The sequence below is a fragment of the Myripristis murdjan genome, chromosome 2, assembly GCF_902150065.1.
Source record: "Myripristis murdjan chromosome 2, fMyrMur1.1, whole genome shotgun sequence".
NCBI lineage: Eukaryota > Metazoa > Chordata > Actinopteri > Holocentriformes > Holocentridae > Myripristis > Myripristis murdjan.
In genome coordinates, this window is record NC_043981.1 from 6,321,942 (window position 1) to 6,382,889 (window position 60,948).

General features: G+C 41.9%; 2 protein-coding genes across 2 annotated transcripts; both read right to left on the bottom strand.

Moving 5' to 3' along the window:
• Nucleotides 1-46,751: 46,751 nt before the first annotated feature.
• On the bottom strand, nucleotides 46,752-51,656 carry LOC115375824 (transmembrane protein 182-like). Its single transcript, XM_030075394.1, has 5 exons — nucleotides 51,462-51,656; nucleotides 50,110-50,206; nucleotides 49,697-49,822; nucleotides 49,470-49,607; nucleotides 46,752-47,155 (listed from the first exon to the last, which is right to left on the bottom strand). The coding sequence occupies exons 1-5, from the start codon at nucleotides 51,654-51,656 to the stop codon at nucleotides 46,881-46,883; spliced, it is 831 nt and encodes a 276-aa protein (XP_029931254.1). The 3' UTR covers nucleotides 46,752-46,880.
• A 957-nt stretch (nucleotides 51,657-52,613) lies between these two features.
• Nucleotides 52,614-60,598, bottom strand: LOC115374097 (actin-related protein 3-like). The gene is made up of 12 exons (XM_030072853.1): nucleotides 60,396-60,598; nucleotides 59,864-59,919; nucleotides 59,500-59,624; nucleotides 59,284-59,394; nucleotides 58,646-58,741; nucleotides 57,443-57,550; nucleotides 56,573-56,716; nucleotides 55,840-56,013; nucleotides 55,290-55,382; nucleotides 55,058-55,183; nucleotides 54,696-54,779; nucleotides 52,614-53,736 (listed from the first exon to the last, which is right to left on the bottom strand). The coding sequence occupies exons 1-12, from the start codon at nucleotides 60,437-60,439 to the stop codon at nucleotides 53,641-53,643; spliced, it is 1,257 nt and encodes a 418-aa protein (XP_029928713.1). The 5' UTR covers nucleotides 60,440-60,598; the 3' UTR covers nucleotides 52,614-53,640.
• Between the last annotated feature and the right edge of the window lie 350 nt (nucleotides 60,599-60,948).

Genomic DNA, 60,948 nt, shown 5'->3' on the forward strand with positions numbered 1-60,948 from the left:
GCACATCAAACCTGAGCTGGGTTCAGGTGCAGGACAAATATAGGTAACCACAAAACGGAAAAATATCTGCACTGTGAAAATCAAGCCCCCATAATTTATTCATTCAGTATTTGGTCATATAGACCGAAACGCGATAGCAAGGTCTAGGCCTATACGATGCCTTGTGAAGGCCTATATGACCAAAATGTCACATTAATTAATTATTGGGAGCTTACTTTTCACTGTGCCAATACGTTTTGCAATGCCTAACTAACATCTTAAAATTAGTTTATTAAACTGCCAGATCCGTGTTTGCTTCATTTTACTTTTGGGTTTGCATTAAAAAAAAAAAAAAAAAAAAAAAAAGCATGTGAAAGCAATGCTCTTTTGAAGACAGTGTGGAAGATCCACTAACACATGAACTCCCAGTCACCTCAAATCCTGCAAACTTATTGAAAGGTTGTTGAAACAGCTGAGATGGGTTCTTAAAGATGCAATAACTGTAATTTTAACTGCTAAAACACAGTCAAATTTTAGCAATATCTTGGTTAAACATCTTTAATAATACATGCACATCAATAGAGGAATTTTTCAATTCCCAGGATAGGGCCCCTTTAATTTCTTCCAAGCCATTTTGATGCATGTTTGAGCTGCAGGAACTCAGATAGCGCCTTTTAAATGACAATGTACCCAAAAGTACCCATGGTGTCCACTCTCTCTTGGTTGTTTATTAGTCCTGCTATGCTGTTACCCCAAGAGACACAGAGGACAGAGACAGAGAGGGAAGCTCATCTGTAGCAGCACTGGCTGCTCTGACCCTGGCGACCTCAGCCTGTCTGATGAGAACTCTTGTTTCTGTTGACGACGCTCCACAGAGGAGAGTCCTGTTCCAGCGGTCCCCGCCGGCTGCTGAGTTGTTGCCTCATCCTCGGCTGCAGCCACAGCTCGAGTGCCCTTCAACTACTTCACTCACTGCTTTTCAAGTGACCAAGCGCTGCCAAAAGAGAGAGAACCGCGGGTCGGAGTGGTGCCCTTTCATGCAAAAGCGACACGTCGGTTGTTTGCTGTTTGTTTTGCCGTTCTCATCAAAGAGCCGGAATTTTTTGGGGGGGTGTTCTGGATTCCCGATGGTGAAATTTTCCAAGGTGAGCGAGCATCAGTCGCTGTGCAACTGTGCAAAGCTGTGATAATTCCTAAACATGCCACTGAATTTTGTCAAAGTCATGCTTATTTTGTGCTTACACACCCCTGTGCAGGGCAATTCACTGATCCGGTGCCTTGCTTACATATGAATAAAACTAAAATGAACACCATATGAGCATTATATCTGGCTGGTCAGGGTCTACAGGGTCAAACACATTGAATAATACTGATTATCAACAACAACTGTGTGTGACAAGAAGGGCCTTGACAATTACAAGGAGGCAAGTGTGTGTGTGTGTCTATGCGCATATGTGTGTGTGGTTGGTTGGAGGGTGAGGGGGGTGAAGTTTCTCTTTCTTTCTCTCCGCCTCGCCACCTATCACAATTCATTACCACAAATTAGGGTTCAATAAAATTGCTATTCAGAGATAATTAGGAGTTGGTTTTGTGTTGGCGAGGTCGGGGATTGGAGGGGTGGTGGCGGTGGGGGGGATTTAGGACAGCGGAGGGGGGGGGTGGGCGCTGTTGGGCTGGGGTGGGAGGGGTGTGTGTGTGTGGGGGGGGGGGGGATCTTTCCACATGTCATCATGACCCAAACCACCAAACCAAAGGGGTCTGCAGCTGGGGCAAGTGAAGTGAGACCCTGATCTGCCACCAAACCAACCCCCCCACCCCCCCTTTAGCTAGCTGAGAGCATCCACACACAAAGACGACCACGCACACACACACACATGCACAGACCCCAACCCCGCCACCCCCCTGCTTCCTCTCACCTGCTGAGTTGGGAGCCGCTCCAAATTAAACAAATTATTTCAGGCCGCTCTCTTTCGTTCTCTGTCTCTCTTTCAGAAAAGAGAAAACACACGCACACACACACACACACACACGCACACACACACGCACACACACACACACACACACACACACACACGCACACACAGCAACTGCACAGCAACACACATGATGATCTCTGCACGTAAGGCCGGCGACTAATAAAGCCTTGTGTCCGTGTGTGTCTGAGTGTGTATCAATGACGGTGTAAGTGGAAGGTAAGAGCCGGGGTTATGCCTGTGTATGTGCACCAAACTGAAGAAGGTTTGTCTTTCATTAATTAACACTTTTCTGTTAGCACAAGGTACCCATCCTCACATTTGGGAAGGAGTGAAATATTTTGTCAGGGTGACAGAATATGCCTGAGAGCGGTTATGTTTAATTAAGTCACTGAACCTGTGTGTTCCTTTTTTAACACCATGTTATGAGAATCAACTGCTGAAGATGATTTGGGTCATTTCAGTGACTGAGCAACAATGTCATATTGGACAAACAGCTACATTTCTTACAAGAAAAAAAAAAAAAATCCCCCATATCAAATTTGAGCCATGAAGTTTGAATTTCTGTGTATTGGATTTATCTGTACTTTGCTGAAGGGGTTATGTCTGAGTAACAGAACAAACATGAGTTGTTGTTTTTTTTTTTTTTTTCCTGTAAATAATTAATAAAAGCTTGATTGAAAATATGCAAGTACACCATCAAATCGGCACAAATCACTGCTTAAGTGCACCACTCTCTCAGTGCTTATCCTCTCAAGATTATCCTCTTCATTCAACAACTCTTTATTCGGCAGAAATGCAAAGACGCTAACAGTATACGGGCTTGATATTTTCAAGACGCGACTGTATCACGTACAAAATGTCTTGGCAACCTGGATCATTTTGTTGGAGTTGCAACTCAACAAGGGGACAATGAGGGATGAAGTGTGATGTTTCAACTTGTTAACAGTATGAGCACAAATCATCTTTGTGATGTCTAGTTTCAGTTTTAAAGGGACAATCCACAAAGTTTTCATAGAAATGAGCATCCATGTTGTTACTCTCTATTAGAAACTGATACCATGCAATGGTGGCTAATGAACGCTTTTATATTTGATTACATTTGGAAGTGATGCCTTTTACATTTTGAGCAGCAATAGCAGTAATGTGTCTAATTTGAGCCTATCATCTCCTTTACCTTATTCAGGAACCTAGCAAACTGCATGAAATTAGACAGCCTGTATGACTTCTACACACCTCAGTGTTGCCAGTTTCCTTGTTTCCAAAGCCTCTTGGGGGCAAAAAAAAAAAAACAACAGATCTTATAACTAGCTGGCTAAAACTGAGTGAAGTTACTTCTGGCAGGCTGTGCTAAGTAAGTTACGTTACAGTATAACCAAAGTTTTGAGTTATTATGGGATATCCTACACACCAAAGGAACCACTTAATGTTTCCTTAAAATTTTCCAAGTCAAGGAACTTAACTTTGATGCGTCTGTACTGTTATGAGACAGTCCTAAGCAAAAATTTTCTTAAAATGCTACCTAACTAGGAAGCCTCTTTGCAAATGAGACAGGCCTATAATTAAACAGCATAATTAAGTATATGTGTGCCGTAAAATATATTTTTACTTTGCAGTCACTATAAAGAATCTTGTCTTATATATAAAAAAAAATGAGAGCATAATAAAAAAAGAGGAAGAACTAGTTCGTTAGCAGTGAGGGCCGCCATGACTGAAATAAAGAGCGCCACATACAGAAACTTCATCACCTGTTTGACTGACAGGTGATATCAGTGAAGGGCAGTGTAGATAAAAACCACAGAAATGAGTGTTTAGCCCCAAAGATGTCACCAAATTTAAACTTAACAAGAATTTCACTGATTGCCATGCTAACAACTTTTAGTCTGCTTCACTTTTGGCTGCTGTTTGGCCATAGTTACTGACATTCAGCCGCTCTGTTGAACCTGTCTGCTTTAACTCCACTTGTTCTTTTCTCTCTTTTGGCTGTTTGTGCCCCGCGTCCTTCCCTCCTGTCTCCTCCGGCTGCCTGCGTGCGCGTCTGGCTGCAGCCCCAGCGCCTCTGGAGGGGCCGTGTGAACCGGCCAGTCCGGTCACCTCGCATCAGTGTCGGGCTGGAATGCCGGCCCTGGCCCCGGCTGCCGACACCACTCTGGGGGTAAGCGGGGGAGGTGGGGGTGGGGGCTGAGCAGGTGCACGGTTAGGGAGAAGGGGGTGGGTGGGCAATGTTGATGTCACGCCCCCACCACCCATTGTGGTTGGGGGGGACAGGGACACCAAGGGACACGGAGAGCCCGTGGGTGCGCCTCTCCAGAGGTCACCGTGCCAGATCAGAATCTCACTGCGAGCCTTTACTTATTAAGTGGGTTTCTGTGGACCCGACGGTTAGCCAGCGCTACACGACAACCAAGCCTGTTCCCTCGCACAAAAGCAGCCTGGTAAAGGGATACCAGCCGGCTATTGAGACAGCCACTCCGCTGTTGTGTATGTCCCTGCTACTACCAGCCACTGCGAACAAATATGGCAAATGATACCAGAGGTGTAGCATTCCTTCCCCCCTTCCCTTCTCTGCTCCTTGTTGAAAGAAGTCCTTTACACACCAAACAGAGCATCGCAGACTCTCTGATCAGCAATTATGCACTTTAGAGGTATTAAATACTGCTGAGGGGGGGAAGAGGGGGCCTCTTGAGACCACCAGCAGTCCGTAAATACACTTCTCTCCGGAAAATGAAAGGAAGAGACCTGCCATTTGTAGACATTATTCATACATTAAACACAACGCCTGGGTAAAACAATTACGTCGCATATATTTCAGCTTTATTTACTTGCTTCGTCTTGTCTCGACAGTGAAGCTGCATGTGTGCACAGAGGATGACAACTCTCCTAAGTTATTTGGTGTGTGTGTGTGTGTGTGTGTGTGTGTGCGCGCGCCTGCACGCGTCTGTGTTTATCAGCGTTAAACTGCCTTTCCTCCTCTGTATCTATATTTACCACCAGCACAGGTCAGAGATTACCCATTTCTAAATGGTGAACTGGCACAAGAGATTATCATCAATTAATATGCCATAATAACTGGGTCCTCTTTCATATTCACGGTATGCATTTGTCTTTTTAAGTGATCCAGTTTGGCAATCTAGCCGCCTCTTCTGTAATGTATGCTAATGTGAGTAAAAACACTTTGGATTGTCTCTGAGGAATAAGAATCCATATTGGGATTCATACCGGCAGCATATTCCATTTTTGGCGTTGAGAAAAGTTCTTCAGCAGCCAGTATGTCTCACCAACTTCATATTGTTCTTTTTGTATTGTTTTCCCAAAGTTGTCCCAAAGAGCTGAGCCTGGTGAGTAGCCAGAGAGCACATTATTCAAACCGGGGTCCTGACACCGGTTTGTGACTGAATCACATTAACTTGCAAGTAACTCCACTTCAGCAGCAAGAAGGAATTGTTCTTTTTATTCAGCCTGCAAACTCAATGTGCCAATGTTGGCTAGTCTTAAGGCACAAATTCCTACAACATGTTTGATCATTTCAATCCCATTCATTCCCCCAGCTTTACTGGATGCAAGACGCGGACGTTGTGATTCATACCTCTACATATGAAAATGATTTTCAAGTCATGGAAGAGAAGAACTAATGAATCAATAAATATTAAATCATATTTTTACCTGCTTATTTGTTTGCCTTTTGACATTGCAACCAACTAAAAGTATTGTAGATTTAGTCTTTATGGTGATATTCCGCTTGTGGACCCTGTTCACTTACAGTACAACCTTTTGAACTGTGAGCCACTAATGTTGAATACCAATTAACCACGATGAGGCCAGTTTAATTTTAAAACATAGATTAAAAGGTTGTTAAAAAAAAAAACTCATTGTATCTATTACTATATCCTTCTCTTTTGTCTGCACTGTAGGTTTTAAAGTGTAATTTTGCACATTTGCAGTGCATCATAATGAGAAAAACTATCAAATACAACAGGGATGTTTCCACTGAAGGATGACATGAAATACAGTGTGTTTGAAAAAAAAATCATGTTTTAGCTAAGTGAAATATGCCTACAAAAAAATTAATTAAAATAAAACTCTTGATTCTTATGAGCAAGGAAGATTGGCATTCCTAACAGCAAAAACTTCCGCGTTCCAGTAAACAATAAAGTACACAAAAAACAACAATAGCCAGCTTAGGAACCACCGCCAAACCAGAACTTCTTACAAATTACAAGCTCAGGACCTTACCCACCACTTCCAAATATCAACTTGACAAAAAATCACTGCTCTAAAGTGTAAAACAAATCCCCGTCCTGGATCAAGAAACTATGGCTGTTGAGTGGCGAGGCCTCTCCGAAGTGCACTCGGCCGTTAGTGCACTCCAGCTGCACGGCGGTTGGAGCACCCTGGGCGAGAGGGCTTAGAGGACAGTGTGAGTGACGCCGTGCTCCCGCATGAGGAGCGGTGAGGAGAGGGGAAGTGACAGGAGACAGTTGCAACGCATTGCGTCAGGCTGGCAGTGTCACACCTGGCAGCTGTCAATCACGAGGATCCCGAACACCTCGCTCCCTGATATAGCCGGAGTCGCTGCCAAACATGCCTAGAGTGGTGTCATCCATCCACACATGAGCACTGGCTCACTCTGACTGTGCTCATCCTGTCACTGCAAGTCAGAGAGAGGAACAGAGGGAGAGGGAAGCATCCATCTATTTACATATGGAAAGGTCACAAATAGCCTGCAGGCACTGTGCTAATTAGAGAATGTGGCGAAAAAAAACTCCAAAGATAAATTGAAAGACAAAAATGCGGAGTTATCTAAGTATGCTGGCGTAATGAAAGTAGGGATAAGGTGAATGAAAGGTGAAAGGAAGGGCTGAACCTTGCAGAAGACACTGCTTTACTAAAGGCAGAGTCCTGAAACAAAAACAGCAGTGCTTGCATTTGTAGGCGCAGCATGACTTTGTGTGTCGGCGTGCTCTCGGTTGAAAATGGTCAATACATTTGGGATGAGCGGTCCACCTCCACTGGTCCCTTCCAGTGTGGCCTTTGCTAATGTGGTGAGCTCAGTCCTCCAACAGCAGACGTTGACCATATGATGGTGTTCAGATGACCGGGCGTGTGTGATCTCCCTTAGCCAGATAAGCGAATCAACCTTTATAATTCATTGTGACAAGCTGACAGGGAAAATGAGTGTAAAATTTTATACTTATATGAATTTTTGTGTCATATCGCCGTCTGTGCACTTGTTTTTCTGCCTGGCCATAGCCGAGGGCTCCTTTCTCCGCGGGCGCTCCGCAGACTTTGTTTCCAGGCCTTCAGACACATCGCCCTTCGCCCTAGTGAGTTTGCTGATTAATTTTGGATGCTCCCCTTAATTAACACCCCAAAGGAAAGTGTAGATTTCCTAGCCCGCCTTCACTGTGGAACAAACAAAACGAGAGAGTCTGAAGAAGGATGACCTCAGGGAGACAGACGCGCTGATGTCCAAAATGACATTACAGGAGCGATGTGAAGGCCCCGTGATGCCGGGCCTAGACCTGGACGTGGGCGATGCCTCAGGAGCTCCCAGGCCTTTTAATCAGTGGCTGGAAACGAGCTCCCTATTAGTCTCATTTCATTTACTTTAGCGTCGGTGAAGAAGCAGGCCTTGCATGATGCCACCCGACGCTTGAAACATGCTGCTCTTGTGCCAGCGCTGGTGCCGCCTCCGGCCCACGGTCATTAATTGGTGCCACTCTCTTACTTCCAGTAAAATTGGCAGATGACGGACAGGGGGCGAAATAAAAATGTGATTTCTTTTTTTTTTTTCCCCTTCCCAACATCAGAGCGGATTTCACTAATTGGGTTGAATGGCGCCCATCTCGTCCTGTGACAGCCAAGCAGGATGCATGAGAAGCTGCGGGCAGCTTGGAGAGCTCTCACCCTGCCATGCCAACTCGGAAAGACATGCTGGCAGGAAGGGGGCGAAGTTGCAAAAGACACACCAAGACAATAGAGCACAGTTCGAGATAGCACGCTCACTTTTGGGAGACCTTGGACAAACAAGTTTGCACTTGTTCCACCGAGGGCAAAAGGACACATGCTTCATCGCTCAGCCAGTATATAGCAAATCAGCTAGCCAAACACTGGAGGTAAAGTCCTCAAAGAGACTGTCTCTGCTTCTTTGGCCTCTGCGAAGTCAATAAATCACTCTTGATGGGCAATATAAAGCTTGAACTGAACAAGAACGGCAATATAGATGAAGAGGAATGAGGAAAGAATAGCAATGATGCTACAAATTGACCATCATAGAACATGTTGGGGAAGCAAACATCCACATTTGTACCTTGAAAAGCTGTAATTATTCTTTAGTGTTTTGCACTTTGGGAGAAATATTTTGCACTATGACTTATTCAAGAGCTCCTTTTGCTTCTCGCCTCCTTGAGGCATTTTTTTTTTATTGCATTAGCAAATCAATGTGCTGGTTCCTCTGTTGTCTGACCTTGTTGTGCTGTGGAAAGAAAGTGCCATCACATAATGACACATAACGAAAATTTATTGTCAAAATTAAGCACTGTGAATTATGTTTCCTCTGCTATCAGAGACCAGTGTCTGTAGGACGCAGGCATACAGTTTACATAACCACAGCCTGATACAGTGTTCAATTGGGGCCATTAAAAGCACATCTGATCTCCCTTCCTTCAGTAAAACAGACATGGATGTTTGAGCAGGTCGTCTCGGCTCCACGCTGGACAATTGTCTACTTTGTGTTCTCTGAGATTCGAGGGGAAGGGAAAAAAAATAAGAGAATTCCCATTACAAAAGGACAAGAAGTGCGGGTGTAATTGGGATATTTGGGAGCGTCTAGTTTCAGGGCCCATCGGAGCCCTGGTGAAATGAAGCCTGTAAGAGTAGAGCATCGGACTGGCAGGGGAGGCTGCCCTCTCACTCGCCTCTGCTCTCTCTCTCTCGTTTTCTCTCTCTCTCTTTGCTTTCTGTGTTGTCTCACTCTTACCTCGCTCTCCTTTCTCTCTTATCGCTTTTCTCTTGCCCCTGTTTCTCCGCTTTCCTGTGTACATCCACTGTGCTTCATCACTTTCTCTGTACTCTAGCCATTCTTTTGCCATCTTTAGCATTTCCTTTTCCTCTTTCCCTTTACCCCCTCTCTCTCTCTCTTTCTCTCTCTCTCTTACCAGGACATGACACCGCGAGCCCAGGCCTGGCTCAGCCCCCCTACCCCCGGCGATGATAGCAGCTTGATCGGGCAGGTATAAGTAACAAATGAGATCAATTAACGTGTCCAAGAGGGGCACCTGCCCGAGAGTCTGGTTGCACTAAACGATCTCCTCATCTTTGTTTCCCTCCGCGGGATTCCATTTGCAACCTCATCACTTTCCCGGCCCGAACAACAGAGCCAATTGTTCCCCCTCCCCCCCTAATGGAGAAGGCCCAAGAAAGCCTGGCCTCTTCCCCTGGCAGCACTGTGTATCTTTACTATCAGGACTCCGCGTCGGGACAGGGGGCAAGCTTGCAGAAATGAATCCCCAGGACCCGGACCTTTCCTCCATGCCCCTGCACTGCCCTCCCCACCTTTTAGCCCAGCTCCCTCGCTCTGGGCCCCTCTCTCAACTTCACGGGATATCAACAAGCTTGATTTGTAGCAAATTTGTAACTCCAACTCGCTTTAATTGAATGGCTGTGGCACTAACAAGGGGATGATTGAGCTCAATAATGGCACTGTTGAAGGCAGAAATGCCAGGAGGCCGTGCCTGTTCCCCCTGCTGAAAACACAAACTCTTTCTTATAACTTTGAATTAGAAAAGGCAATTCTGAAGAAACATCATTTATGATAGCTGTGTTTCAACCACAAAAACAAAACACTGAGCGTAATGAGATCGCAAATCAATCAATTGTCCAATAAATGTCATGCTTTACCAGTGTCCTGTGTGAGAAATGATGCTTTATATGCCTATCAGTTACCGTCCGCCATGCGTTCTTACACCTTGCTGTCTATCAGGTTAAGCCATCATTCCAGGCTGAGCTTTTTCAACATCCAACAGCCCTTTTCAAAACGCCGCGGCTGGCAAATTGACAGTCACTCTCACGATTTCTATTTCTCCTGATATTACAACTGGGTTGATGGAGAGATGGGATAGCCAAGCAAAGGTCTGGGTAGAAAATCACCAGCGGAGAAGCAGAAATAGGGGCAATTATCATGAGTTAGAGACACAGGAGCCAGTGATGGCAACCATCGAACCCCTGAGCGTTTGTTTGAATCTGCTTGATGAATGTGATGTGCGCTCCTCATCTCGCCCCCCCTGCTCCCCCCTCCCCTTTAGTCTGTCCATAGCAGTTAGACAGGATTGTTTACGATAACCTTGTAATCAACCTGGCTTGGTTGACAGCTCACCATTACCACTGATAACAGGCCTGCTGCAATTTGGCCTGAAAGAATATATATCTATATCTATATAGATACAGAGATAGAGATAGATATACATAGATAGATATAGATATAGACAGATATAGATATATAGAGATGGAGATAGATGGATAGATAGATTTTTTAAAGAAAAAAGACACACACACACTCTATTCAGGCCCCTTCTGATGCCTTATTGATAGAGCACTGCCCCTGTTATCTTTGTGCGTAATTTGTTTTCAAGAACTGTGATTTACATTTCAGTGGGATTACACCTTTTAATGCTACACGCGGGCGAGAAGTGGGCAGCCGTTGAATACTCCACATCTCCGCCACGGGAGGAGGAGGAGGAGGAGGAGGAGGAGGAGTGTGGGGGGTGAAGGGGAGGCAGGTGGGGTGGGGCGGGTGGTGGTGGTGGTAGTGGTGGGGGTTCAAACGATGCATTTCCATGTCCTCAAGTGGAGAGGATTACAATTACAATTAAAAATCAAAAGGACTGCGTGTCCATCAAACAACTGCCCATAACCCTTTGTGTACCTACTGCCAAATAACCGTGGCTAGTGGAGGGCTGGCAGATGCAAAACGCTTTCCAGCTAATTGTGGTGTATTACCGGAGCTTGTTCATTGGGATATTATGCAATAAGTGTTATTTCAGGCAAAGAACGCGGGTTCTAAATGGCATGCAAATGTGAGTCCCTTGGCAGCATGTTAAAGAAAACCCATGCATCACCATTAAAACAATAGCGGGGCCAATGGCAAAGTTCAATCATCTTGTTTTGGATATCGCCTTGATGTAGTGCAACAAGTTCAGCTAAACTCCAGCTGCCGCCGAGGTCTTATACAGCTAGTGCCCATTTTCAATCTACAGAAATCTACATAGAACAATATTTATATGGCTAATGTTACTTTCCAGAAACCACTTCTCCATAAATATCCAAAAATCAAGTTTCCCCTCTATTTCAGCTCTTGGCATGCAGATATAGCTTCAGAATGATCTATACCTCTGAAAACCTGCTGCGACATTAATTTGTCAGGAAAGATTCTTGCAAACAAATAAACAACTCTCATGCTAAATCTGGTTTTAAATCAAATAAATAAACACACTGAATGAAGCCAAGTGCTTTCATTTACATAAAAGCCCTTGAGAGTGTCTTTTTTATTATTATTATTTTTTTTTTTTTATGACAGGCCACTGTCTGAAAAGCCCCAAATTCATTATAATCATTTAAAACGTTTTGCAGGTTTGTAAAAATATGTATTATACGATACATGTTACATCAAAACACGGGATCTTAAGGCTAAATTCTTTTTAGGCTACCCTTCTTTTTATTTCCAAAATAAAAAGAGTGGGGCTGCTCACTTTTTAAAGTTGATATGAATCTCTCTCTCTTAAATTCATACTTTACACTGTAAGAAGTGGTGGCTGACTGATGGCAGGGCCTTAAAAAAAATATGTGAAAATGTAGTTTTATTTTCCAAAAAAATTAAGTTTGTATTGGTCATAGTTGAATTCACTGGAATTTATAGTTTTCCCCAGCTTTTTTTTTTTTTTTTTAATATCACCACTCTTGCAGCGTGCCAGCACACCTCCCCCTTACACACACACACACACACACACACACGTTAATCATGTGCATTATTTCTGTAATTCAGATCACAACATTTTACATAATTCTTTGTTTATTCATTTCGCAGACAGTCAGTGAAATTATGTAAAACATGCTCTCATTGGCACTCGTCGTGTGCTACAGAATGCAGATTCCATGTTATTCCAACACGTTTGCTTACTTCCAGGCAAAGAGTCCCCATTTAAATAAGAATTCCACTTAAATGCCACACGAGTTTATCTAAATTTATAAAGAGTGCATTTATTATATTAGATTTTGTGAATCCTAAACATGTATTGCGCAGAGCAGAATGAGAGACATGCTCCGAGGGTTATGACTTACTAATGCACATTTAAATTGTAAACGCTTCCTTCCTTTTTTATTTTATTTACCCACCATCCTCTCCCAAGATGACATGGCAACCGAAGAACTGCTCTTGAATTTCCCAGCGAGGCCGCCGTCCTCGAAAACCGAGGGAAACATCATTTACCTTTGTTGAATTAATTCAATCATTAGCTGGCAGTTTGAAACATGCAGCTCCTTGAAAAAGCCTGAGATAATTCCTGCCATTCATAGTTGCCCAGTGTCTCCTGATAGCCAGCAATCTCTGGCCTAATAATTTGAATACAACAACCCTCATTCAGGGTGGTAAAGGTGGGAATGCAGCAGTGAATGCGAAGGGAAAGAGCCTCTCAAATGTTTTTTCTCTTTTTTCTTTTTTTTTCTCCCCAGAATGGAAGCAAAACAAGGAGATTATAGGGTGAGCAAAACTCGTTTACCTCATCAGTGGCCTTTGTATGGCCGTCCTTTCCTTGAGTCAGCTTTTTCAGGGAAGCGCCAAGTTGTCTGAACTCAATCAGCGCTCAGACACAAAGCAGACCCTCCTCAGCCGGTGGAAGTGAGAATATTTCATGAAAATATAAGCTCTCCGCCTAGATATTAATCGCACTGAAGCATAACTGAGATGAGAGAAATTCCAGATGTCTCTCCTACAATTTTTAAAAAATATTTTAAATGTATCGAGACATTTTTTTTTTAACACAAATTCAATCTTGTGATCTTAGTTTCCTATTTTATTTTTGCTTATTGAATGGTTTAAAGCCTACAGTCATATACTAATGTTTCACTCCATGCATAGGTGGTTGTATTTTTGCTCTCTGCCACCGTATCCTGTGCATTTGTATTAGCCCACACTGTGCTGGCTTACTGTTTCATACACACAGGATTGTTTCCATATGGTAAAGCAATATAATAGCAATAGGGTACATTAGATCTCTTACATACAGATGTTCACCTCTCTTTCTGCAGCAGTTTGGTCCATCTGTGTTTACAGTGTGCTGCTTAGCGCAAGCCTGTGTGAAGGGAGGCATATCAAGCATATGGACATTTTACAAAAGGTTACCCTGAATAAATTAGGTTGAATGGCAATCTGTTGGGGAGAGGTAGCTTACTGTGAGCACTAGGTGGTTTCTGAGTAAAAATGGATAATAAAGGCATCTGGGCTTATACCCATTTATCATAGTGGCCAAAACAGCCACATTCAAAATGACAAGGTTGGCTTCAACATGGGATTTGAGAAGTGCCATATACTTTTCCTTCTGACTGATAGCACAAAAAATAAATTATGGTACATTTCCAAACAACATTTTGAAATTTTGTAATGGAGGAAAAGAGAAAGAAAGAAAAGAGAGACAGACCTTTGTGACCACTGATTATAATAACTATTCTTCCTGAGTCCCAGTGCTCCTCTCTGGCCCTCTGAGTCTACTTTTCAATCAGCCTGTTTTGTTTCTTTATCAAGTCTATTAGAGATTCATAAGATGAAGGCAACAGCCGCCATGACCCTTGTTCTCCAGTCCATGTAGTTGCTTTTCAGTCTTCCTTTGACAACCTTTTATTATTTAGTTTCTGCTGTTTTCAATAATACTAGGGGGAAAAAGTGAAAATTGAGGAGTAATTCCATTCAAGCTGTTTTTGGTCTCTTCCAATATTTGTAAACAGGGGGTTTTGCAGCGTAGTTGCAGATTAAAATTGCATTATTTATTTTAGTTTTGATTATTGTTTTATGTGTACACGTTATAGATATTTGATTAGTAATGCCAGGTTGTCTTAACTCTGGAAGCAACACTTGTACAGTGGTGTTGAGGTTAAAATGTTTTTAACACAGCTTAGAGTGACATCTAGTGGCTGCTTCACTCATTACAGCCCAAAAACCTACTGTGTGTTTTGCTTTCACTAGAATAGTGGTTAAAGTCTATGTAATTTAATATCATTTAATCAAATCCAAGAAGTAATTTTCTTGCTGATTATTTGCTTTGTGAACCTCAGGGAAAATATAAAAGTAATGCTCTGTATGCCTTTAACTTGAAGTAACACACTTCATGTGGTAACACACTTCCACGATGATTTCTCCAACAGTGACTGTTTTCTTGTAAAAGGCCCAAAGCCATAAAAGACCTTGGAAATTGGAGGATGATTTTTTATTTCTTAATTTTGCAGCAACTACGGCATCTGGTGGTTTAAATGTTGTTTTAACTATCCCTACACTTAAAATGAAATTCATAATTGCTTCGAATCAATATATTGGTATGATATCCATCCAAGTATGGTAAAACTCAGGTACTTTTGCCATGGCTTGTGACTGTCTCCCTAACTTGCTTTTGGAAAAATGCGGAAGGTATCAATCGGCTTCTTGGGTGGCACCTGTTCTGGTTGACAGTGTCAATAATGTCTATTCAAAACACTAAATGCCAGCCTGACCAACCCACTTCCATCTGCAATCTCACATATATAGAGATAGATCAGATACTGCTACACAGAAAATGATATTTGGACACCCTGAGTGAAATACACAGGACAAGTGACTGTGAATGTGCTGTCAAATCAACATATTAACATCATCCCATGCTACTTTTCTTTCAAATTTCAACCCTTCAGTAAATAATATTTTCACATTCAAATTCCCCGTTAGGTCGGCCTGTTGAGTTCCACTCTGCAAAAGATGACATGGTCTCCCGTCTTCGCTGTAGTTCACTGTCATGGAGCAATAACTGATCTCAGCCTTATGGGACCAACCATTCGTTTTCTGTCTCCACATATAGTATAATATTTTTAAGGGGAGGCTACACTGATAAATCATTTGCGTCCGTGGGTATCTCATGTCTTTTTAAATCTAGATCTTCGTCACAATGCAATAAGAAAGAACATCAGTATGTCACAAATATCTGCTCCACATAAATGAAACCACATGTAGAATTTCTTTAAAATTAGATAAGACAATGTCTCTAGATAACTTTAAATCTCCTCTGACTGACTTGGAGCAATGTAAATGTATGTTTTTGAACCAAGGTTGTTAAAATGTTTTGTGCCTTTGTTTTTATAATTTTACATCTAATTATATTTTATGTATTTTACACTGTGCAAATAAGGGTTTGAATGAATTTGCCCAAAACTTTTGCACAGTTGCAAAGGAACGTCTGACCTAGACTAAAGCAGCGACAGCACAGAATGTGTGCCATTCTCGTATCTATCCACTGAATATTGTCTAATAAGGATGAAATATCTCTAAAAAAAAAAAGAAGGAAAGAAAAAAAACAACAACAAATTACAAGTGCTGCACCTGACCACCATGTTCATCACCCTTTCATACATTCACCACCAACCCTAATGCATTCAGTCTAATCTGCCTATGTTTGCTCTCATCTCTGAGCTACCTTCATCATCATGTGGGCGGTCAAGATTGATCAACAATAACAGCAGCTGACTAGGCAGGAATAATTCCCCAAAACAAAGCGTCAGAGAATCAAGAAGGCCCACGATGAGACAGATAGAAAGCTGGGGGGGGGGGCTGCCACTTCCGATTTCCAGAGTGTTCTGATGTCGGCTAATTGAAGCTTTGTCACGCAGATCGGGGCGGGGGAGGTTCAAAGGCGAATGGCGGTCCGACAACACCGTTTCATTTGGGAGACACACCGCCTTTGATGTGTGCTACTCGTCCTGCACATGCGGCTTTGATACAAGAGGTCACTGTGGCTGGTCAAGAGGGCTTACCGGACACAACAGGCCTCTGGGAAAGGAGCAGTTAGGTCAGCCTCACAACAGGAGCGGGCCAAGAAACGGACACTAGACAACTGAAGTGGGGGGAATTCATATTCATGCCTGGATCACACAACATCACACATGTAGTTGGAAATACAATAGCGGGGTTTCAGGTGATGTAACGCACCCTCTGGCAACCATATTGGAAGCCCTCTGCTCTTGGGAAACAACAGCTGTGAACAGCGGATGGTGTCTCTAAACTTACTTACACTGCAAAATCTGCATCTTAACAAGTCATTTAGTCTCATATTCAGTGTTATAATATTGTTTTTTTTTTAGAATCTGCCAGTATGCTTGCTAATCAGTTTGTTTCCAGAATTTTCTTGAATCGTGGGCTGATCTGCCTCATTCTGCCTTGTTGGAACATATATGGGCAAAAGTATTGGACCACCTACACATTACACCTACAGGGGCTTTTATGAAATCTCATTCTAAATCCATAGGCATTAATATGGAGTCAGCCCCCCTTTGCAGCTGGAACAGCTTCCATTCTTCTGGGAAGGCTTTCTACAAGATTTTGGAGTGTGTCTGTGGGAATTTTTGCCCATTCATCCAGAAGAGCATTTGTGAGGTCAGACACTGATGTTGGATGAGAGGACTTGGCTCACAATCTCCGTTCAAGTTCACCCCAAAGGTGTTGGATGGGGTTGAGGTCGGGGCTCTGTGTGGGCCAGTCAAGTTCTTCCACACCAAACTCAGCCAGCCATGCCTTTATGGAGCTTGCTTTGTGCACTGGGGCTCAGTCACGCTGGGACAGAAAAGGACCCTCCCAAACTGTTCCCACAAAGTTGGAAACAGAGAATTGTCCAAAATGTTTTGGTGAGCTGAAGCATTAAGATTTCCCTTCACTGTAGCTAAGGGGCCGAGGCCAACCCCAGAAAAACAAGCCCAACTTTGTACAAAGCTCTGTAACTTTACATGGTCTGCCACCTGTTGGCTGAGTTGGTTCCTAAAAGCTTCCACTTTGCAATAATACCACAGCTGATAGGGGAATATCTAGGAGGGAGGAAATTTCACCAACTGACTGCAATGGTGGCATCCTATTACATTACTATTACAGTACCACATTCAAATTCAGTGAGCTCTTTAGACCCATTCTTTCACAAATGTTTGTGAAGACAGACTGCATGGCTAGCTGCTTGATTTGATACACCTGTGACAATGGAACTGAATGAAACACCTGAAGTCACTGATTAAGACATGTCCTATGTCCCAATAATTTTGCCCATATATTGTGTGTAGATTTGTTCAAAAGAAAACTCAAAAGAAATCTCATGTTCAGCCTTAAAACAGGATTTTAAGGTTATATACAGTTATATATACAGTTATGTACAGTACATCTTCTGGACAGACTCATGATGATTTGGAGACCAAAAACAAGGGCAACTAACTCAAACACTGGATTTAAAAAACAAACAAACAAACAAACAAAAAACACCAGTCTGCATTATTTAAGATATGCTTCATCTTATAGCTGAATTTCTGTCCTGTCAAAGTTCATGTCATATGTATAGTACAAATTTGGAATGCTGCATCGTTGATGCCATGTGCTTCTTCAATATGCTTCTCGTCTTCTTGAGACAAATCTGATTTAGAAACAACTTAATCTAGTGGAAGCTCAAATTTGTGGCTAATGATTACATGGTAAAATGTCATTGGCTGCTTTGCTGTTGTTTTAGTTAGCAAGTAAAGGCAAGGTAACTGAAACTTAAATTTGGAAACAATTCTGTCTTATCAGACTATTCACTTTGGGGAACTGAGCTGCACTCACATTTATCAGTAGATTTGTTATACAGCTGAAAAGCCTCCATATGTGTGAACCTTGTCTCTTTTTTTGAGGTGATGCAGTTTCAGCTATTTCATATGTTGAACACAGAAGTCAAATGATAGCTGCAGGGTACAGAGTCTGGGTTCTGCTCTACTTTCCCGTGTAAAACCAAGAGACATGTACCAAACCTTTTCCTCATGCATTTTACAGGTGATCCGCATTGACCTGAGCTGAGTGATGCAAGAAAGAGCTATTGAGGGTGGAGATGAAGATTCAGGAAGACAGATGTTCTCGCTGGTACAATTCCCTCTTTTCAGCCTCATGAATATGTCGCTGGCAGAACTTCATGTTTATAACCAATGACAGCCAGTCGAACACTCCTTTTGGTTTTGTAGCTGAGCGGCAATGGCTCTTAACTCACCCCTTCTATTGTCTTTTCACTGCCTAGCCTTTTGTCCTGGAACATAAAAGAAGAAGGGTCTACACGGAAAGGCAGGAAGACACTTTGAATAACGTGCTGATCAATATGGACCATCTTGCATGGAGATAACGTTGGAGACTTTAGAGTGCAGTCTGCTGGAAGTGAGTGCTCGTAATGTGAATGGCTTCAGAGGTTGTCTTCTCCCTCAGTTTAGTTGACCATTCAGAGTGGAGGTGCAGTTCTGTCAGACTTCCAGTAGAAATATTGTCTTTGGTGGGGTTCACTGGTTAACAGGAACTTTGGCATTTAAAGAAGCAGTCTCGCAAGTGAAATTGTTTGAATCCTGAACTACCTGTGAAAATCTGTCAGAAAAGTGAATGAGAAAGCTTTTCAACACAATCAGGAACTAAAGGTGAATTTGAGCACGGCATTTAAAGTCTCTCTATTCCAGAATCTTCGCCTATTTAACAATAAATACCAAAATAATTAGCTAAATGTATATATATATATATATTTTTTTTTTAAATTTTATATCAAAATCCAATTACTTCATCCTAGAAAACAGTGTATCTTTGATGGTGATGTCATGCCGAACAAGGAGGTGAGAACATGTTTTGAAAGATGCCTCACTGGGTTAAGTCCCACCCTAGCAATGTGTTTCAACAGGAAATTAATCAAATGAAGGATGTAAAGGTTCTCAAAATGCCATTTCACTGTCATTTCAGAAAAAAATCAGTGATAATCTTGACAGGTAACATGTGCCATGGGGTGCCAAGCTTACACTAGGTTCATGAAATCACTTTGGCCCTCTAAAGCACAAGATTTGACACCTCTAGTCTGGAAAACATTGTGTACCTCACTGTGTTTCACCCACTTATAATTTCTCTGCCACTTCAGGCCCACCTATAATGCTGGTTGACACCAAGAGAGTGTTGATATAGGCTATTTAATTCAAGATTGTATTACCTTACACTGCTCATTAAGTCCCAATCAGTATTCAGTACAAATGAATGGCTATTTTGCAATGCTGCGATTACTATAGAATAAGAGTGATACAAGTTACTGTCAGGTGGCTCTTCTGGGGAAAATCCTTTGTGCACAGGTAGTGATTTGTCTTACATTTTCAGTGGCAGCAATAGTGTTTTGTTTGGAATAAATAGCAGAGCTAAACAGACAAAGAGACCAAACTCAAATTTCAGAGGAAAATCCACTGAGAAAGATGCAACTGTACTGGCCACACAGTTTGACTGAGAGATCACTGGGGAGTACAGAAAAAAAAAAAAAAAAAAAAACACACACACTAATAATCACTGAGCATTTAAGACAAAGACAAAATTAAACAGATAAAAGCTGGATCTGGTGGATTACCGCTAAACCCAAAAGATCCAAGACCTCAGTCCCTAGAAACATGGCATCCTGCTGTGGCTTTTATAAAAACCACAGGCCTCACCAAGTGTCTGCTGAGTGCAAGGTTTGTGTGGCACAATTAGGGGAATATCAGCGTTATCGCCTGCTCCTTTCACTCTCCTCATGATGAGCTGTGCTGCAGAGTGTGTTGTTGCCTAATTCCCCCTAACTACAGCCCTGTGTAATCACATACCCCAATTAACCACCCCAGCTCCCCGTTTCCTGCATCGTGCACGCCGCCCCGTCTTCTCGCCACACCGCGTAATTAGCTTTCATCAGAAAATGAAAAGAAAGGAGCACCTCAGCGACTGTGCAGCCACTCTCCCTTTCTCCCTGTCTCTCCCCATCTCTCCAGCGCGCTACTCCTCGTATCATAATGGCCAGCAATTTCAATCAGATGGATTTTTATCGCTGACACTAAGAAGAATTGGCCCTCATCCTAGTCCCTCCTTCCAACCACCGGCAAACAACCAATCCGCCTTGTTTGATGGCTTGTGTTTGTGAGACGGCGAGTCAGGAGAGTCCTCATGGACTCCACTGAGAGGCCCGAGCCTGATATTTACAAAGGATTTATTGCCCTTTGGTACATGTGTTTCATAAGGAGAGGATCAGGTTGTACTAGGCCTTTCTCATTATTTGCATCCACCTAAATGGGAAAAAGCATGTACACAAAAATCAACTTACCACTTTTGATAACTTGATTTTTTTTTTTTTCCTTTTGTACACTGAAGCAGCTAATGAGCTAGAGATAGTTCTCTGTTACATTGTATTGGAGAAATTTTCCTGACTTGAGACTGTGTTTAAAGGGTATACAAATACATATTATCGCAGGTCACTACTACACAGATGGATTTATTTTTTAATGCAGCTTTATTTTTCAGTTTTTAGAAAAGTCTCTCTACATGAGGATATGCAAGAAGGCTCAAGGTCCGGCTTTATGAGAATGGCCAAAAGAAGGTGAGGAGTGACTTGAACAGTTTGTTGGTAACTAATGGAAGTACAAATGCAAATATACAACATTGAAGTTTCAGAGACTCAGATGTGCCATGTGAATATGTCTCCATAATTTACTTGGAATCCCAACCTTTTAAAGACAATGTTGTCCAACAGAGTTTGCCTACACCAAATGTGAAAGGAGTATGTTTCCATGTTACTGTAAACCCTTCCAGAGTATCAGAGTAAACCAAGCATTTTTAACAATTTTTTTTAATATCTTTCTCATCTTTTATTCTCTTTCTCTTTTTAAAAAAAACATCTTTATTCAACAACATTTTGGTCCTACGACCTTAATCAGGTTGTTTTAAAAAGCATCAAAGTTTCTATGTGTCAGCCTAAGATCAATGGCTGACCAGGTTAAAGCTTCAACGGTGACTCATAGGTGGGTTCATGATTTCAAATGCAAATTATAGCTGCTGCGCAGCAATGGTCGGGGCTGGGCGATTTTAGGCAATTCTGAGCAACAAGTGTAGAATTGGAAGATGCCATTCTAATGTGCATTTTGCATCAGCTGAGGTTTGAACTCACAATTTCTGGCATGAGGGACAATGCTCTACCTCACTGAGCTAATTAGCAAGTGACAACACAGTGATATGTTCAAAACTTCTTCTAGCTTATTGTGGGAATTACAGCTGCAACAATAAATAAATCAAGCTAAGGCTTGAACCCACAATCTCTGAGACCAAGGGCCATCTTCTATCACACTGAGCAAGGCACACTGCCTTGCTCAGTGTCAACTCATTTGAGGCTTCACAATTTGACTAAGTCAGTCACATGATAGCAGCCGCCTATGCATGGAAAGGCAGATTTCAAACCACTGTAATAAAAAAAAATCAGTCATCAAGACAAAAATCTGAAAATACACATCTTGCATCTAGACAGCATGCAGATGTTGGTAATTTGTTTTTAACAATGATTGATTTTTGCTCCGTAAGTGAAAAACTGACTTTAATTGTAAAGGGTACAAAGGTTTCTTCAATATTGGGGCTACATTTTGACGAAAATTGCAAAGCTGTAGCACATATGGTTGATTTATTATAAATTTTCAAAGTATTGAAATTTAGAGGCTTGCTGTAGCGCCACCATCAGGACTATTGGCTTGCGTTGGCAGCTGAGGAAATCTGGCATGGGACTGGACCTTTGTGCAAAGTTTGGTGAGTTTTCAGACATGGGAATGTTGCACAAGCTGAGGCTTGATCTCACAATCTTTGACACCGAGGCCTGGCCTCTATCTCACTGAGGTAAAACTTCACCTGTAGCTTCACAAATAAACTAAGCCATCACTGACGTGCAGGACAGCAGCCAGCCATGCATGGAAAGGCAGATTTTAAACAGCTGTTAAAAATTCAGTTATTAAGACAAAAATCTGAAAATACACATATTGCATCTAGACAGCATGGAGATGTTGATCATTTGTTTTTAGCAATAACTGATTTGCACCATAAGTGAAAAACTGATGTTTAAAAATGTCATTCTTGCATTGACTCCAATTGTTCACGAGAGCAAAATTCAAAATGCTGTCAAAAATTGAGTTTTTGAGATACAGTTCTGAAATTTGCCACACATCATCTACCATGACTCCAAAATTTTGTCAATTTTTTTCATGAACATTGAAGATTTATTTGCCAAGAATTTGCAAGTGTATGTTTATAGTACCGTTTACAGTCAAACATTCTGATGCACTGTGGGCTCAATTTTTGATAAATCAAAAATCTGAGAAACAACATTTGTGTAGGACAGTCTGAAGATGCTCTGTATCAAATTTGGTGACATTTGAGCAAAAATTGTGGGAGGAGATAGGTTTAATAAGTTTTACAGTTTTTGAAAAAAAACAGTGATGGATTTCATAGTTTGCAATAGGTTTAAGTGCACAAAAGTTTCTTCAGTATCAGGGCTACATTTAGGTGAAAGTTGCAAAGCTGTAGCACATATGGTTGATTTGTTATGAATTTTCAAAGTTTTGAAATTTAGAGGCTTGCTATAGCACCACCATCAGGACTACTGGCTTGTGTTTGCATCTGAGGTAATCTGGCATGGGACTGGACCTTTGTGCAAAGTTTGGTGATTTTTCATGCATGGGAAGTAGATCTTCCTCGGAAGAAAGAAAGAAAGAAAGAAGAAGAAGAAGAAGAAAACGCAGAAATACAAGAGGGTCCTAGCAGCTTAGGCTGCCCGGCCCCTAATGAAATGTGTATAAATACACATACATATATATTACATACAACACAGATAATTTTTGTTTGATGTGATGCTGCAGCCATAAAACAATGGCATCTTGGGTGTGACTATTTCACTCAGTGTAAATGTGATGTAGCTTCAATGAAGCACTGCAACCAGCAGCTACACAATATGGCTGTGACATTGTTGCACAACATGGGGAAAACACTTTTTACTTACTTTGAAGCTACTTAAGAGGAAATCATAGTGTAAATCAGAGTTCAAGAGGTTAAGACCTGAATTCTTCCTGCATGTAGAGAGTCACTGCGATGCTTTGTTTTGTGCCTGTGAAATCACACATAGTTTCACTCCCATGGAAGTCAAAAGTTCAACTTGACTGTTGTGATTTATACTTTATCAGCGACGAGTTTCTCCCTGTTCAACAGTCATTTAGTTCACCGTTAGCAAGTGGCCTCCCAGCAGATGAAAGGAGAGATGAAATCATTAGGAAGTTATCAGTGGCATGAACACTCCTCACAGGTATGATCGTAAATGTGACATGAACACCACACTTCTGTGTCACCAAGAACAGCTCCAGTCGGGCGAGTCATTGTTCAGTCATACATGTGAGCAGCCTGTTAATGATACAGCCCTGACATTTACCAGATAATAAGCTGTTTAATCGCATTCTCCTGTGCAGATGGTTCGCAGGTGGAACCGACCAAAGACCTTTAAGTTTTAAAACAAGGCAAAGACGAAGACTCTATCTCAATTCTCAGCTCTCTCTGTTCTTACTCTCGCTTCATTCTCTCTCTCTCTCGCTTTCTGCCCCCCCCAACCCCATCCCCCCTCTCTTGCCTCTCAACCTGTTTGTTCTCTTATCTCTCCTTGTCCTGAACGAATCGATGAGGCGCTCGTTAGCCCAGGGATGTTCATCGGCAAGTGCTTGCTCAGAGAAGAGATTGGCCCAGAATGGGGAAAACGCAAACCCTATTGTATGTAGTGTGTATGCTCAAACAAACACTTAAATACATACAACAGCCTTGCAAGGGACAGACATCAAAATATATGGTACAATGAAGTGTTGTGCTGTAAACAGAAATGTTCTCATCGTATTTGAGACCATCCTCCAGCAAACACAACCCCATATGGTATTATTACGACCTATATCTGTCAAGACAAGCGGCTTCAAGTGGTCCTGCAAATAACACGTCGGATGGGTCAATCAACATACCTTTCACATAGCTGACTGAGGTCTTAGGTTACTAACGTTAGGTAGCGTTTTGTAACCTTAACCCTTACGACAAACCTTTCCCTAACATTAGTGAACAAACCTATGTGGACATAATGGGCTGACTTGTTGCAGAGGTTTGGATTCAGCAACAGAATATAAAGTTGGTATAACCCTCTGCATGTGTCAGCGTGCCTATATTTTGGCCCATCCCTTTATTACCACAATAAAACCTTTCCTGCCTCATGTTGTTTAACTTATTGTTTAATTTATTATATTCCATACATTTTGTCATTTAAATCTCCAGCCTACATTTAACTAAATGTACTCATTTTCAAAAAAGGTACATTATGCAAAATGTTCGGGGTCAATTAAGGTCAGGGCCCTTAAGACTCAACTGATATAAAGCATATAAGAATGTCTGAGTCTACGCACTGACAGATTAGGTTATTATAGAGTCTGAAGGGCCCTTGCTTCAACTAGCCCTAACCAATTTTGAATAGTGCACCCTTAACAAAAATGAATTAGGAAAGTAGTCAAGACTAGAGAAAGCTGTGTTGTTTTACTATCACAGCCTGTGATGAAAGTGTAGCCAGGATACTAACTTTGAAACCCTCATAGATTCTCGCCAACATTATGAAACCTTTTGTGATTTTAGTTTTTTGTCCTTTTTCTCTGATACCAAATGTGGAGGATGCCTTCAAGACATTTCAAACTCCCATGGCAAATATGGGATTAGATAAAAAAAAAATAATAATGAAAGACAAACAAACAAACAAAAAGAACATATGACAGTATAAATATTGTAAACTGGTTCGATTAAACAGTAACACAGCCAGGGGTTTAAAGCAACTGGAAAAAAGGCTAAAACTTCAGCGCTATTTGAACAGGACTTTTTATGCAAGCACTTACGGTAATCAATGAATGGTGCCCTTGACTGTGGTGCTGCCCACAATTGTTTGGCATCAGCATTTTACAACATTACTTTCTAAATTAGCAAAGACTTGAACTTTACACCTATAGCAGCTTACCAATAAGTGGCTACTGGGTGTTGCCGAGCCGGGGTACTTGATTGACACGCTGTAGGTAACCCGCCGATGAGTTGTAATACGAACTGCAATGTCCATTAACTAGTAATGCTTATTGTCCCGGAGAGGATGTACAGCAGCACATTTAGCATAGCCTTGCCTTACCACTGTTATGCCCAGTGGACACCATGGCCATGGTCAAGTAAAAACTGTATGCGTCCCCTTGCTGGCAACACAACTGCAACTCAATAACACTTTCTGTATGCACCCCCAATTACAGAAAACTGCCACCTAGTGTTCAGAATGTGTTATACAGAACCCATCAATAAACACGCAAGGAAAACAAATGAATAAATAGCTCTTACACTTCGGCCCCTAATTGCTGGCAACAATTCAAGTCAATAGTAAACAAAGAGTCATTAACCACATATAGCCTAATTTCCCTGGGCATGAGGTAACCCATATTTATGCTGCAACAGCATAAACTAGACATCAGATAATGCTTGCAGCAGGCAAAGTATCATCACAGATCTTTCCATAATATTACACTTTGTCTTGAGACAAACGGACAATCCTGTTTGCCGCTGTCTGTCCAAAAGACTGAGTCTTCCAGTGGTAGCTGCAGTTCAGCATCAGGTCCACAAACACGAACAGCAAGGGCCGCCACCATAAGCTCCAGGCGTGGGATGGTTACTTGCTTTAGCGATGTAAGTCTTGCTTTGCCGAGTAGGAAGGCGACATGAATATCATGTCTGTTATTCTCCATCCATACACAACTGACAGTGCCATATCCCCATTAATTTGCATTGGAGAAGTGATGCATTTGGGCCAGTGTGGGCTACCCAAAATCCTTTGACTTGATGCACCTTCTGATTTTAAACTCTGACATCTTGCTATGCTCTTCCAGCCACTCTTCCCAGGGTTGCTGTACATCTTTGGTAAGTTGTCGTCCCATCCACAGCTTCTCCTACAGAGCTCCTGAAGCAAGACTTTGCCAGCTACAGTAATTGGTGCAATAAACCCCAAAGGGTCATACACTGAACTGAGCAGAGACAGCATGCCACGTCTAGTTTAAGGCCTTTCTTTCATCATCATTATCTTGAACTGGAAGGCATCAATCTCAACGCACCACTGCAAACCAAGGGCTCCCTCTAAGGGAATATGGTCTCTATCCAGATCTAGCTCATTTATGTCCATGGCTCTGTGTTCCTCTGCAACTGTCCGCAGCACCACATGGCTGGTATTGACCCACTTTGTCCAATGAAAGCCTCCTCTTTGGCAGACAGCTGCTAGATCCTTTATCATTTGAATGGCCATCACTTCTGACGATGTGCTTTTCAAACAGTAGGCTTAATCCACGTAGAAGTTTGCTTCACCGTTTCAATCACTTCAGCTGGGAAGAGTGCCTGAATGTCCTCGGCTGTCCTCCTTAGCGCATAGCAAGCACATCTTAGGGACGAAACAGCCCCAAACAAGTGGACAGTCAGTCACCATCAGGCCACCATAGGAAACAGGGGAAGTCTGTGTCTGTTTTCGCGATATTAACAAGATAGAACATCTGCTGTATGTCTCCCATCAGAGCCACAGGCTCCTGCCTGAACATTTTGAGCACTCCAAACAGACCACTGGTGAGATTGGGACCCTGCAAAAGTTGACTGTTGAGAGATGTTCCTTTAAAAGTTTACCTTACCTTTGCAAGTAAGGTGCCTTTTGCAATCCTTGCTCTTATGTCCAGTGCAAAGGCAGGCAAAGCAAATTCCTTTCTCCTTTAGAAAGTTGATTTTTTTTTCCTGATGCTTCTCTCTATTTAGTTGTAGACTCCTCCAATGTGTTCATGAGAGCAGCACATGCACGCAGTGGGATTTGACTTCTCAGTCATGCATGCAGATGCTGCAGAGCCACTGCTTTTCACGCTGCCATGGCTTTGTTTGCTACAGTGCTTACTAGCAACATTTGACACACGATCCTCAGGGCAGATATCATCATTGACCTCATTTTCATTTTCTTCATTGTTTTCAACCTGTGATGACCGACCTTTGTCTTCCTTTTCAATGCCAAGTTTTAAAGTTTGTTTCGACCACTTTTGCACCTCATTAATATAATCATTATTGACAATCATTTTTGCTTTGAACTGAGTACATCACCAGGCACCAAACCCACCAATGAATTATGTAATGATTTAGCTTCATCACACAAAGTAACAAACTTAGTAAATGTGCATTTTACCATCTTTCTCAAGTTGCTTGCTTTGTTTAACTTAGCCCCTCTTGTGCTTTGTAAACTTTCCAGTTTTCACACTGTGCTTTGCTAGTTTATTTACTAACCCATTTTGGTCTAACTAATTTGGCTCCCCCACTGTCATTTGTGTCATTAACCGTCTATTACAGTCATGACAGTCGTTAAAAGTAGTAGCGTTAGCCGCAGTAACTTCGGCGGGCAAGTCTAACAAGTCAAATAGTTTCCACGCAGCTACCAAGCTTGGATTTACACCCAGAAAATGTGTGGACACAAAGTCAAAATGGCCATTAATAGTTTAGTAGCGCTATTCATACCTCATGAGGAAGACTCGATGCGGAGTCCAGTCCGGTCATGCTGGGTCCAGGTTCGTAGCCGCTGCTGGTCCTCGTCCGGCGAGCCGGCGTCCTGTCCGGTGCCTGGGCCCAAAGCTGCCGCTGCTCCAATCCGGCGAGCCGGCGTCTCCACCCTTCCACCGTTCGGCGTCCTCAACTCCGCCACCACTCCACCAATAAGTCGTGTCCAGGGACGTCCATCATGAGACACCCGCAGGCAACTATCAGAGTTCACAGAAGCCAGTTTTCTGACAAATATAGCGGCTTAACAATAAGTGGCTACTGGGTGTTGCCGAGCCGGCGGACTTAATTGACGCGCTGTAGGTATTTGCCGATGAGTTGAGTGAACAAACAACGAACTACAACGTCCATTAACTTGTTATGCGTATTTATTCTCGCGGAGAGGACAACAACAACAACAACAACAACATTTAGTATAGCCTAGCCTCACCACTCCGCCCTGTGGACACCAAGGCCACGGTCAAAACCCTGTATTCCTCCCGTCGTTGGCAACACACCTGTGACTAAATTACACTTTCTGTTTATGCGCCCTCAATTACAGACAACTGCCACCTAGTGTTCAGAATGTGTAATACAACATCCAACATCCAACAATAAACACAAAGCAAAACAAACCAAGAAATGGCTCTTACAACACCAAATATTTATTCACAAACTTTGTCTTTAGATTCGACTGTTTCCTTTTTTTTTTTTTCCTGTGGAGAAGAAGAAGGGGCACCCCGGTGGCGCACCTGGTAGTCGCTGGGACTGTCGCTGTCAAATAAAGCAGAAATGAAAACCTTAGGAAGAAGAAAAAGAGCAAAAAGAAATTGCACATCTAAAGGAAATCTGCAACAAATAATGGCTGAAATTAGGAGAGTTTGATTTGCATATGATTAGTGTTATTAGGGGACATTTCTCTTAAATGTAGGTTATCTGTACTGGATTTTTTTTTTTTTTCTTATAAATGACAGATTGCTGTGGGATCAAAATCAGAGATAATATCTGTTCTCAGTACAAATTACTGGGAGTCTCCAGGTAAATTAGTCCTGTGCCAACGGAGCTTTTGTGATGTGTCTCTTCAAGTTCCACCTTCACACAGAAAGACGCGATAAGGAACTTTTCAGATGAAGCGGTTTTGTCACATTTCATTAAAAACAATGTCATTTCACTCACTTGCCATTTCACATGAACGCTGCTGGCTCCCGGGTGCCAGGCACGGCTGCTTTCTTACAAACTAAATAAATATCGCTCCTTCTATCTACCGGGTGGGGTTGGGGGAGAGATGCAGGAGGCATGAATATGTATTTGAAGTCGAGGAGAAGAAACTGTAACTGTTTTCATAATCATTTGTTATTTCAACACAATTTTCCACACAATAATGGCTCCAGTGGGGAGAGTGGATAATCATATTCACAAAGTTTCTCCAAAAAAGTGTGGAGCTGATTTTCCTGCCATTGGTAGTGATCAAGAGCAGACATGGACAGATAGACACGAGTATGCCAGTGTGCCCAGGGAACTAGACGCAAGCTGCATTAGTTCAGTTTCTTTTGATGTCATTACTTTTTAACAGAATGAAAAACAATGCGGGTAAACAGATATTTATGCAATTGATACGCTCCTTCAGTTTCAATAGATTGCCTTTGCTAAGCAATGCATCCATTTTTCATTACCGCATCTCTCTCGTCATTAATTTATACAGTGTCTTGCCATATCCCATGTTACTGATGTACTACTCCACAGAATAAACACATTTGACAAGCAAGCTGAGTGTGATGAAGTGTGTAGGAGGGCGATCTTGTGTCTTTACCCTTTGATATCATTTGATCAGCACATAAAATGAGTGGGATGCACCTGTAAAGGAAGTCTTTCCCCCCCCCCGTATCTCTTAAGTCTCTCCAAATCTGACATTTTTGGCTGGCCGTTTAGAAAGGTACAGAGCAGCTGGTGGCCTCAAGCGTCTTGCTGATGCTCATCTTACTGAGCAGGAATCCATTTGATCTTTGGAGGAGCACAGTGGCTCGCTGTGCGCCTCTCACTGATGCCTCGCTTTGTGCGGCGACTTCCCCGGCTCTCGTCTTTTATATCATCAACAAGATTACATGGAGATGGAAGTGATTCAAGATGAGCAGCACTCTTACTCTGACCGGCTTGGTGAACACAGCACAACACAGGATTTTCTTCAGTGACAACCTGCTAATGTAGGGAAAACAACCTGGCAGAATGTAATTAGAGAGTGAGGCCTCCTTTTTTTTTTTTTTTTTTTTTTTTTCGTTTTCTTAGGTTAGATAAGGTATTTTACCCAGAAGACTAAAACCCACAAATAATGAACTGCAGTCCTGTAACAAAAATGAACCATAAAGGTCACACATACCAACCACCACTAATTTTGCCCAACTTTGTTTCCAGAAGTTTCTTGAATCCAGTGTCATTTTCTTGATACTAGTAGGCTAACCTATTTATTCCAGAAAAAAATTTGTGGAATACCTAAAAATGCATTGAAAATAAATGGGATTATCCTATCCATTATCCATCTTATAATTTTTTTTTTTTACTTGTTTGAAGAAAAACCTGATGACTTGTTAAAAATTGAGACTTTTTGTGATGGATAATGCAGTTGTGTAACATGACATCAGCAAGCTGCACACAGAACAGCCATGTTTACCACGTCAGCTGGATAATCATAAAGTTGTGGTTGTCAGCTGGTGGGTTGTGGTCCAAAAGTGTAAAGAATCTATTTTGGCACTTGCACGAGTTTTCAAAAAGGAAATTATTTTGTGGTTTTAGTAGTGCATTAGAGCACTGTGCATTACCACGACTGTCATTTTCCGATTGGCTGTTCAGCTCACCCAATCAGTGCATGAGATCAGAAACAGAATTGCGTTTCACTTCAGCCTCTTCCTTTCTTCTTCCTGCCATTTGCAACTTTTTTTTTATCAGACATATTCCAGATTAGGAGGCGCTAGATTACGAAACCCTCTGCGCGAGCAATATGTGGCGGCTATAGTCTTTGCAGTGTGTTCAAGTGTAACTTTTTGGCTCTAACACAGGCGACGTGAGGCAGATGTGGAGAACCACTGATGTTAAGTGTCAGTTCCTCCTGTCCTAGTTTGGTCTTGTTTCCGCTGCAGCACAGTTTCTCTCTCATGTTTCTTTCTCGGCAGGTTTGTCTCTTGCGTCAGCCTCAGATCTGACAACACCTGTAGCCCCACGCGGCTCAGAGCGGGCCTCGTCTGGGCCTGCAGCCAGGTTCTGTGGCTGCAGCACCTATAGACAGCGACCCCTCGACTCTACGCCGGCTTGGCATCGGAGTGACAGCGACCCTCTGCCTCTGAGGTTTGCATACAGAGGAAGGGCTTATCCTCTTAATAAATAAACCTGGAACACAGAATCACAGGAACATAGGAGGGATCAGACCTGGATCCAGCTGGCAGAGTTGTATGCTCTCTGCTCTCTCCCTCTCTCTCTCTCGCATCGCGCTCCCCTCCTCTCTTCTCCGTCAGGGAGGGATTATCCCTTTCACTTAGCGTGCACGCCGCTAATTTCTCCTGCCAGGTTGAACTCCCAGAATGCACCAGGGGGATTGGCTGTCTCTGCTTCTTTTCTCTCTCCTCGTTGCCAGTCTTTCTCCCTCTCTTTACATATCTGCCTCTCTTTCTCTCTCGCCCCTTCTGTACCTGGCTCCCTCACTTGTTTTATCTCTCTGCTGGTGGGAACAGAAACCCCGGTGTTTCTTTCTCCTCATCCTCTTCTTTGATGATGTTTTACAAATTCAGCTGGCAGGCTACAGACCAGTGTTCTTGGGATTCAAGACTGCACACGTACTATGCCTAAAAACAGATTAAAGTGCACACCTTTCATAAAACACATGTTGTCAGCACCTAAAAAAGGTTCCATTTTTTTTGAAAAACTGATGCAATCCTTGTTTTATGCCTGACAAGGTGGCAGTTCTCGTATTTAAAAGGCAATGGAACTGAGCAGGGGTCTTTGTTGAAGTCAAAATTTGATCAAATAACTTACAGAAATCAAACATTCATTCACTTTACGCATTTGTTCTATGGATGCATCAGCTGCAGAACTCCTGTTACTCTTCAACTGCAAGGAATAATCTGTGAAAAGTGCAGTTCTTTGGATAAACTGCATGGCAGTTAAAAATGAGAGCTAAACGCTGCCTGCTGGGTGCTATGATGTTGAAGTATTTGAAGCAGTACTAAATGAAAAAGTAGAAAGGGTTAAAGTACTTCAAGATGTACCAAATATAGTTGTAGTTGAAGGGGTTGAAGCATTTGAAAACCCTCTAAATTTAATACTAAAAAGGGTTGACGTACTTGAAGTAGTACTAAATACAGTAATGACTGAGGTGCTTGAAGTACAGTTACTTGAATGTGAAAAAGTTGAAATGGTCGAACGCGGACAAATGCTTGGAAGATTGTAATTATATTTTGAGTACAACAGAAAGTAGTGGAAGTGAATCAATTGGATTGTGAAATGCTTACAGTATAGCACATTTCATACACAACAGCAGTTCAAGATACTTTCCCTATGGTATTAAAAGACATGTAAAAGCATAGGGAAAAAAATAGAAAAATAAGAAAGTATAGTGTGCATAGGAAAGATAGAGTCAAAGTGCAAATGAAACCTCTGTCCAGTTAAACGCACACAACAATTCACAGCCTTAAAAAAAAACCCTGCAGCGTTCAGCATCATTTTGCATCAGTTTAAGAGGAGAACATTAAAGTTTTAAGTCTGGATGTTTTGTCCCGGAAGACCGAAGACTTCAAGGGTTCATAGCGTGGAACAAGCCATGTATGTATTTGGGCCCTAAACCATTCATTATTTAAAAACTAGCAGCTATATTTTAAAAATGAATTCTGTGACTCACTGGGAGCCAGTGTAGGGATCAGAGAATGGGTGTGAAAAGTTCAGTTTTTTAGCTCTAGTTAGAAAACTGGCAGCTTCACTCTGGATGAGCTGAAGCTGTCTGATATGTTTTTGTAAAATAACCGTTGCAGTAGTCTAACCTGCTGAAGATAAATGCATGGGTGAGTTTTTCTAGGTATTTTTTGGACAGGCATCTTCTGATTCTGGCTATGTTTTGAGATAGTAGACTTTGCTATGGACTTGATATGACTATTAAAGGTCTAAATCGATAATAATAGCAAGATTTCTGCCTTAACTTTTCATTTTCAGTGAAAGGGAGTCATGGGGAGTGCTAACTTCAGCCCTTTATTCTTGTACCAAAGACAGTTATCTCCATTTTGTCTTTATTTAGTGGAAGGAGTTTTGGCACATCCAATAGTTGATACACTCCTGATCAAAATTTTAAGACCAGTTGAGAAATTGCAAGAATTTACATTTTGCACTGTTGGATCTTAAGAAGGTTCTAAATAGAGCTTCAAAATGCAAAAAGAAGAAATGGGAGTGAGACAAAAAAAAAAAAAAAATGAGTAAGCAATTTATTGCAAACAACCATTAAACTGAAACAGGCTGTTCATCAGCTGATCAAAAGTTTAAGACCACTGCCTTTAAAAGCCCAAATCTTTGCAAAAATGTGGATTCAGTGTCATTTTCTGTCAGGCATCCACACTGTCATGACCTCCTGATGGCAAAGGCAAAAAAGCTTTCTCTCCTTGAACACGGTCGGATTGTTGAGCTGCATAAGCAAGGCCCAACAACAAGGCCCTCACAGCATGCCATTGCTGCTGAGGTTGGACGCAATAAGACAGTCATTTTTAACTTCTTAAAAGATCCTCAGCCAGTTTACTCAATTTTTTTTTTGTCTCACTCCCATTTCTTCCTTTTGCATTTTGAAGCTCTACTTAGAACCTTCTTAAGATCCAACAGTGCAAAATGTAAATTCTTGCAATTTCTCAACTGGTCTTAAAATTTTGACCAGGAGTGTATGTTAGTGAGTTTTTATAGCTAAAATTAAACATACTGTGGTTGTAGAGAGTTAAAAAAATACAAGGTTGAGTCTGAGAAGTACAAACTGAGTGAGACAGCAATGTGCAATTAATTTCAATTAATTCCAGCAGGTAAGAAGTTGCATTTTGAATTCAATGGTCAAAAGAAAGTCTTGAAACCTGATTCGAAGAAACAGATTTAAGATTTTAAAGGAGGTGAATGAGAGTTAGACTTGAAAGTTTTCACCACAGCCGTTTTGAAATAAAAATGGCTGGTAAACAGAGGTGTTGGACTCAATGACGTTAATTAAGATGCTGCAGCTCCAGTCCAAATGTCTGCTGTGAAAGGCTATAGAGTGAAAAGAATGAGTGTGTGATAAATATGTACATGGTATCACAAAGATATTGCCATCACTGGATGGAGGAGAGATAGCTGAACATTTGTGTCGGGCATTTTTTTTTGTGTGTCTGTGTCGGTGTTAATCTTTCATGGTGTGGGAATGGTGACAGTTCAAAGACATGTGGCCATACTGTCAGCAAGAGAGCATCTTTTTCTTGCTCCAAAATCTAAAATTAGGAGTGGTATGGCTTCAAAACAGTGGACGTAAATGCAGATTAGAGGAAATTGCATTATAAAAAGGGTTACAATTAGTACTACAAGTAGTGAGTTGGAGTTTTTATGGTCGAAAGCACATGGTTGAATGAAGAAAAAGAGTTAAAAAATACAAGGTTGAGTCTGAGCAGCATAATGTGAGTAAGACAGCAATGTGCAATTAATTTCAATTAATTCCAGTGGGGAAGAAGTTGCATGGACTGAATCAAGTGGACAAAAGAAGGTTTAAAAGTTTCTGTGTGAGTGTGTGTGTGTGTGTGTGTGTGTGTAGGCGAGGCCGCAGTCTCTTACAGAGAAAGTAGAGGAACACTAATCGTCTCTGACCAAAAGGAATATTCCACTGCATGTCCCATCAACCCCACGGCGCTATGGGAAATTACATTACTGTTCAGGAAGGCAGGAAGGCACCATCCATCTAACCTATATGGAGACAGCAGGGATCTCAGCTGGTGCATACGTCTGTGTGTGTGTGTGTGTGTGTGCGTGCGTGCATGCGTGCGTGCACGAGTGTCATGGGAGTCAGTCTGCTGATTATATATATAATAAAGAATGAAATAAAATAGAATATTGTATGTTGGCACCACCGAGATCATATCTTGATTTTTTCACCTTCCTGTATCCTCTGTCTGTTTGCTCAGCAGATCAAGTCAGTCTCTCACCTTCGGCTAATTCTCACACCCTGCTGATGAATTCGACAGGGCGGCACCGTTGTGCTGTAAATCACATAAGCCAGAGACTATACAGTAGATATCATATTTTTATGCTCACTCAGCAGCTTTCATTTTTGTTTAATTTCCCTTCAGACAAACTGGGAAATGAAGGGCGGTTTAGTCGGGAATCTTCTTTTTTTTTTGCCCTTTATGGTGCAATTGTTCTAAATACAAGCATGATTTGTTTAATCCACCTGTGAAAGGAACATGAGGAAGTAAGCGTCCTGCTTTATTGTGCACTGTAAACACGTAAAATGACCTGTCACTTTGACCTGTCACCCTGTCACTTCCTCGTGGTGTGTCACCCACGGGTGATCCAGTTGCTTCCCACGTCTTCGTGAAGCGTCTTTCTCTCTCTCTGTAACCCTCGGTGTGGGAACGCAGCCGGCATCATAAGTGTCGCCGCCGTCATTGCCGCCGCCGCCGCCGCCGCTCCCGTCCTCCCTGGCTCACTGCGGCTGCTGAGCTGTTTGTTTAGGAATCTGGGCCCGAAAATTGTATTCCATCGACCATGCTCGCTATCAACACACAATTATCTGGGTTAATCATGTGGAACTGTGGCAAATTCACCTGGGGCTCAGGAACTAATGACATTCGCGTCTGGCCCTGCTTTAGTGAAATGGCCCCAGCACCTGCAGCAGGAACACGGAGATTGCCAAAGAAAATTTGGTCTCATTTCGTCCTCCTCGCCCCCTTCACCCCCACCCTTTCCCTCCTTTCCCCTCCCCCACTTTTCTCTTCATCCTCCCCTCGCCGCCATCACCCTCCCCTCTTTCCAATCTCCCTCTCTTCCGCATCCCTCGCTCCCTCTCCCTCTCTCTCTTTCACTCTCTCTCCATTTCCATCCCACTTTGCCCTTAAATTTGTTAATCTACCTCTTTCAGGTTTACTTCTCTGTTCCTGTCCTCCTTTCTTTTGTCGTTTCCTGGCTCGATGACCCACAGTCGCCATGCAAGCAAGCAGCTACACACCCCCACGCTCACAGCTGGGGCCAGGACGAATATCAATCTCCACGCCGGCTTGTATAATCATCACATTCCCACTGCTGAGCATCGCTGCTTGTGCAACACCTGAACGGTAGACGGTGCAAAGTGAGGATATGGAAGACAAAGATGATGATGATGATGATGATGAAATCTCGCGGCGAATTTGTGACGACGCATGCCTTAAGTCCCGGACAGACAGTGACTTGTGTTCTCGCTGTATAATTAAGGGAGTGATTGAGTTCAGGCAGTGAGGTATTGATGTTCGCTCTCATTTTTTTTTCTGTCACTTACTTTCTCTCACTTTCTTCCACCTTGTCTTTCCGTCTTTCCCTCTCACACTCAGTCATTTCCACTAACTTAGGGGAAGTAGAGGAACTCAGTGCTCATAATTATACATCAATACAAACATATGTTTCCCAATCACAGATGCCATCCATGTGTGAAATGGAGGTCTCATTATTTGTGAAGGGGAGGGGCTCTGGCTACCACCCACGCCGGTCACACCGACTGTGTAATACACCTCTTCTGGTGATAATCTGAAGCAGGGGAGGCGACAAGGTAGGAGCGGTTTTGCATGCTGAGCATATATCGGATTTTGGATTCTATCTCCCAACAATCCTCATTTGATGTGAGGTGCGAATGAAATTCCTCCCTCCTTGGGGAATGGGTGGTCAATGTAGCTGGATTTCTCATTTGACAGGACAGTAGACGAGGAGCTGGAGACATTTTGGTGTCTTTCAGGATGGACTTATCCACCTCAGTCCTGTTTTCTCCTCTGATCAATGGTCAGGCCGAGAAGCTAAAACTTACCTTTACAGAGACTCGAGGAGGTCAGCAGAGGGCTTCATGGCAGCTTATTTAGACAAAATCAAATATCATGACATCTTTGACTGAATACCTCAATATTGTGATATCAGTAATGCAACAATATTCTAGGAATGACTATTTGTGCTTTCATTAGATACTAACACACAAAAGATTTGATAAACAATCTCAAAGCGATGCAAAAATCATTAGCCAATTGTCATTATGACAGTTGATGTAATACTAATATAACCCAGCCTGACTGTAAATTATTGACACTGGTGTTTGTCCTGTCTTATCTGCTCACCTCACTCACATTTTGCTTCTTGGACCAACTATTACTCATCAAATTCCTTTAACTGAAACCCTGTATATTCATGCAATTTACCTACACCGTGTTCACACTTGGTTTTAATCCCTTACCACTCCATTTTGGTGGGCAGGGTGCAGGGGACCTTCAGGGGAAAATCGAAGGTCAACAGTAGACGCCAAAAAGAAGTGAATCTGAAAGCTGGGATCCTGAAGATTGATTTGAGATGCAGCACGGCACTGTGTGTCAAGTTATTATAGTCAAATCTGTAATAAACATCGTGTTTTGGTTATACACCTGTTTATTTATTCATTTAGAGTGTATTGGGGTTGGAACACTATGATTGCAGCATATGATGGCCATTCCCCTGGTCAAATATGTGTCATAAGTTGTTGCATCAATTTGAGAAAAATGGACAAAAATCCTTCCAAAATGCCACATTAGATCACCAAGACCTTGAGGAACACCACAGAAAAAAATCATGCTTTGACTTGGTATTAACAACTAGATTTGAAATTCAGAGATTTCTGTAAGAATTGAATTTTTCTGCAATTTGATGGCGAATATTCTGTTCTGGAAATTGCACAGAAACTCACCATAATTGTCAATATACCTCGGAAAAACCATACATCCTCGGGATACCTTAGGTCTCTGTTTTGTGGTTATAAAGTTTCATTAGGCTGTGATTACCCTAGAGGTCACAACATGTCATTTTAAACAGTGACACTAAGTTATACACTAAGTTTTTCCCTCACCAAAATTTAGCTCCACTTGCTGTCAACCTAGCATAACATACTTGACATCAGTCGATTCCTTGGGTCGCCTAGTTTCATACAATATCAGTATCTTCATAGCTGCTTTAAGACTGATCCTTCTACATGACTTGGCCTTCCGGCAGGCTGTCAGTGTGTTAAAGGGTTTGAACATCCATCTTAGGCCACCCAGTCACTGAAGTGGATGGCACAAAGTACAGGTGTTAAAACAGGGTTCAATGCATCTTGGAAAAGCACTGTGATCTGATCAAACCACCTTTGGAGATTGCATTGCATTGCATTTGTACTGTGAATGCTAATGTGTTCAAATGTGTCCGCAACAATATCCCAGAGCTACCCTCATTGCTTTGTGGAGGGAATCAGCCTTTGATAGAGTAAATAAAGCTCATTTTGCAGTGAGATGGTGGTGTCTGCTTCATCTGGTAATCCAAAAATAGAGTGCTTGGGCACAACAAGTTCATGAGTGGGCCAGAGATAGGGAATCAAACAGGTGGGGAATACTGGGAAGATAGTGACAGCAGAGATGGGGACTCAAGTCATTGCGACTTGGACTCGAGTCGACTCGAGTCGCTGTTTTAATGACTTGTGACTTGACTTGGCAAAAAAATAAAAAACTTGAGACTCGACTTGGACTTGAGACACGATGACTTGAATGACTTGAATGACTTGATTGTTGCTCATTTCATGTTTTCAGTTTGAATATAAAATATAAAATAAATATCTCTAGCCTGTAATGACTTGCCCAAGAAAAAATTACTTGGGACTTACTTGAGACTTGAAGGTTAAGACTTGAGACTTACTTGAGAGTCGCACATGGGTGACTTGATCCCATCTCTGAGTGACAGCATGGAATATACAGTAGAGGTGAAGAAGAAGGAGGGATGGGAGGAAGTTGGAGTAAGGTACAGAGGAATCAAAGTAAGAAAACTGTTGGGAAGAAGTAATTCTGATGGATCTGAGGTGGATCATAAGTTTCATCACAAGTCATTGGAGATCGATTTGAGAGCCTAAGCTGTCCACTTGTGATTGGAGACATTTAGTAATACCAGAGTGAACAGAGCCTAAGTGAAATTCTGGTGTTAAACTCTCCATACAAAAAAGGGTAAGTCCTCACTGTGAGATCTTTCACGTCTCTCGTCGGTCTCCGTTTGGTATAAAGCATCACAGACTGGCTGGGTTGGTAGACGCAAACGTGATGTGCGCAGTTCACTGACGTCACTCTACAGGATTTCTGGGTATTGAAGTTTAAAGTTTGCGAACAGTTACCTCTCACCACCATTTTGGGCCACAGACGTACCAAGTTGCCTTTAGTGCAGCTTTAATTATAGCCATCTACACTTGTGCCACACGTATGCATGCATGTGTTTGTACATAGAGACATATTTACGTACATGGAGTTTATTCAAGGCCATAATTGTTGGGGGTAATTGAAAAATTCTCTCCAAAATAATCAAATTTAAAGCTTAAGAATGCATTCGAGCCCACATAAGGAGCAACATCAGCACGCACACACACACAAGGGGAGCTGTGTCTTGTTGCTTTGGAGTCCGTGACATGGTTTAACAGTCTCACAGGATCCATAAAACGCCCCCGAAGGCTTCGTATAATCTCTCCTTTTTTCCTGCTTAATAGGAGATAATACAAGTACGCGCCCCGATGAATCAATATGCAACAGCAGCTTTAGTTTGATAATTAATACCAGCGTCGGAAATAGATTTGTGATTTGGCAGGGCAGGTCTCAGACTGATATGACTCTGGTCTCTCTCTCTCTTCCTCTCTCTCTCTCTCTCTCTCTCAACAGCCAAAGTCCCCGTTCCACTCTGTATCCACATCCCATTGAACTAATCTCATTCTTTTTTTTTTTCAATAGCGCTAATTCTTTGACTAAAGCCTGTTATCTCATTAAAAGGGCCCGCGATGGGATTCGATGGCATCCTGACATCTGTATTCATTCCCCTCGAAATTAGTCCTGACACAAATTTAATGAAAAAAACACTCGGAACAGTGGAGATTAGACGTCATGCCAAGTATCACAGAAGGGAGAGGGGGGAAGAAAAATCATCTGTTTAGTTTTGGTTACATTTTTGGAAGGGTGGATTAACACTGTTCCTTTTGCACCAGTAGCAGTCACTCCCTTTTTTTGACTGTTGAGGTCTATTGGCCTGCCTCTTTGCTTGGTTGTTTTCCTCCTTTACCCTCGATCCATAAGTCGGATTGAGAGATTGAGGAGTACACGACTTCCCTAATGGTATTTTAAGGGCGGCTGCAACACCCAAGCGGTAATTCAATATCAAAATGCTCTTGAGGTAAGAAACGAGGGAGGCGAGACAAAGAGACGCACCCCTGGCCTCTTGCAGATAAACCTACAAACCCAACAAACTGAGGAAGAGGACGCTGAAAAGGAAGTGGATTCCCTCTCCGATCGGCAGCCACCCAACTTCCCACCCCACCCCTCGCCTCCCGCTCCTCTTGTTCCACCACCATCGCCCTCCTCCCCTCCCATCACCCTCGTCAAAAGCCTGTGTCGGTTGCAGCGCTGATAATTCCCTCTGTTTGAAAAAAAAAAAAGAGAGAGATGAAAGCGTTCATGGATGAAAGAAACTTGGATTTAATCTTTCTCTCCGTCTCTCGCTCTCTCTTCCAGTACACGGTGCTGATCATTTTCTTCAGGAAAAGGGAGAGAGAGAGAGAGAGAGAGAGAGAGAGAGAGAGAGAGAGAGAGAGAGATGGGAACGAAATAGAAACAGGAGCATAAGCCCATTTGGAGCTATGAGGGCCAGATGAGGAGGAGTGGAGGAGGTTGGGGACTAGTTCAATAGAATCAGTTTACCCTTCCAAATGTACACACACACTGACCTGATGAAATAGTGGCCCGGAGAGAGAGAGAGAGAGCGAGAGAGGAGTGAGTGCAGATGATGGAGAGAGCGGGCAGATAAAGAAAAGCCATCGTTTCGTCCGCCTGCCTCATTCGGCCCTCGCCACGATAAGGCCCCTCGCTCTCCAGGTATCTGTAGTCACGAGGTGAGGGCCCTGTCATAAAGGAGCAAGGAGGGAGAGATGGAGATATACAGATTGGCAGGACAGACTCAGAGGAACGACAGAATAAGAAGACAGGCGTTGGTGAGGTTTTTTTTTTTTTTTTTTACACTGCTATCTTCTCTGCTATCATCGCCCCTGCTACCCACTCACCAGGCCAGGCTGCTGTGTCCTTTGGGGAGGAAATCCATTTTGAACCAAGCTGGTGCAGCACATCTGCTGGCTACAATATAAGCAGCTGCTTGTTGATCTGTTGGATCCTCATTAAAGCTGCAAAAAGGCAAGACTTTTATTTATGTAAAAAATACACCAGTCTTGGGGTGGTGACCAAGGGGTTTGACGCAGCCACATTAGAGATTGTTGGAAACAAAATGACCAAGACAAGCAAACTGAGTTTCTGAACATACAAATTGGCTGTCTCAAAAGAACAGATAGGATTTGGTGTGATTTGTGCCGTTTATGACTGGAAGCAGATACTGGCTTAGCATAAAAGTCATTGATGTGGACATGTTTTTGGTTCAAATGGACTAAGGGGCTAAATTTTGGTAGCTTTAGCAATCAAAAATGTATATCCAGGTGAGGAAAGGTTAGGTTTAGGCATACAAACTACTTAGTTAAGGTTAGGGAAGGGTTGGATTGAGGCACAAAGCCACTTGGTTAAGTTTAGGGCAAGGCTTGGTTTAGGCAGAAAAAATAGAAACTGGACATGGTCTCACTCTATTGAAACAAATGCTGGTCTTGCCTCAGACTCAAACCTGGTTGCCTAAATGAAAGTGTTGACCCATCCACCATCCCACCAGTCTCCCTAATGCGGACTTTGTGGCTCTATATACTCCATGATACATCGTACAGGCAGGAAATGTACTACCAATCGAAATATATTATTTTTAAGGTCATGCTGACTCTCACGAAACACAATGGACAATTTGTGTCAGTGCACATGAATCTATAGATTACATCTTCATGACTATAGCACAAACCTCCGTGAGACCGGGCTGAGTAAACATGTGAAATGTGAGTGTTTTGTCCTTCTTGACATGCAAAGTTTTGGGATGTGCTACTTTTTCTCCTTTTTGAATATGCTCATCGGATTTTTGGTTCATTTTTGATGCACCTCCAAAGCCCCTACAGAGGTGTCCCAGAGGTGTCCCATTATTGCTAACTGAGATATACCCAAATTACACTTTATGGACTGACAATAAATCTTCTCTGCACACAGAAAGTAACAAATGAAAGGTGAAAATAAGACAAACTGGATGCAACATCAATCATATTGCATCTGTAGTCCTGTTTCATATGTTTCAGTGATCACAGATCATCCAGGCTGATAAATCTAACATGATGTGTGCAGATTACTGACACCATGTCGCATGATTTACGGCTGGTGAAGTTGAGATATTTCAAACAGTTACTTCTCACTGCCGTTTGGAGCCGCCACAGTGCAGACTGAGTCGCATCGTGCAGCTTTCACCTGCGTGAAAATGGCCAGATTGAGGGGAGAGAGAGGACAGGGCGCCGAGCCACAGACCTCATTATCCACCGCTGAATGGCCTGAACAGATGAAATGGAAGGTGGAATAAGCAGAGGACAAAGGGTAGGAGAAGAGGGGAGGAAAGGTGAGAGAGGAGCATCCGACGATAGGGACATGGAAAATGGAAGAAGCTATACTCGATCTTTTATTTTGCTCAACCCCTTCATCAAATCAGGAGGAGAAGCTTCTATTCTATTCTCTGATGTCCTGTGAACATACTGTGTCATTGCAATATTCATCATATCACTTTCTCTCTCTTTTTTCTCCCTCATTCTAGGTTGCTTCATTTAGATATTGACCTGCAGTAATCAAATATGAAAACTCGAAGAAATGTTGCACATGCAGACTGTAGTTTAGACAACTCCCAGTCCTAAATTAAATTTCCAAATTTGCTTCCACAGTCGCAGCTGTAAGGCCGCGAAGACAGGCGAGTCTCGGCCCAGCCACCCACCATTCTGGACTTATTGTGGAGTTGTTAGGCGCATCGCAGGCCCGAGGACACCGGCGTCCTCCCAGGGGGGCGGAGGTAGTAGTAGCGATGGTGTGGGGGAGTTGGATTTTATAGCCTGCAGCTCCGAAGCCCCACTTTGCCAGCCGGGGCAAGGAGCCATATGGCAGTCAACCGTGGCTCGGACCAGTGCTGGCTCATATGTATGGAAAACACAAGGTCTGAAGAGAGAAGTCACAGGGGGTCAGACTAGTCAGAGTGGCAGCCCGAGGTCCTGGTGCAGGTTAGAAGGTCTTGGTTCAGGAGAAGAGGCTAATTTCTTCTACTTGGCTGAGCAAAGGCCTGAATAATTGCGCCTCCTGGGCTGGCCTCTGGGTAATGTGGAGGTAGAGCAGAGCATACCAACATGAAGGGCAAGTGGAGGGGGGGGGGGTGTTCAGGAGAGGTGCTGGGATCACAGCAAATGGCTACGAAAGAAATTCCTCCTCATTAAATTTGTTGTACAATATCAAGAGGCTGAAACATCCTTACAGTGTTATTTGTGTGCTTTGCCCTGCATAATCTTGAATGGTAGCAATATATGCTGACATTCACTGGAATCTTCCTTTTCTGTTCATTACGGCCGTGTATGGCAGCAACATCAATAGTAATTCACTGGGATGTAGCATTACTTACATGCAGATGATGTGCTGCACCTTAAAATGTCTAAGTTTGCAGCAGCTTATCCGATAATGAGTTTCATAAAATGGGTTGCAACCTTTACATTTGAAAATTGCTATGCAAAAAAATAAGAAAATTACTAGAGTTTCTTTTTAATTGAATATTTGAATAAACAAAATGAACAGAGAAGTTTAAGAAAAGGAAATTTGAAAAAGAGAAATACTATCAAACAATACTAAAAATCTTAAAAAAGAGCTAGAGAATAAAGTTTCATATCATAGCAGGAAGACATGGACTCATCAATCCAATATTCTAAAGAAGGCAGATATCTGCCAGGTACATAAACTGAGAAATTGTTCTAATTGTCATGTGAATCTTTGGTTTAAGACAGATTCAATTCACGATTCAGTCACTGGATTTGGGAATATTTTTTTTCTTTTTTGGAACAATTCAGTCAATGTAAAATGATGCTTCAAGTCGACTTGATTCAGCACTTTCAGCCATAAATTTATATCCATTAAATAATCATGAGTAATAATGTAAGACAATCCATTTTTGTATGAAATATGAAAAAAAAATCAGGCAATAGATTTGTATATTACTTATTTCACAAAAAGAAAAGAAATCCTAAAAAAAAAAAGGTGCAGTTCATAGTTTTCTGGTTCATCACAACATAAATCACAAAGCCTTCCGTTCAAAGCGTTTCATATCGATTTAGGCCAAAGTCAGAGCAATTCCTTCTGTGTGTTTCTTGTAGCACGTAGATGCAGCTGAATCAATGTATATATCAGTGTTTGAATGCAACAAATGAATCCGTACACCCCTGGTTGCTACATAAATTCTCTTATAGTAAAGGCTGAACTTGAAAGTAAAATATCTTTGTTTAAAAAAAAAAAAAAAAAAGCAAGGGTGCACCGTGTTGCTTCTTGGTATGTCTTTTTTGGCCCTGTAGTAATTGCAGTGGACATTTCTATCTCCAGAGGACAAAGACCAGTGTGATGATGTGATGCAAACGACCGCTGCTGGCGTTGGCGGTGTGTTTGTGCACGGCCGGGAGTACAAAGCTGACAGTTACAACAGCAGCGCACGCTCAAGTGGAGTAATGAATCTGCCACCGTCCTGCTTTCAAGAGGGAGAAAAAGCAAAGATTGAAACCAAGCGATATGACTGAACCTTCATTAGGAAATAAAGCTCACCCTTTAAACCGGCGGCTGCCTTGGCTGGGTGGCGGCGGTGTGACGAGGGAGAGGAGGTGACAGAGATGTTTAAATGCAGTGAGGGCCAGGGAAGTGAATGTGACATGCTCAGGTGTAATTATACTCACCTAGTTCACAGCGGAGATTAAGAGGAGAAGGGATGGAGGAGAGGAGGAGCGTCAGACATGAAAGAATATAGGAAGAGTCGCTGATTTTCTCCATTTCTCCCCTTCCTCCCTCCTTCTCTCTCTTTTGTCACTGTATCAGCTCAAGATCTCACTCCAGTTTGCCTTTTCCAATTATCAAGGTGTGACTGTGGGCTTTACCCCTCCTCCAGTATGAAGTTAACTATACAGAACTAGACAAAAAATGAACTAATTTTCTTTGTTTGGCAGGGGGAAAACAGCTGAATTAATTATCACTTACAGATTTCTCTCCTCTGACTCTGCACTGCAGGCATAATCTAATACGAACATTGCAACTTTGCATTTTGCCGGGATGTTGTCGGACATCATTGCGAGGATGCTCCCTCAGATAATGTGATTTATTGGGGTTGGGGAGAAAAAAACAAAAAAACAAAAACAAAAAAAACCCCACTGATGCTGCTTGCACACGTTTTCACCCACGGTATCCTGAGACAACACTGTCCTCTAGTGGGATTTGTGTGTTTTACACGCAGGCTGACAGGCCCCTGAAGTGGCCCTGCTGTCAGAAAATAGATCATGACAGTCTAATTTATTATCTCTGTCCCTGCGACCCGATCTGTCAGAGCTGCAGCCTGATGTCCGGATGACAGGCAGCCGCAGTCACACTCCCATCATCGCAGCCCTTTAAAACACACCGGCAGCCTCTTTCCTCCACTTTGTCCAAGTTGATCGATCAGTTCTAATAAAAAGAGGAAGTGGTGTTTGAAATAACTGCAGTGGAACCTATTAAATACTCGAGTGATCAACTGAAAATTAACTCAACCAATAATCCCTACTGGTCAAAATGTCAATATGTAATGGCAATATGTAAAATCTGAGAGATCAAATGTCAATCAAACAGTGTGGGCGGGACTGTGGGATCTTTCTGCCTGGATTTTCCAAAGATGGTGAATAAAAGCAAAGCTAGTTAGTGAGAGCCTGGCAGCATCTACCTGATGTCACTGTCCCAGGATCATTTGCTGCAGTGGCAGTGGAGTGGGCCCAATAGCAGCTGCATGCTCATTTAAACATTCATTTGTTAAACTGGGTGTTATTTCTTCTTTAGTGAGACTTGAGAGTTTGTTTCAGAGAAGCTTGAAATTAGTTAAAGGCAGACTGTGCAGTTTCAGATGGGGTAAAGAAAGATGAATGACACTCAAGTTCAAAAGAATTGAACTCGGAAATGCCTCAGGAGTTCAGAACAAGTCATTTACCCTGTCATAACCCCAAATATAAGAGCATTTCACTCCATTGTTCATGTTTATGTGTACAAGATAGGCATTTAAAAGTGATATTAATTCGAGGGGTTATTAGTCTTTTATTCTTCCTTCTTTTCCCTCTCTTCCCTCTTTTCTTCTTCCTTCTCATTTCAAATTGCACAGTAATGTTCACAGTAAAGTTACTCTCCTAACAAATTCCAGTCTTCTAATACATGATCTTTTTTATGTTTATTCATTGCAACACTGACTTTTTTGTTCAGTGCATGGACTGCACTTACAGTTCTGCCCGGCTCGTCTGCTGTGTCTGCTCTGCGTGCTTCCTGCCTGGCGATTGCTATTAAGAAAGGCACCATCTTGCCTTTTATCGACTATCTTTGCTATCACTGCTCATGCAAACTACTACTCTGGTTACTCCTAACAAAGTAGACACATCACAACCTTGTGAAACAAGGGACTTTTCACCAGGAAAACCTACAAGACACTAAGTGTTTAGGACAGAAAATCATGCAGCTTTCGCGAACAATAAACAGCTTAATTCACTATTGTGTTGGTACACCAAGTGGCAGAAATTGGCAGAAAAAAAAACAACAACATTTATTTACATGAGCATGTCATGTCCACTTGAAGTTAAAGCTTACATCAGTTCACCAACTGTTAGAATAAGCATGAGCCATAGCATCAGTCACCTACATATATATATATATGTATATATATATATTTTTACTTAAGCAGAACTCCTGATCTGAATTGTCCAGCTGGTTCCAGATCCACACTTGCGCTCAAACAGTCTTCACATATGAGCCAAGAGTGACACCAACTCCAGCAAAATCTGTGACTGATTAAAAAAACAAAAAGGCAAACTGGATCCTCTACATTTCAGAGAGTCACTCATAACCTTCAGGTAATGAAAGGTCATCTGATGAGCTCCTTTTCGTCGGCACCATCTGAGGTGTGTTGCGTCCCACCAAGACAAAGAGCAGGCCGGCCAGCAGGAAGAAGAAGACCGCCACCGGAGCCAGGAGGAAGGAGGGGCCGTGCTGCACTTGGAGGTGGAAGGAGGGGCAGCTGGAGGCTCTCTGGCGGAGGGAGAACTGCTCCAGAGTGTCCAGGACCTGGATCCACATCACATACATCACCAGCACCGCCAGCAGGCACAGGCCTAAAAGGACGAGGGTCAGAGGAAACACTGGCGCTCTTATTGTGCTCCATCTTAACACGTCATTTAGTCTCATATGCACTGTTAAAATCTGCTTTTTCTTCAAGCAAGGTTAAAAATCTGCCAGTGGGATGAGATCACCCCACTTGTTTCCAGAATTTTCTTGAATTAGGTGTCATTTTCTTGATCCGAGTGGACTGGTCTGCCTTAATGAAACATTTGAAACGCGGGATTTTTTCCCTCCCTCAATAGTTTTACGGGGGAAAAAAAAGTTTAATATTGAATATGAGACTAAATGGCTTCTGTTACATTTTGTGCAATGTATCATTAATATAATTGCAACTAGTCAACAGCAACATATAATGCATATACTGTATCTCATATTCTTATCTTGCATACACCTCTATAAACCATGGTTTCCCCTGAGGTAACATTAAAAAATGATTATACTAATTTCTCTTTAATTGGTAATATTGGCCTTAATGACAAAATTTTGGATTCAGAAAGTGCATTATGTGAAGCATTAGTTTTATTTTGTCTTTTAGGAAATGGCATTTGTCTGTTTGGCAAATGAACTCTTCAGATATAACCCCAATCCTGCTGCTGCCCCAAAATTAGAAATCTGGATTTCCAGCACGTTAATTTTGCTCCATTGTTAAAGCACAAAACTTCTTATTGCTTCCTTAAGGGCAAATCCACAGTTAAGCCGATGAATGCTGCAGTAGCTGCCGATGTTTGTATGGGTATTTCCCTGCTGATGTATTTTGGCAGAGGCTTGCAGTAAAAAATCATTTTAAATCAGTATCATCTGTCAAATATTGTCAGCATTGTCTTTGGTTGCGTTGTCCCGAGCAGGATAACGCGCAGCGAGGTCGTCATCATCGCACTGGAAGCCCCGAGAAGAAGCTGCGTCACTGGGTCTTGCATCACACAGCTTATTTTTCAACGGTATTTTGCAACCAGAACTCAACGTCCATTATTCATCACATACTGGGGTGGATATTCAGCAAGACTGATTGATGATGACAGACGGGGATCAGTGAGTAATGGTTTGGCAGCTGTGACAAAAGGCACCAGGTACGCCAAGAGACAGGGTTTTGGCAGGTTGATGGGTCAAGGATGTTTGGAAGACTGTTCTCCAAAGCTTTCCAACAATTGTCTTGCTAGAATGGAGATGGTAGTTCCTGCTACCCTTCTTCATCCGTTTTCACACGCATTCGTTGTTAAACATGCAAACGTGAACGTGGCAAGTGATGCGGCTACTGATTAGACAAAATATACATCCTCATTTGTGCCACTCAAGTCATGACAGCTGTCATCATATCAGGCATCAGGATTGGCCTTCTAGTGTCGACGAATATAAATTGGCCTCCCATGGATGTAACATTTGGATTTGTACTGTTTCCTCAAAGAGAGAAAGTGTGCAAGAAGATGCTGCACAGTAGGAAAGTAACTCAAACATGGAGAAAACATGGGAAAAAGAAATAACTCCAGAGAAAGGAAAAAGGGGTTCTTTGAGGTGTAGGACACTAAAAAGCACCCAACTGCCTGAGAACTTAGGCCACATAAAACTAAAAAAGGACAAATGAAAGCGGGGAAAAACACAAACACAAAGATAAGTTGCCCACACAGAGGGTGAGACGGGTGGTGTCTCCTCCTCAAACACACAGCAACTGAACATGAACTCAGGCTGACTGAGGCTTTTTGAAGGCTCCGCTCAGCTGCAGCCAATATCAGCTAATGAGCAGCCCAGGCCAGCAGCACGCTCACACACCTAACCAACTCCAAATGAACCATACGCTGCAAAAATGGTCCTCCTTGATTTGTTTTTATTAGCCAAAAAAAAGAGATGTGTCATTTCAGTTCCAGTAAAATGCTGCTTGGAAAAGACTTTTCCAGGTTGGGCTCATGGGAATGTCTTTCAGTTGTAAAATGCATGATAAAACGCTGAGAGAGTCATGGAATCGTCAGATGAGGTCATTGGCCATGCCTTAATTTCAGTTATAATTAATATTGAATTGTGGTTAGTAAAGTAAAACATGTCACTGAAGGTCAGCTGCATGGAAAACCTGTGTTAATGCAAAATTCAAAGTTTTATCATTGGGTGATAAGTGTAATCATTATTGTATGAACTTGTCTGGCATTAGATTGAATGTAACAAGCATTTATTTTAATGAAAAATTCTGGATTATAGCTTTAAGATGAACTTTTGTTTCGGACAGAAGCTCAGAACACTTTAAAAGTAAGCATCTGTTTGAGGTATGGCCTGAAAATGTACACATCTCATCCCTCTAGCACATTTGCAAACTATACCTACCACCACAAAGCTGAAGAGCCCCGCCCACTTTGTAGAGCTTGGGATTGGCCAGTGGGGCCGCGCAGACGACAACAAATCCACCAACCATGACCGCGGCCACGCCTGCCATGAGGAAGATGCTCCAGAAGGTTCTAAACACTGAGAGAGGAGGCGGTATGGGTGTTGGTATCTGTGAAAGATCTTAACTTAATACTTATTTGAAGTATACTAAAAAAATCAATACTGACCAATAGCAGAGTCAGGCTCAGACGGTTGTCTGGGTACATTGTGGGGCTCCAGAGTGCTGATTCGCTCATAAACAGGAAATGGGAAGAGGAAGGCAGGCCGGCAGACTTTTGACGGTATCTGATGAGCTGCATGGAAAAGCCGTCATGTTAAATCTTCTGCTGTTTTCCTAAGCAGATATTGTGTGTAGCGGCACGCTGCAAAAAAATCGTCATTTTACGTCATTTAGTGTCATATTCAGTGTTAAAATCTTTTTTTTTTCCTTCAACTAAATGCAAAAATCTGCCAGTGGGACGAGATAATCAACTTGTTTCGAGAAGTGTCTTTAGTCACTAAATGACTGAATGACTTGCTACAATGGAGATTTTTTTGTGCACCACATCTTTTGAAACAACTGTGCGGTATCGGTCCTTACGGTTCCAAAGGTCCCATACAGAGTAATCATCAGACTTGGCGATGAAAGAGCACCGCCAGAACAGACCCTCATGGAAGAACCTCACACCATCCGCTGCCTGTCGAAAACAAATTGTGGTCAACAGGTTAACGTAAAATAAACTCAGAAAAATGAATGTCCTCTTTTAAAATCTCCATGGGCCCAAAAGTGCAAGAGATGACCTATGAAATCCAGCGGTGAAAAAAAGTTTTGCAAAATCACTCCATAAAAGTTCAAGTCCTGCATGTACAATGTTCCTTCAGTAAAAGTATAAAGTATTATGAGTAAAATGCAGTAAAGTATGAAAAGAGAAGTATCCATAGTGAAGAATGGTTAAATTATTGATGCATTAACCTGTAAGAAGTATTTTAATGTTGTAGCTCTACCTGCTCCATGCCCTGATGCTTAGTTTACATGGGAAAGCTTCTTCTGCAAAGTAACTTGTAACTCCAGCTGTCAGATAAATGTAGTGCAGGGACAAGTACAGCATTTCCCACTGAAATATAGAGCAGGAAAAGTAGAAAGTCCCACTAAATGAGATGCCAGTATCTTAACATTATACTTCAACACAGCACTATTTGGATGAAATGAAATCTTTAGGTAGTGCATGGTATAATGCATGGCAGCCCTTTAACAATTTGCTGTAACGCAGTCAGGAGAAATCTTGTATTCAGTTTAAGCAATTTGTGGAATAGGAATGACATGGAAGGATAACTTTAAGTTTCGCTGGTGACCTACAGTTAGGGAGGGAGTGTATAAATCTTCCTGTTCAAGTACACAGATACAGATATTAACAGGTGGGAGACTTTCAATAGCACGCAGCAGATTGCATCCAATGAATACGAGTCGAGTCCTGACCTGAACCCAAGCCTATTCATGGAGTGTGTGACTACATAAACAACTTTTTAAAAAATCGCCATTTTAAGACATTTGGTCTCAATCGTGTGTTTCTTCAAACAGGATTAAAAAAAAATCTGCCGGTAGGGCAGTAAGATAATCCACTTGTTTCAGGATTTTTTTTTTTCTGGGAACAAGTGTAAATACATTGAAACAAGGCAGAAATTGTATCGAGAAAATTACACTTTATTCAGGATAATTCTGGAAATAAGAAGAAAAACCAGACTCATATCCTGAACATGGTGCTAAAGGACTTTAGATGAAGATCTTTGTGGTGTAAGATTCAGTAACAGTTGGTGGAGGTACTGATGGCGGATAAATGTACCTTGCAGTTCTCCCCTGGCTTGTTTTCATGCTGGCTACCCAAACATTTCAGGTCATTCAAGGCTGCAGTGGAAAACAATTGGGCCGAATCTCTTAAGGGTAAATGCAAATACCTCGGTCTTGCTTTTCCCATGACTCAGGCCACTTCCTCCGTTCCCCAGTACGCTCCTGTCCTCTGGCAAGCCGCAGGACTCAGAGGCCAGCAGCCAGTACTCCGTCCCGCAGGAGAGCAGCATGGACAGAAATCCTATCGTCCCGAAGAACAGAGCCAGGAAGAGGAGCACCTTCAGCCTCTCAGCAGGAGACATTTCTGCCACTGGCAATCAATAGTCCTATCATCTATCTGCCCTGCATTTCCTGCCTGTCAATTCTGTTTCTCATTGCTTCGTAGCTTTTTTTCAATCTGTTTGTCATGGCCTGTCTTTGCTTAAGCACAAATGCATATAATATTGTAGTTCAGCCTGTTGAAAAGATGTAAAATAAATCCTCATCTACTCTAAAAAGGCGTGATCCTGTGCAAAGCATGGCTAAACGTCCGCTGGTCTTCTACTACAAAATGTAAATGACAGCCACAGTCCAGACAGGCTGCTAAGGAGGAATTCCCATGCCAAAACTGGCCAACCGGGTGTGTTTGTGTGCTTGAAAATAAATGCTGGCATCATGTGCTGGTGACTGCGAGGGATTTGGTTACAGAGGTTTTTGCTCACACCAAAATAGCAGCTCCAAACTAAGAATAGATGTCATGTTGGACGCAGAGGGTAAAGTAGAGTAGATTTTTGTATATTGTGGCTCAACAAGAAACATAGCACCTTATATCAAATATTGAATTCTGAATTTTAAGACACCGGATTCAAAAAAATGTCAAGTAAATAAAAACCCTGACAATTTAAAAATTCCGACTGTCAAAATGTGAAATTCCTTGACTTTACCATGACAAACATGACACCATGACAAAGCATTGAACTTCTATGACTTAAAAAGCCTAAAAATATTAGTTTCCTTTATATTTTTGCAGGTGTACTCTCTTCTAATGTGTTTGATATAAATTAGTGACAGAATATAGAACACTCTATGCTATTGGACCCTCTGCATTTTTTTTGTAATGTAGGGTGACAAAATTCCATGACATTCCATGACTTTCCCTGTCTGGAATACACTTTCACAATTCCATGACTTTCCAGAAAGAGTTTTCTTGACCCATACAAGACCGTATAATCTTTCATCTGAAATGAAAGACATGACAAATCAAACTTGACAAACGGAAGTCACAACTGTAGAAATATCTCCTTGGCATTTATTGGGAATGCCAGCATTGAAATCCAGATTTGGTACAGTACAAGGCTATCCAGTATAACTGAGATCTAGGCAACAGTGATGGTCCAACAACAGTCATTCAAATTCAATGTTCATATATTAATATAACTATTTTCAAGACACTGCTCAGGAGATTATTAATACAAATAAAAAGATCAAAGGAAAAGTGACGTAATTTGTCACAATGCTGAACTGAGATAGTTATAAGAAAACAGCCTTTTCAAACCGTTTTGTCTCAATTAAACACAGGGGAAATTATTTGAACAGATTTCCCATATTTAAGGAGTGAAAAGAAAAACAACAATGTGTGATTTCTTTTACAACCTCATCAAATAAATATTCCTTCTAGGGACATTTTGCAAAAAGAGATAGGAAGAAAAACAAAATCAGGAATGGTTAGTAATTATCTGTGTCTTGTAGAATTGATGATTTTGTTCTTTTTGTTGTTGTTATTTTTTCTTAATAACATCTTGTATTCCTACATCCATTTGATGTCTTTAGTGATCCAAAGGTGTTTTGCTCCTTGATGATTTTTGGAAAGTTATCTAGCTAGACTTGAAACACACCCTCAGTCTTGATTTATCGGTGCATGTAACATATAGCGAGAACCCCAACCCATACACACAGAGAAGTGCATTTATACAGGACTCATGTTGATTAATTACATATGACAACCCTGTGAGGATATTATAAGAACATATACGAGGCACATAGAAATTAAAGATCTTATCACCTAGCATTAACCTACTTGCAGTAAACATATTATTTGAGGATCCTTTGGGCTTAGTCACCTCTTTCCTCTAATTTGTGAGGATGTTGCCACTGTTTGGGCAGTTTGTTTGGTCCACTGTCGCTCTATCCCAATGAACAGGTCTGTCGGAGCATCTGTGCAAAGGCTCATGGTACTTCCACAGTACGTGTGGTCTTGCACCGCCTTCTCCGTTTCCTCGGTCTCCTCCGAATGCGTCACGCCGGTGCCTAAGACATGACACCGAACACGGGGTTGTGGCGGCAGATGCTTGGCCCGATCTCCTCGTAGTCTTTCTTGGTGTGGCACACTTGGTAAAACTCAGGCTGCAAAAAAAACAAACAAAAAAAACGGTATCTCTCAATAAAAGTGATGATTTCAAATATACATTTTTCTAAAACTGTTGAAGAATATTGTGAAAGTTGACATTCATGTGGACCAAATGTATTTTCTTTTGGATGCAACATCAAAGGACATGCTTGATAATGACCAAACGTGTGTATATTCTGTTTAAATGCCAAGAAAAGTATCATTGTGCCACCCTGACAAAAGCTTAGTAGACAATAAGGACAGAAAGTAGTCCACACAATGGAATATATCACTTTGTTAGGCAAAACAAACTGTATCTGTCTTGAAACTAATGCTACAACAATTTATGAATTAGTCAATTAATTTATTAGAAAACTAACAGAAATGTAACCAATGATAATTTAAATATTGACTAATCGTTTTAATCTTTAATCAAGTAAAAATGGCAAACATTTGCTAGTTAGAGTTTCATAAATACTGAGATTTTCTTGCTTTTCTCTGTTTGTTTCTTATTATGAAATGAAATATTTGTTTTTCTGGCTGCTGATCAGACTAAATAAGCAACTTTAAAAACTCACATTGGGCTCTGGAAACTTGGCCATTATTTTTTGATTTGAGAGATGAAATGAGTAATGCATTAATGATCAGCCGATTAATAGACAATGAAAATTATCAGCTGTTACAAGCCTCTGTGGCACTTGATGTCATTGTTCTCTCCTGAATAGAGCTTTGCTTGTGGTGTATAAAAAATCTCATATGTGTGTCACTTTGGATAAAACTGTCTGCTAAATGTGAATTGCAATGATTTCAACCAGCCTTGTCTAGGTTTGATAGCCATGGATTTTCGAGAATTTCCAACAGGTTCCTGGAAAGATTTCTTAAGCTCAACATTTGCACAACTTACTTAGCCCATAAAATCGTACAACTGAGGTATGATAACTGGTGAATAAAGAGTTTAAAATATATTGATACTCACAGTAGAAGCCAGCATGGATCCTCCAAACCAGACAGCGTACCTCTGCATGTGATGAGTGATGACCTGCACATCAATGGGCTTGGGCTGCAAAAAAGTTGGAAAATCATTCAATATACAATAAGAATGAGCTAATACAACCAAACACTAAGCATTAATACCTCTGGAGTGCCCTTATCTTTCCAATATGTGTGTAATTTTTTTCCCTTTTTGTTTTACTATGCATAAAAAAACTTCATGTACATTTTGGCTTCATGTATATTAGGGCTGGATAACAACAATTAACCACACTTTAACATGTATGACCCAAACTTTTCAAGACCTAGAGATGCATCTGCCACAGAATTGTCCTTCCCGATTCTCACCTTCAACTTGCCACCACTCAGTTCCTCGCTGAGTTTCAGTCGTCCATCCACAGTTCTCTTCAAGTCCCTCTGCAGGCGCCTGCCAAAGTCCCTGAACATGGTGGAGCCTCCAGACAGCACCACGTTCTGCATGGCAAAAAGAAAAAGGGGGGCATCAAGTACAGATACAAAAAAAAAAACTTAGTATATGTATTAATCACACTGGCAGGCATTAAAGGATGTGTGTCCTGACCTTGTAGAGCGGACGCCTGACATCGATCGGGCAGTTCTGAATCACTTCATCCACCACGTCCGAGATAGGCTGGGTGAAGTCTGGGTTGGCAAACTGCACACATCAAATTGAAAAATTATACTCTAAAAACTTTCCTGGCAAGGGACCTGAAAAATTCTGACTAATCACTGGCATTCACAATCCCAGGCCACATTATGCTCTGTCAACATTGTGAGTAACAAACAGGGCTGAGTGATTTAACAAAAAACAGCAATCTTATTGCTCTATACACTCAGTGGCCACTTTATCAGGTCCACCTGTACAAACGAAGGCAGCTCAGTTCAACGGCTCTGCCATAAATTCTACCTTTTGATCTCGCATGACAACAGAAACTGCATTGTGGAGATTGCAGTATTCAGATGTGCACATCTTTGACATCTATACAGCCTTAAGGTGAGTACTATGACCTTATATCCTCATTTGAATAATCAGTGTTCCTTCATATCTCACCTCAAAGCTCAAATGTGACACCAGCAGTGTCAATGAAATGTTAGTGATGAATGTACAGCACCTCAGGGTGGAAGAAGATCTCGGGCCCCAGGAAGCGCTCGTAGCCCACGTCGATGGTGAACTCCTTCTTGCTGATGGCGTTGATGCCTGTGTACTGCTTGATCCACTTGGAGCCGTCTGTGTCGTACTTGTTGAACTCTTTCACCAGGTCAGGGCACACGTAGCTAAACCGTTCCTAAATGAAAACATGTTAGGATCATTAGAGGGTCATATTAGAGACTCTGATGAAGAATAATTCCAGTTTTGTTTCAGAGTTGTCCTGTGTAAGTGATACTTTATGGCACAAAATCTTCCAACATTCACTTCCTTGGAGTGAGTTACAGCTGTACACATCATATGGCAATGTAGCTCCACTGACCTCTAGTGGCCAGGCTGAGAAATGCATGACAAACACATTGTTACTGACATCATGTCTTAGGAGGAAATAAGCATTCAGGAGCACATCCTCTTAAACTCTTACAAGCTTCACTTCCTTTTACAGGTCAACATTTTGCGGCCAACAGTATAGAAATAAATCAGAATGCAACTGCACAATGCAATAAAAATATTTCTGTTAAACTACAATCACTTCAGTTTACACTGACACACACATTTTTCATGGATTTATTGCATGGAATGGACAACCTGAGGCAACAAATGGAAGTGATAGCAACCATAATAACATATTTACACCTTTACTAAAAAGTTTTCAAAGTAAAGATAAAAAAGTGTCGAATGTAGAGAGGAAGGCTGACCTTGACAGCTTTGGCGGTCTCCAGGGACTGTTCAGGAGGGATCCCCACCTCTCGTTCCCTCAGCAGCTGCTGGATGAAGTATGTGATGTCTCGACCAGCGATGGGAATGTGTTTTATGCAACTGCCAATCACATAGCCTTCAGCCTGGAAGTGAAACGGGTATGAAAATTATATATTTTTTAGCTTCTACAGCAACCAACAACACGTTGGTCAGCAGCCAGGTTTTGAAATCATACTTAGCAATGTAACAATAAAGGCTTTTTAACATTTTTTCAATGGAACAGTGTGCCTTGGCTATTCTTTAAGTTGGTTGTCATATTCTACACAGGATGCTACACCTGATTCTCGTTTGCCTGATTCAAGACCCATGCAACTCTCCTAATTCCCCTTTTATTTGCATGTATGAATATTACTTGAAAACTGCAAAGACCGAAATCTCTGGTCACAGTGGCTGGTAAAACTGAAAATTTGCCATCTGGGTTCACTATATTACCAATCAATGACACTTGTAGGTGTCTGATAAATTATACTTATTTACAAATTGAACGATTTAGCATGAACTAGTGACTGTAACTAGCTAAAGAGTAGATTATGGATGGTAGTACGTGATATGGACAGAATAAAGCTAAATTAAAACAGGACACTGACTTCTTTCATTCACTGACCACAATGACTGCTGGAATCTAACATTCAAGAGCTATTTTCACCATTTACAAACCAAATATAACTTTTAGAATTGAAAACAGACTGATAATGTAAAATCGTATCTGGCAGAATAAACAAATATATCAGCAACAACCAAAATCTACCAATATTTGTTGCTGGCTGATGTTAATTTCCTGCACTGTATAATGGAAAACTGTCACTCACCACGGGGATGACGTGTGTGACTCCGTCTCCGCTGTCGATCACAGTCCCTGTCAGCGTCCGCTCCCCAACCTGTCTGGATGTCCAGGAGGCAGCCAGCGCCAGGACAGCCTGACAGAGAAAGTCACATTAATTCCCCATCACTTCCACAGGGAGGTCAGAGGTCAGGGGTCAGCTATGGGTCATCAACCCTGCACCTTGTCATGAGTCAGTGTAGCTCTGCTCTAGGCCACCTATGCAGGTCACAGGTTTGCTGCTTTGGTGCTCTGCATAACTTACAGCCTGGCTTGACCAGATGACAATACTTTTACAAACCAGATTATCTAGTTTTTAGAAATACCAAATGATGACCTGTGTTCATTTTGTGCAAAACAGGTTTGTTTTTGTTTTTTTTTTTACATTTTGAACTTTAACTAGACCTTTGTCTTCACTCAGTTTTGTTTTGCTTTATCACTGTTATGGTGCAGGAGTGAAGTTTGATGGAAGCTGTCATTAGGGAGGAAATTCAGGAAAAAAAGTCCAGAGTTTGTATTTCTTGGACCAAAAACAGTCTAGACAGGCATTCCTAATTATATAATTAATTGCAGTCATCTTTATTGTCTTTATTGGTAAACAACAGCAGTTGAAACCACTCACAACACTACAGATGACTGGTTGAGATCAAGTTGTGAGCACAGCTTAGAGGGAAAATAGCAATGAGAACAGGCTGTCCACAAGCTTTGGAGCAGAAGTGAAAATCTGTATTTCCCCATTAAGCCTCAGAAAAGTTTCATCTGCAGCCAGTGAGCTTGGTTTCAAAACAGCAGCAGTTTGAACTAGTTACAAGCACTTAAGGATTTGATAGATTTTGGGTTAATGGACTAGAGGTTAAGTCTTACAGGAGCTTGAGGGCCAAATGCAGTTTTGATAATGACCCTAAGCTTTTACAAGAGGAAAACAGGGATTGGCAGATGGTGCGTGCATTCATTCTCTCATTTTCCAAGCTGCTTATCCTAATTAGGGTCGCAGGGTGCTGGAGCCTATCCCAGCACTCACTGGATGGAGGGTGGAGAAACACCCTATACAGGTCGGTTGAGCAGCCACACTGGTTTGTTGATTCACAACTTCAGACACTGTCTTACCATCAGCGATAGCAAAACAATACTTTCTGCCATATGGATGGTTGCTAGTGAGGATTAGAAGCCCAAAAATGCGTTCAAAACTTACCTGAACAGCAATGTAGAGACCTGGGACATTGAATGACTCAAACATGATCTCAGCAGTGTATTCTCTGTTTTCTGGTGTGTTAAGAGGAGGCTCTGTCTGCAGAGAGAGACAGAAAACTCATCAACATACTGCATTAAATTACTATCAAACACCATTCTGCAATTTTTTACCAACAAGAGGCCAACAAACTTAACTTTAACTTAATTTTGCCTGCTTTATGGTGACTGATATCATTTAACAAAACTCATGACAATATGCATTTTGTTAATTTAACCTCTTCAGTTAGGTTCAGTTAGGCAAACATGTCTCAGAATAAACAATCAGTAATTTGAAGGCCTTCCCAGAGTCTTGCTTATTTTTTTTTTTCAAAATCTTTTGGAGTGCTATCATTTTTTGTTTAGGACTGATTTTTTTCTACAGTTCCTGGGAGCACGGTGGGATCATCAGAAAGACAGGGGAACTAAAAATACAAAAATACTTCAATGTTGAAAAAAGTCAAACACCATCATTAATCACAGAAACCTGAGTTATATTAGAAGACATATGAGTTGAGTAGACCGTGAAAACATGCCTGAACCCAGGTTTTCTAAAAGCCAGCGAGAAAACAGCCTTCAATGTGAGTTTGTAGATCTTCTTACCAGGAGGAAGTAATGGTCTTCAGGTTCTGCCCGCAGATACTTGAAGATAACCTGCTCCATAAACCTCTCCATCAGGTCCCAGTCTTCCACTATCCCATGACGGATGGGCCACTGGGAGCAAGGAAATGGCACAAGTGTGAATCACCTTACAGTAGCTCCAACTACACTGTTTACCTTTCATAATGTCATGAGATTCGGTTCAAGTGTCCCATCCACCTTTGTTGCATATGAAGGTTTATCGATAGCTTCATCACCGATGAAGAAGTCCAGATCGTCCACACCCTTCATCATCCTGCGCTGGGCCTGGTCGCCCACCTTGGCTGATTCCTTGATTGCAATACCTACAGATGACAAACACTGTAAGCATTTTATATCGCCAGTGTCGTAAGTGACAACAATTTGATGAAGTCTGATGCACTGAAATTACAAGAACACAATGGGATGGTTTGACTGAAATAGTTTAGGATGCATATTGGTTAAAAAATCATCTGTTTTTACTCCATGTCAGTCAAAAACAGGTCCCAATCAATGCAGCAATAATTCAATGAAACCATGCTGACATTTTGGTCATTTTACTTACATGAAGGAATGATGAACTGAGGTTCTGTGTTTCCTGCATAACCAAGCTTTGTATATCTACAGGGAAAAGGGGAAGTAAATGTTTAGTTAAAGGCTTTCACTGCATTTATTGGCCGGGTGGAATTAATAAAGCGGCTCATAAATCAAATGAGACACTGTGAAAGCCCCGATAAAGCCACTGGAATATGGCTTCAGCTCTCAGGACTGATGACTTATAATCCTCCAGGTTCAGGAAGTAACTTAGCTTCAAGTGCTAGCTAAAGGTGTAGTCTGTGCTCTACAAGGCAATACTGAGTTACCTAACCTGCTCAAGAGCTTTTAAAAAGAAGAAGTAAGCCATTTTGGTGGGGTAGTTTGCAGAGCTAACATTATATAAATAAATGGCTGCGAAGAATCAGAAAATGATATGTAGCTAGTTAGCAGCTAGCAGGCTAAATAGCAAGACAGGGCGTTAGCTGGAAGTTTGACAGCCGCTTGTCTGGTCAATGAGCGCTAAAGGCTAACGGCTAGTTAGCATTTCATTTGTTACTCACCCCGTGCCACAGTCGACAACACAAGCCGGTAACCGACCAGCCATGCTTGCTAAACCTAACTCCGGGCGAGTGTATCCGCAATTTGGCGTCGACAGGCGTTTCGACGGTATATGAGGTTATTTAAAGTGCTGCAGACAGAATGAATAGTGATTACGGCCGATTGAGGAACGCTTCCGGGTTCTGTGCGAGTCCTTCTAGTGCGGAGTCAGCAGCGGTTTCCCAAGCGCTTTACTGCCCCCCAGTGGACGGAGACTGCTAATGTCAACGCTAGGATAACAAAGGAGAGAAACATGCCTGCAGTGTTTATATGGCCTATAAAAATCCTCTGATTATTAGCTGTCTGATTTACCTGGAGTTCTTATAATTAATAGCCTATCCAAACATGAAATAATGGTCTGTTTTAGTGACCAGTGCCCCAACATAACTCTATAATAAATGCATAAGAGGGATCATTTGCAAGTATTACAGCAAACAACTGAAATATTATGCAGCAATGGTTTGTCAAAAAGTAACTCACAAAAAATCTGTGCAAATTTAGGATGAAAAAAAAAAA

Bases quoted from the DNA above. Each gene is read 5' to 3' on its own strand.
- LOC115375824 (XM_030075394.1), bottom strand. From the start codon at position 51,656: ATGTCTCCTGCTGAGAGGCTGAAGGTGCTCCTCTTCCTGGCTCTGTTC. The intron at 49,823-50,109 runs GTAAGGACCGAT...TTTTCCATGCAG, and splicing joins TGTATGGGACCTTTGGAACC to CTCATCAGATACCGTCAAAA. The intron at 47,156-49,469 runs GTAGGTATAGTT...TCGTCCTTTTAG, and splicing joins GGCTCTTCAGCTTTGTGGTG to GCCTGTGCCTGCTGGCGGTG.
- LOC115374097 (XM_030072853.1), bottom strand. From the start codon at position 60,439: ATGGCTGGTCGGTTACCGGCTTGTGTTGTCGACTGTGGCACGGG. The intron at 59,625-59,863 runs GTAAGTAAAATG...TGTCATCTGTAG, and splicing joins TCAGTTCATCATTCCTTCAT to GTATTGCAATCAAGGAATCA. The intron at 58,742-59,283 runs GTAAGAAGATCT...CTCTCTCTGCAG, and splicing joins AAGACCATTACTTCCTCCTG to ACAGAGCCTCCTCTTAACAC.